Below are 72,089 nucleotides of genomic sequence, written 5' to 3' on the forward strand. Positions count from 1 at the left end.
AAAAACCTGGGGGCGGAGACTGCATCAGAATAAGTCCTCAGCAACATCTCCTCCTATCCCTTTATATCTAAATGGACACAGTAAAGAAAATGGAGCATGCTTAAATGTTTTAGAGGAATGCCATGCTCAGGTGGGAAGATGTAGGACTTTCTGTGGAGGAGGGAAGGCTTAAATGGCTGCCAACCTTGTGAGATTTAAATGTCCTCCTGTGCTCAACCCCTCTTCAGAGAGAGAGACTTACCTGGAGAGACTCATCTCATAGGTTTAAGCGCAGCCTGCTCAACCATCTCTTCACAGTATCTCTACATCTTTTCTATCTTTCTATCTAGTAATTGCATAAGATGTACAAAGTCTATAAAAGACTATCATGGGGCAGAAACCTTTTGGACATAAGCCTAAATGACATAACAAAATAGGAAGGGACACGAAGGGGAGAAGTAAAAGTCAGTGTGGTGTGAAGGGAAGGATTGGTGTGTAAAGGAACATTCCCTGCTTGAGTGGGGAAAAGGGCAAGGGTACATAATGAGGGGGAGGCGGGAGGCATGACCCACCAAACAGAGGGGCTATTTGGCATTGTATAGTCCTCAAGGCAACAGTCTGTAAAGTCTATGAATTACTCAGGATTAGTCTATGAAAAACCAGCAGCGTGAAGGGAAATAAGCTGCTTCAAAATTGTGTAAAATGTATATAGGGTATGTCAGAAAGTCCGATACAAGTCTCAGTCCGAAGTAGATGGCTAGGGGAGGAATTGGCAGGGGATGCAAGGCTGCATGAGGGAGGTCAGCCGCTGGAATGTTGCTCTTTTGTAGATAGCTAGCTGGAACTGCCAACACGTAACAAGCAGGTCAGAAGCAGGAACGGTAACCAGGCATGAAGAAAGTTCTGTCCTTGGAATTCGTGTATCAGGTTCTTCAGATCATGTTGAGTGACATCTAGGGTTTCGGGGGGTGTGCCACGGTAGTCGTGCCATCTAGTGAGTGACGTCAGGGTGTGCAGGGGTTCAGATGGTTTTTCCGGGATTCCTGTGAAAGAAACACAAACAATCTGCTTCTCGTGGTTAATTTGAACTGGTAACAAGTTATAGGTTTGTTATAGTTGATACCTCGATGATTATAATTGGTTTAGAATCTCTTTATGATTTATTAAAAGGCCATCTAATGTTACCTCCTGTAGCAGCCTCTACCGCAGGATCTTGAGACCAATTTTAGCTAAAATATGTATTTTAAACAGACTCAAATTGCTTAGAGAGTTAACGCATATTCGTGACAATGATTTTAACGTTTACAGTGCCAGATTGATGCCAGATCTGTTGTGGATTAATTTCCACAAGATAGTTTACAGGGCACCTTTGGGGGCCCTTCAAAGGTGTCCTATATATAAAATTTATATAGTTTAGTTTTGGGAATGAATAGTCACGTTGAACATTTAGACTTTTACCTAAATAGTAAGTTACCTTAACAATTAATTTTTACCTTGTCTGGTAAAAGTGTAGCTGTAGGGTTACACTTCTGACCGTTAAGTTAGTGTTACCAAACTTGAGACATACCCATAAACATTTAGTTATAACAAACTGGAGGAAAAAGAACTTTTGTTATAAAAACACATTATTTAAAAACAATTTTAAATCTGTCATTAGTCACACAGTTTAAGACTAAACACTTACATATATACCAATACTATATATAAAATTCAAAAGAGGGAGAAAGAAAAAAAAATTTTGGAATGTTTCTGGACGTCTCCAGAAACTTTGGCTGCGTCCAGCATTTTTATATAAGGCCAATAACCTTTTAGAGTACTCCAAGCAGATGGGTCATGCAAAAAAAAAGAAAAAAAATTTTGTCATTTAACACACTCATTCACAAAAACAACTGGCCAGTTATAACATAAGACATACAGGGAAAGGGTAGGAGAGAGGTCTCTGTGAGCCAGATTTGCAGGTTCTGCCATGTCTTATTACGGGTCCTGGGATGTATCCTGCATCTGGTCCTCTTGTAGTATTTCTTGTTCTTCAGGAATAACAGCGCCATCCTGTGGGTATTGTCGGACATGGCGGGCAGGAACCCAGACAGGTTTAGAGAAATTTTGAGGGAAAATGCATGCGAAACCCCTTCCCATGGTCAATAATGGGTCAGGCCCTTTCCAAACTTTATCGAGTGGGTCTCTCCATTTCACCTTAATGGGAGGGTAGATGGTGTTTGCCAGTGAAGAATAATAGGGGGTAAGGCTGAGTTATTGTAAATATTAAAGAGATTTAATGTAGTTAAGGCTTTTGCTAGCTGGATATTGGGGGGATATGTTCCTCCTTTATCTTTATTTAGTTGAGCCTTCAGTGTTTGATGGGCCCTTTCGACAATGCCTTGTCCCTGTGGATTGTAGGGAATGCCCGTGGTATGAGTAATATTCCAGAGGGAACAAAAATCTTTAAATTGTTTGCTTGAAAACATAGGTGCATTGTCTGTTTTCAAAAGTAATGGGACCCCCATAATGGCAAAACAAGAGAGCATATGGCTTACAAGCTTTTTAGCACTTTCTCCTGTCTGAGCTGTAGCCCACATAAATTTAGAAAAGGTATCAATTGAGACAAACACATATTTTTGTTTGCCAAAGTTTGGTATGTGGGTGACATCAATTTGCCAAATAGCATTAGCTTTTAAACCTCGGGGGTTAACCCCAAGAGTCTGGATAGCAGGTGTCTTTCTGAGATTTGCACAAGAAGAGCATGTAGCAAGGATATGTTTTAACTGTGGTACAGGAACATCAGGGAATCGAGCTTGAAGGCCTTTAAGATTAACATGGTTTAGAGAGTGAAAATTAGCAGGATCAGAGACAGAGACTGGGAAAGTTCCTGTGGAGGCAAGGCGGTCAACTGCGGCATTCCCTTTGGACAGGGAACCAGGAAGAGGGCTGTGGGAACGAAGGTGTTGAATATACAGTGGTTGGGTTCGAGAACAGAGCATAGAGGCGATTTGAATCAAGAGAGGGGAAAGTGGGTTGTCATCAATTTTCACATACGAACGAGCAAGCCATGGAAGTAAGTTAACAGTATACACACTGTCAGAAAAAAGGTTGAAGGATTCTGATACAGCTTTTAGTGCAAGAAAAACAGCATAAAGTTCTTTGTACTGAGGGGAATTATCAGGAAGCTCAGTAAAGAGAGGTTTAGGAGATTGTTTGTCTGGGTAATATATAAGGGCAGCAGCTCCCCTTTTTCCGCCATCAGTAAAGATTGTAGGAGCAGAGGGAATGGGATCCCGAGAGAAAAGTTTAGGTGCTAGTAGAGGCAGAAGAGATAAAGAAGCTATCAATTTATTAGAAGGAAAATGGTTATCTATTTGTCCTGGAAAACCCACGAAGCTTATGGCAAAGCGGGAATGATGGCGTATAAGCCACTCTGTATCTGTGAGAGAAAAGGGCAGAATGATTAAATCTGGTTCTTTCCCTAAGACCTGCACAGACCTATTTCTCCCTTGGCGAACCATGAATGCTAATGCATCTATCTCAGTGAGGAGTCTTGGAGCTCCTCCTACTGGCGTGTGAAGCCATTCGAGAACCCCATGGTCTTGCCACAGTGCCCCTACTACTGTGGGGGTGGAGTTGAAGATTAGAAGGTTTACTGGAGAGGAGGGGGAGAATCGAACAAGGTGCATGTCCTGGAGGGCCTGGTTAACCCTTTCCAGTGCCAAGGAGGCCTCGGGAGTTAACTTACGTTTTGAAGAGGGCTGTTTGTTTCCTTTCAACAGGTCAAACAGTGGTTGGAGGCAGCTTGTGGGCAGATAGAGATACTGCCTAAGCCAATTTAAATTTCCTAGAAAACTTTGTAAAGAAGCAAGAGTAAGGTTAGAAGGGAAGGTAACATTAGGTTTTAAGGGACGAATTTGCGTTAGAGAAATCTCTGAACCTAGGAAGGATATTGGAGGGATTAGCTGTATCTTCTCAGGGGCTACATTAAGGCTGCTTTTCTTTAATGCAGGAATGAGAAAATCACGTAAGGCATAGAGATCTGTATCTGATTTTCCCCATATTAAAATATCATCTGTATAATGAAAAATATTAAGGCCCTTATGAATATATGGGACAAGGGCAGATTTAACAGCCTCCTGACAAATTGTAGGACTATTGGCCATACCCTGGGGCAGCACCACCCATTCAAATCTATCAGCGGGGCTGGCATTATTAATAGACGGAACAGAGAAGGCAAAACATTTACAATCTCGCGGATGCAAGGGGATAGAGAAAAAACAATCTTGTATATCAATAGCTATGATTGGAATTCCCGTGGGAATTGCAGAAGCAAGAGGCAAACCCCTTTGGGGGGAGCCCCAGACCTGCATGGTTTTATTTACTGCACGGAGATCTTGAAGGAGGCGCCATTTTCCCGAGCGCTTTTTAATCACAAAGACAGGAGTATTCCATGGGCTTCGAGAATGACGAATGTGTCCCAAGGACAACTGCTCTCGGACGAGCTCTTTTAAAATTTTTAGCTTATCCCTAGGTAAAGGCCACTGTTCCACCCAGACAGGCTCATTAGAAAGCCAGCTTAAGCAGGGTGTTTGGCTATGAACAGTGGCATTTAGTATTGGGGGTGCTGAATAGACGTGGTATCGCGGGAATGAGTTTTACGCTCTGCAGAGGCGTCTGTGGATATCCTAACATTAAGACATTCCAGAAGATCCCTGCCCAGTAAGTTGGTGCTAATATTAGCTACCAAAGGGCGGAAGTGTCCGGTAGAACCTTCTGGGTCTTCCCACATAAGCGAGTCTCGTGTGCAAAATGCTCTTGTCATCCCTCCTATTCCATGTAAACTGGGTCCAGGGATGAGTTCCCAATCTTGGGGAACCTCTTCTTGCCTTAAAATCGTCTTTGCTGCCCCCGTGTCAATCAAAAATTTAAAAGGAATATTGCCAATCTTTACTGTCATAGAAGGGTGACCTTGTTCTAAAACAGGAGTGGTCCACAAAATCTCAGGCCCCGAATTTGTACTATTCAGGGGCGAACCATCTTTATGAAATTGGGACCAACAATCTCTCTTCCAATGAAACCCCTTACGACATTTTGGACAAACAGTACGTGGTCTCTGGCTCCCTGACTGAAAGCGGGGTTGCTCTGGCTGGAGGCGTGGTTTCCCTGACTGGAGGCGTGGTTTCCCTGACTGGAGGCGTGGTCGCAACTTATCAGGACATTGGTTAGGCCAATGTCCTTGGCGACTGCACTGAAAGCAGGCCCCGTTTTGCTTACGTGGGGCAACTGCATAGACCTGCGTCGTAGCGGGTGTCCCATAATTGCCTGATGTAAGTTCCTGTGTCGCTAGAATCCAATTATCTGGGTGTAGGTGTTTAAGATTAAGGCATACCTGACGGAATTGTGGTGTCATGCCTTCCCAGACAATAGAGCGCAGGAGTAGTGTGCAGACGTCAGGATTATAAACCTTTCTCTCTAAGCTTCTCTTCACCCTTGAGATGAAGCTCGCCAATGACTCATCAGAGCCTTGGTGAAAAGAGTTAATGGGAGCTGATGGATCTACATCAGGTGTGGTCACCCTTTCCCATGCTTGTGTTGCACAGATGCGTACCTGTTCAAAATAACCAGTTGGAAACCTGGCTTCTGCCTGCTGAGCTCCAGATTCATAAGCTCCTGCTCCAAACAAAGCATCAGAATTCCATTCTATCTGTTTGTTACTATTTTCCTGCGATTGCCTAGAGCACTCATCGCGGAAACATGCCTGCCACTGAAGATAGAGAGGGTCTGGGAGTGCAGCACGAGCCAGTTCTTTCCAGTCTTGTGGTGTATTTAAATGCTGGTAAAAGCTTCTCAAAACGGACTTGGTCCATGGAGAGTGCATACTGTCCTCCCTGACTGCTTGCCTGAGCGTTCCAAGTTCTTTCGAGGAATATGGCTGCCACGGCTGAGGGTTTTGTTTAGAAGGGGCCAAGTTTACCGGGAATGTGTGGATTTGGTCCGGTGGCGCGGGAGAGGGAGCTACAGAAGTGGAAAGTTCAGTAGAAACTGCTGTAGTGGCTGCAGGGGAGACTAAACGCATATCTACGGGGACGGAGCTCCCGGGGTGGACTGCACATGGTTTAAAATCCTTAAATGCTGAAAAAATATCCTTTAGCTCTCGTATCTCAGCCACTAGGTCCTTTAATGGTGATGTATCAGCAGGGGGCGGGGTCAGGGACGAGGAAGCCTCAGGTGGAGCTGAAACTGCCGCAGCAGGGGCTGGGGGCAGGGTCAGGAACACAGAAGCTGCAGGCAGAGTTGAAACCGCGGAGGCAGGGGCCATGGGCGAAGCTGAAACCCGGACGGAAGGGGCAGGGTTCAGGAACGCAGGCGGAGCTGAAACCGGAACGGAAGGGGCGGGGTTCAGGAACGCAGGCGCCTCAGGCGGAGCTGAAACGGAAACTGAAACCGGGACGGAAGGGGCGGGGTTCAGGAACGCAAGCGGAGCTGAAACCGGAACAGCAGAAGGGGGTGGGGTCAGAGGAGGAGCGTCCGAACACGTGTGCGTGTCTGTGGGAACGGAATTCTTGGGTTTAGCTGCTGATCGCTTAGGATGTCTAAGTCTTAAGCACATGTGATTTAACTCTCGTACCTCAGCCTCAAGGTCACTTATCCTTATGGCATACCACGTTTTACATATCTTGAAAGTGGCGACCACAGTTAAAAAAATCCAAGGGGTAGCGAAAATTAAACCTTTTATGACAGCGGGAATCTGTCCCAGGTCAAGAGATAATGACTGGGACACCTCCTCATAAAACGAGAAATTTCCCATGATGGAGGGAAACGCGGGGCCACAGAAGTGGGCGGATGCCACTTACCTGTGTCTGGGCGGTTTCGGAGACCTCAGGCCGGGCATGGTGTGGGTCCAGAACACGATGGGCGCCAGATGTTGTTGAGGTGGTCTGGTGTCGGGCTGCACCGCGGAGAAGAGAGCGGACGTCCAGAGCAAAGGGGTACACAGATCTTTATTATAGGATAGGGGGGGAGGTTTGGTTCAGACCACGTGGAGCCAGCCAGCAATGGCCGACCACGGGGGGGAGAGCAGGGAGCGAGACCTCAGAGAGGGAGAGCCGAGAGCCCAGAGAGAGCGAGGGGAGGGGTGAGGGGGCTTTTTATTGGGCGACAACCAGGGGTGACATGTAGGGCCAGGATTGGTTGAAAGGGGGCACTCTAGGATTTAGCGAGGCATAGAAAAACCTGGGGGCGGAGCCAGGATTGGTTGAAAGGGGGCACTCTAGGATTTAGCGGAGCATAGAAAAACCTGGGGGCGGAGACTGCATCAGAATAAGTCCTCAGCAACACCTCCCCTGATAGCTTTCCTATTCTCTATCCCTCTGGGAGCATGGACCCAGGGTCATTGAGGGTTGCAGAAGGTAGAAGGTCTGGCTTCTGTAATTGCTTCCCCGCTGAACATGGGCGTTGACTGGTCAGTCCATACTCCCAGTCTGCCTCTCTCTTTCCCTAGCAGGGTGGGTCTCTGGGGAAGCGGAGCTCCAGGACACATTGGTGGGGTCTTCAATCCAGGGAAGCCTGGCCGGCATCCTGATGGCATCTGGAACCTGGTGACTGAAAAGAGAGTTAACATACAAAGCCAAACAAATTGTTGAGCAATCCTGGACCCAAAGCTTGGAAAAGTGGAGAGGAAGTATTAGGGAGGTACTCACTGCAACTCTAGTGTACTTCTGCTTTCTTACTTTGGTGCCATACAGGTCCATGAAAAATGATGAATTAAATAGTGGGGGTTGTATTGTTAAATGGGAATCTGGGGAATGTTATGCATGTAGTAAAATAAATAAATAAATAAAAAAGACGTAGAAACGCAAAGCAGAAATTGACTGAGTTTGGAGTATGGCACCAAAAATGTTTTTATTATCTTTATTTTTTGGAGAGAGATAATCAGATAAGGTAGGGAGAGATAGAGAGGGAGAGAGAGACACTTACTTGCAGCCGTGTTTTACCCCTCAAAAAGCTTTCCCTTGCAGGTGGAGACCTGGGGTTCAAACTTGGGTCCCTGCACATTGTAACGTGTGCTCAATCAAGTGCGCCACCATCCGGCCCCTCACACTGACTTTCTTTTTATGTTAGCTGTTATTTCATTCTGCATCCATTCTACCAATGGAATCTGGTAGCATTTAAATAACCAGGGTAACTGAATATTTATGGGGAGGGTGTTATTTAACTTAAAAAGGGTTTGTGGGGCTGTTGTGGGTGTGTGAAAGGATTCACAGCAGGGAGCTGGGAACTGGTTTAAACAATACAGGGTTTATTAGGTGAAACAGGGAAAAAGGCAAAATAAGCAATTATCATCAAGAGTTAAGAGTACGCTAGGTCCATAAAGTCCGAGTATAGTTATCAAAAGTTTAGTCCCATAAGATAAACAGTTATCAGCTCTGGCGAAGGTTGCTCATGGCTGTAGAGGGGTCTAAAAGTTTACTGGCTAGCAGAGTCACACGTGTTCAGTTCCCAGGAGAAGTAGCCATGGCGGATACCTGGCGCATCTCCGTCAAGATGCTTCTGACCAGGAGAAGAAGCAGCAGCCAAAGAGAACCATGTCCTCAGCGTGATGGTACACATTCCCTTATCTGAAGCACCTCAAGGGTGACGTCATTTGTATGCTAAATAGTCGCAAACTCCTGTTGGGGTCACAAGGGAGTGGGGGTAAAGCAAGGCAAAGCTGGAAAACACAGAGACAACCACATGGCCACTTCATCAGGGCATCTCATGACCTTGGCCTCAGGGGCAGCAAGGACCCTGAAGCCTCAGCCTCATCATGGAATTAATTCTTCATACACAGATATTCACCGCCTACAGCACAGCAACGCCAGCTGGGACCGGGTATCAGAGACCTCTCAAATCCCTGAGACCAGCGGGATCACAGGCCCACCCTCTCCTCCCTGCAGAGACCCAGAAGCAAGCTTGTGGGCTGTAGAAGCTTCCAGGTGTCTGCAAAGCATGTGAGGGTGGGTGGGGTGCAGAAACGTCCTGTTGTGGTCCTCAGGAGGCCTCTTGGACTGCTATCCCCAGCCCTCAGATTCCATGTCCTGTGGAGTTTACGCAGCTGCATGGGTTAGAATAGCAGAATCTCCGGTTCGAGCCCCTGGCTCCCCACCTGCAGGGGAGTCACTTCACAAGCAATGAAGCAGGTCTGCAGGTGTCTATCTTTCTCTCCCCCTCTCTGTCTTCCCCTCCTCTCTCCATCTCTCTCTGTCCTATTCAACAACGATGTCATCAATAGCAACAACAATAATAACTATAACAATAAAAAACAAGGGCAACAAAAGGGAATATTTAAAAAAAGAATATCAGAATCTCATCAGGCAAAAATTATTAAATTAGTGGACCCCTTGGAGTACATCTAAAATAGATTTCCTAGCTTCTTCCAACATGAAGACCCCGATTCTCATCTGATATATTCTTACCTTTAGGTTCCTGATTATTAAACAAATAATAATAATGTGTTGAATTGTAACCCTATTACCTTACGGTCGTGTTGATCATTAAAAGAAAAAGAAAAAGAATAGCAGAATCTTCCTGCTGTGGCAGAAGATCCAAGGCTGCCCAGCCTCCTTGGAGAGACGCTGGTTCCCAGAAGCCCCTTGCAGCCGAGCGGTCTAGTGGCGTCACCTGGTGGCTTCTCAGGGAAGCGCAGGCAGATTTTTCCAACCCTTAGTCACCTGTATGGATTCCTCCATCCACTCCTCCATCCCACTGGCTCAGACTCTCAGTTCCACCCGGCTGGGTAGCTGCTGCTCTTTCCTTTCTTGACATCGTGGACTCTTATATCACCTAGCGACCTCAGGGACTGGGTCTTCCCAGGGGCCCTTTCATCCTCAACACTTTAGTCCAATCTCTTTGACTGTGACCTTTTAAAAAATGCTTTTATTGGGCTGGGGGAAAAGTCTAATAGTTACGCAAAAGACTCTCATACCTGAAGCTCTGAGGTCTCAGGTTCAATCCCCAGCTCTGCCATCAGCCACAGCTGAGCAGTGTTCTGGTCTCTATCTTAATGTCTGTCTCTCAACCGATCAATAAGATATATTTCAAAAATGATTTTTATTTATTACATAAGCAAGTGAAGGAAAGAAAGAGGAACCAGAGACCCCTTTCCTCATGGTGCATACCATACAGGAGAGCAGTTCAGCAACCTCAGGCATGCAAGTCCGGTACTCTGCCAGTGTGCTGTTTCCCTAGATACAGCCTCTGTCATCTCAGACCACTTCAAGTCCCCTGAACTTTAGTTGCTGCTGCTCTGGAAAAACTGGGAGATGCTAATGATTCCACATGCTGGGTTGGCTGAAGAGTGGGGAGACACCCCACCAGCCTGAAATAAGTATCCCCACCAAAGGTGTCAGTGCAGGAACAGGGAGACCAGAGATGAGCCTGGGGACAGGTAGGGCTTGTCTGCCCTCTAAGCAGATGCTATAGCAGGTAACCATCAAAACAGTTCTCCGTATCCAGACTGGGGAACAAGTACCAGGTCCTCTCTCCCTCCCTCTCCCTCCTCCTGGGCAGACTTGCCAGCTCCCTCTTCTAGTGCTCAGTGCTGGGAGACTCTGATCATGAGCCCCCCCCACCACCACCACCATGAGGTCCCCAGGCCAGAAGCAGGCTCCTCTGATCACCAGGTGAAACACTGACTCTGGAAAAGACAGAATGTCACTGGGACAGGGTCCTGTCCTGTCTGCAGGCCTCCCCAGCCCTCTTGTCTAAGAACCTCATGCCATCTCCAGGTGACTGGCCCCATAATCTGGTGACCCTGGAGACTGTGAACATAGCAAGTGGTTTTCTAGTCTGAGAACCATTCTGCAGGGAACATGGGAACCATATGGCAAGCCTGGCACAATTGCTGAGCTCTCCCTCCATGTTCTGATGCAGCAGCCTCAGGTGGAACCTGGCCATCTGCATTCCCAACACAGTCCCAGGGAAGTCAATGCTTGTGGTCCACTGAGAACCACTGACTTTGACTCAGGCCTGGGGCTGAGTCCTAACTCCATCACTCACTAAGGGCAGGTTCTTGAGCTAGTTATCTGGCCTCAGTTTCCTCACCAGTGAAGTGTGTGTGTGGTGGTGGTGGGTCCCTGTATCATTGTGTGAAGCATTAGATAAGATGGTGCCAATAAAGCATGAATGGGGGGGGGAGAGGAACCTGGACTTGGTGGCCAAGTCACCAAGTATAACAGGAAGGGGTCAGGGGACTGCAGTGGAGCCTGGGGGAGTGCCAGGTAACTCCCAGGAACCGACAGACACACTCAGAAGAGGTGACACGGGGTCTGCCCCTCAGATGCCAGTCTTCCCCCATCATTGAGGATGAAGGGGAGTTCAGAAAAGCGAATTCCACATCTCTTAGCTCTGACCACACATTGAGGTCCTTAGGGGACACTGTGCCCAGGCCACACCCCAGGCAATGATTTCTGAATCTCAGAGAGGAGGGTGAGAGTAAGACACACCAGTTCTTTCAGGCCCAGGGTGAATATGTACACAGATTTGAGGTCATTAAGCAAAGAGCAGGAGGAATGTGTCCTGCTTCCACACAGGGAGGAGAAGAAAGGTGCCCACAGTGGTTGGAATTTGGTGCCTAGAAGACAGAAGGGCAAGAAATGATCACGGGGGCCTGGTGGTGGTGCAGCCAGTTAAGTGCACATATGCTCAAGGGACCAGGTACAGCCCTCCCCACTGGGCCCCACCTACAGGAGGGTGGGACATGCTTCACAGGCAGTGAAGTAGGTCTGCAAGTTTCCCTCTCCCTATCTTCACGTCTCTTCAATTTCCCTTTGTCTTATCCAATAAAAAAAAAAATAGGAAAGAAGGAATAAAGACAGAAAGAAAAAAAATGGCCACCAGGAGCAGTGGATTTGTAGTGCAGGCATCGAGCCTCAGTGATAACCCAGGAGGCAGAGAAAGAAAAAGAAATGGAAGCAGAAGCAGCTGTGTTTCTCTTCTCTCCTCTCCCGGGTCAACTAGGAATAACAAAGGAGATCATCTGAGACTGCAACAAGACAGGACTAGAATGACTTCAAGAACCCACCAAATCATTGGTGAGTACAAATACGTGTGGCTCACAGACAGAGAGGAGCCTAGGGAAACTGCTGGTAACAGTTCGGCAGTTTACCAGTTGAGACACCACCTCCAGTCTGTTTCACCTACAAAAAGACAGCTGAATGGAGGAGAGGACTCCCCCTAAGATTCACCAAATGCAACTGTGAGTCTCCATTGCTACTGCCATTAGAAGCTGGAGCAGCAGCGGGGAGATCATGTGCTGACACCAGGGAACAGTGAAATAATCAGGAAACTCAGGAGAAGATCTATACATGGGGCTGTGAGAGTCTCTTTGCATAAACACTGGATTATCTCTGCCCCACCCTGCTTTTCCTCTTGATCAGGAGTCAGTGATTAAGCTAAGAAGCCTACTTCTAGTTTAAAAGCCCTCAGGCTCCCATAGCCTACAGGGAAGAAAAAGAACAAGAGAGGCTTTTAAGCCACTGAGCTCCAACTCAGGGATTAAAATAATATTGAAACAACTGTCAATTTCCACAACTGTGAGCTATTTATGTTACTTAGACACAAGTCAATCCAGGCAAGAATGATCAGTAACTTGAAAAGTATTGAGAGAGGGACCTCATAATATACTATATAAAAATGGTTAAACCAATAAGAAGAAGTACTAGAAGTGAACCAGGACAAGAGTCCAGCTAAAAACCCCTCAAAGGTTGAAGCACAAAATAATGAGGTCAACATCCAAATACTAGTTAAGGAAATAATCACAGAAGTGAGTAAAGAGTTTGAAAGAATTGTCATCAGAAATGCAGAAAAAACAAATGAGACCCTGGAAGAAAACATTATCTCAAGGTTATTAGAGAACTCAAAACTGAAATAGCTGAGCTAAGAACATAACTAGCTGAACAAGCTAAAACAGTATCAGAACAGGGTAACAAAATAGATGAACTCCAGAAAACAGCAGAGGGGAGAGAGAATAGAATAAATGAGGCTGAAGAGAGAATTAGCAAAATCGAGGATGAATGAGAGACAACTAAAAAAGAAGTAAGAGATCTCAAAAAGAGATTAAGAGATACTGAAAACAACAACAGAGACTTATGGGATGACTTCAAAAGAAATAATATACGCATTATTGGCTTACCAGAGAAAGAAAGAGAGGGAGAAAAAGAAAGCATTCTTCAGGCCATAATAGCTAAGAACTTCTTTAGTATACACAACATCAAAGACATAAAGGTTCAAGAATCCCAGAGGGTCCCAAACAGAATTAACTTAGACTTAAAGACACCAAGACACATCATATTTAGAATGGAAAGGAATAAGGATAAAGGATCCTGAAAGCTGCAAAAGAAAAACAGTCACCTACAGAGGAAAACAGTCACCATAAAAGTAGCAGCAGACTTCTCCACAGAAACACGACAGGCCAGAAGAGAATGGCAAGATATCTATCGAGTGCCCAATGAGAAAGGCTTTCAGCCAAGACTACTGTATCATGCTAGACTGTCATTCAGACTAGATGGAGGCATCAAAACCTTCTTAGACAAGCAACAGTTGGAAGGACCAACTATCATCAAGCCTTTCCTGAAAGAAGTTCTGAAAGGTCTCGTATAAACAGTCAGACTGGGAGCCAAGCGGTAGCGCAGTGGGTTAAGTGCACATGGCGCAAAGCATAAGGACAGGCTAAGGATCCTGGTTTGAGCCCCCAGCTCCCCACCTGCAGGGGAGTTGCTTCACAGGCGATGAAGCAGGTCTGCAGGTGTCTGTCTTTCTCTCCCCCCCTCTGTCTTCCCCATCTCTCTCCATTTCTCTCTGTCCTATCCAACAATGACATCAATAACAACAAAAATAATAACTACGACAATAACAACAAAAAAACAAGGGCATCAAAAGGGAATAAATAAATATTTTTTAAAAAAGTCATACCACCATAAATATGCCATATATCAGAACACTCTAAAAGTCTACAAGAATGGCATTAAAATATCTTCAATCTTTGATATCAATAAATGTCAATGGCCTGAATTCACCTATTAAAAGGCACAGAGTAGGAAGACGGATCAGAAAACACAACCCAACAATATGCTGTTTGCAGGAAACACACATAACTCAACAGGACAAACACAGACTCAAAGTGAAAGAATGAAAAATTATCATACAAGCCAATAGCCCGCAAAAAGGGGCAGGAACAGCTATTCTCAAATCTAACATGATAGATTTTAAAATAAAATTTAAAAAGATAGGGATGGACATTACTTAATGCTCAGAGGATCAGTCAATCAAGAGGACTTAACAATTATTAACATCTATGCACCCAATGAGAAGCCATCTAAATACATCAAACATCTACTGAAAGGGCTACAGCAATATGTTAACAGCAACATAGTAATAATAGGGGACTTCAACACCCCACTCTCTCAACTTGACAGATCATCCAGGCAGAAAATCAATAAAAACATAAGGGAGCTAAATGAGGAGATAGATAAACTAGAACTATTGGACATTTTCAGAGTCATTCACCCTAAGAAACTGTAATACACATTCTACTCAAGTCCACATGGATCATTCTCAATGATAGACCATATATTAGGCCACAAAGACAGCATCAGCAAATTCAAGAGCATTGAAATCATCCCAGGCATCTTCTCAGACCACAGTGGAATTAAACTAACAGCTAACTATCAACAAAAGATTAGTAACAGTCCCAAAACATGGAAGCTCAAAAGTACACTACTTACCAACTACTGGGTCAAAGAGGAGATAAAAGAAGAAATCAAAATGTTTCAAAAGTTCAATGAAAATGAAGACACAAGCTATAAAAATATTTGGGACATAGCTAAAGCAGTATTGAGAGGGAAGTTCATAGCCATACAAGCACACATTAGGCAACTAGAGAAAGCACTAATAAACAACCTGATTGCACATCATAAAGACCTAGAAGAAGAAGAACAAAGGAACCCTAAAACAACCAGAAGGACAGAAATCACTAAAGTTAGGGCAGAAATCAATAACATTGAAAATAAGAAAACCATACAAAAGATCAATGAAAGTAAATGTCGGTTCTTCGAAATAGTGAGCAAAATTGACAAACCTTTAGCCAGACTTACAAAACAAAATGGGAGAAGATCCAAATAAATTGGATCATAAATGAAAGAGGAGATATCACAACAGACACCGCAGAAATTCAACATATCATGCGAGGCTCCTATGAACAACTATATGTCACCAAGCTAGAGAACCTGGAAGAAATGGATGAGTTCTTAGATACCTATGAACTTCCAAAATTAAACAAAGAGGAACTAGATGATATGAACAAGCCCATCACAGCTAGTGAAATTAAAACAGTTATCAAAAACCTTCCCAAGAATAAAACTCCTGGACCAGATGGTTTTACAAATGAGTTCTACAAAACCTTCAAAGAACAACTAATACCTCTACTTTTAAAAATCTTCCAGAAGATTGAAGACACTGGACTATTCCCTTCCAGCTTCTATGAAGCCAACATCACTCTGATAACAAACAAAAGTAGACAGGGACACAACCAAAAAAGAAAACTACAGGTCAATATCTCTGATGAATATAGATACTAAAATATTGAACAAAACAAAATTCTAGCCAACTGGATACAGCAGTATATTAAAAAGATTGTTCATCATGACCAAGTGGGGTTTATCCCAGGGATGCAATGTTGGTTTAACATATGTAAATCAATCAGCATGATCTCCACATCAATAAATGCAAGACCAAAAACCACATGGTCATAGCCATAGATGCAGAGAAAGCCTTTGACAAAAGACAACATCCCTTTATGATCAAAACACTACAAAAAAATGGGAATAGATAGAAAATTCCTCAAGATAGTGGAGTCTATATATAGCAAACCTACACCCAACATCATACTCAATGATGAAAAACTGGAAGCATTTCCCCTCAGATCAGGCACTAGATGGGGCTGCCCACTATCACCACTACTATTCAAAATAGTGTTGGAAGTTCTTACCATAGCAATCAGGCAGGAACAAGGAATTAAAGGGATATAGATTGGAAGAGAAGAAGTCAAACTCTCCCTATTTGCAGATGACATGATAGTATACATAGAAAAACCTAAGGAATCCAGCAAGAAGTTTTTGGAAATTATCAGGCAATACAGTAAAGGTGTCAGGCTACAAAATTAACATACAAAAGTCTGTAGCATTCCTCTATGCAAACACTAAGTTAGAAGAAGTTGAAATCCAGAAATCAATTCCTTTTACTATAGCAACAAAACCAATAAAATATCTAGGAATAAACCTAACCAAAGAAGTGAAAGATTTGTATACTGAAAATTATGAGTCACTACTCAAGGAAATTGAAAAAGACACAAAGAAGTGGAAAGATATTCCATGTTCATGGGTTGGAAGAATTAACATCATCAAAATGAATATACTACCCAGAGCCATATACAAATTTAATGCTATCCACATCATGGTCCCAACCACATATTTTATGAGAATAGAACAAATGTTTATCTGGAACCAGAAAAGACCTAGAATTGCCAAAACAATCTTAAGAAGAAAGAACAGATCTCCCTTACAGCTGGAGATTCCTGGCATTTTCCATGGATTCCCACAACTTTCTGTGCTCTATACCCTGGAACAAAAGTTACTACCTATTCAGGGACTGACTTATTTGGCTAATCACAGGATGGGAATTGACTCTTTTTGTTGTTGTTGTTGTTGTTGTTGCTAACATGCTCTCAAAGAGACATCCAAGGCATCTTGATTCTCTCAAAAAGGTCATCTGTCATAACCAATGGGGGACATCAGGAGAGTCCTGTCACACCTCTAAGCTGGCTCCAGACAGTTCCCAAGCCTCCTCACACCCTCTTCCCAGCTCAGGTCCCCAGGATGGCCTCCGGGTCCAGGAACTGGGTGTGCAAGCAGGCTATCTGGGGGCACAGGGGTGGTCTTGAGAAGAGAGAAGTGATAAAGGGTGATAAGGGAGCCTGGTAACAGTGGTTGCTAACGAGGAATGAAGACACCCCTCCACAGAGGAACTCCAAGACAGGGCTGGCCTGGCCTGGAATTAGCCCTGGGGAGAGGCCAGGGGCTGGGTGCCCCTCAAGCACCCACCACCCCATGAGCCAGGGGTGGGTAGCTCCCCTGGGGGGATTAAGTCCTTATTGCTTCCCACATACCCTGTGCATGCCCCCCTCTTCCCTGATCAGAGGAAGCTCTTGAGCAAAGGGAGCTGAGATGTCAGGTCAGTGGGTGGAGGGCACCTGGAAAATGCCAGTCTGTTGGCATGTCATCTCAACCATGAGTGTCTTAGAAGGGGGTCCCTCCATCCCCTCCAGAAGGGGTCAGCACTTTCACATGACAACTCATTCAGGAGGTACCAGTCTTGTGCCACTTAGTGAGAATTGGATAATCAGCAAATATCCCCATGTGCAAGGTGACAGCTTCCACCTGTGGCATCGGTGGACCTCACCCTGGCTAGGTGGGGGCTCTCCTCAGACAAAGCCACCCAAGGAAGGAAGCCACTTGCTCTGTACCACCACAGGCCACCTGGTGAGAGCTCATTTCCACGGCAAGCACATGGTTTTCCCTTCTGTTATAAAAACATCCAGTGGCTCCCATGAGGTGGGTTTACCCCAGAAGGGTAGGTTGTTGACAGCCAAAAAGGGAGCAGAAGTCTTGGTGGGGAGGGTTGGGGCGTTGGTTCACCTAATTCCCCCAACTGGTGGGCATCAATCACTATCTGCACGGCATGAATTTAAGTTCTTGCCCAGGATGCATTCCCCAAGCTTCCGGGTCTCCGATGCCACCGGTCCTAACCACAGCGTCCTCTAAAATCCAGGACACCCGCTTGGGAGCCTAGGGGTCCCTCCCACTCTCCAGCCGACAGAGGCCTCCTCTCTTTTTAGCAGGGTGGCAGGATCTTGGCGAAAAACAGCACGAGGCTCTTGTAGGCATGAATCAGCCGGTTCTGCAGCAGCTTGAAGGTGATGTACACGATCTCCATGCCCACGATGATGTAGACGGAGAAGAAGAGGAAGAAGTGGGGGTGCTCCAGGTGGGTGTCCCCGAAGCCGATGGTGGTGAGCGTGACGAAGCAGAAGTAGAAGGCGTCCTCGAAGCCCAGCTGGGTCTCCCACACGGGCAGCAGGGCGGCGGCGCAGGAGATGTAGGCCAGGACCACCAGGGCGATGACGGCCAGCGGCACGTCCAGCCGCTCCACCTGCCGGCCCACCTCGTCCAAGCCGCTGAGCACCGAGCTCGACAGCCCGCCGTGCGCCAGCTCCGGGCACGAGCTGCTGCGCTCCACCGCCCGGGCCGCGGGCACCTGCAGCGAACAGCCCCGCTGCTCCTGGGCCAGGAGCCGCTCGAACAGCTCGGTGTTGCTGCCCCTGCCGGGGGGTCTGGGGGCCCCTGGCTCCGGGGTGGGAAGCAGGATTCTGGGCAGCGGGTCCTCCGCGGGCGCGGGCTTGGCCCGGGGTCGCCCCCTGCCCAGCAGGTGTGTGCACCAGCCCGGGAGCCCCCGGGGCTGCAGCCGGAGGAGTCTGCGGAAGCGGTGGTAGGACTTGGATAAGACGGTGGCCAGGATGTCGCCCGTGTCGCTGAGCACCAGGAACATGAGCGGGATGCCGAAGAGGGCGTAGAGCATGCACGCGTACTTGCCCAGCCTGGTGACCGGGAAGAGGTGGCCGTAGCCTGCAAGACACGGGGGCTGGGGTCACGGGCTCCCCTGTTCCCTGGAACCTTTAAAGGAACTGGGCGATAGCTCAGCAGGTAGAGCACATTCCTGCCATGCGTGAGGCCCTGGGTTCGAGACCTGGCACCACATGGAAGCTTCATGGAGGCTGGAAGGGTGGCTTGGATTCCCTCCCCTCCCCTCCCCTCCCTTCCCCTCTCCTCTCTTCTTTTCTCCTCTCCTCTCCCCTCCCCTCCCCTCCCCTCCCCTCTCTTCTCTTCTTTTCTCCTCTCCTCTCCCCTCCCCTCCCCTCCCCTCTCCTCTTTTCCCTTTCCCCCTCCCCCCTCAGCATAAATGTATCAGTATAAAATTTATCCCCCCTCAGGATAAAAGATAGGGCCAGGGTTAGGAGATAACTATGCCATTCAGTAGATCAAGTGCTTGGTCGTGTCAGAGGCCCTGGGTTCAAGCCCTGACACCACATGGGACACTGTGGGTAGCATCGGGGAGGCCATGGATGGTGGGAGGGTGCTATGCTGTATCTCCCTCTCTTTCTTTCTTAAAGTGGTTTTTTGAAGGTCGCTCATTTGTTTTCATTAATTTTTTACTTCATTTTTAAAATATGTTATTTTAGTGAAAGAGATGCAGAGAGAATAAAAGATAGATAGACAGACAGACTAGAGCACTAAGCTGAGCAGCTCTGGCTGATGGTGGTGCTGGGGAGAGTGAGCCTGAAATATCAGAGCTTCAGGCAGGAAAGTCTTTTGCAGAACCATGACACTATCTTCCCAGCCCCTCTTTCTCTCTGTGCACATAAAAAGAATTTAAAATCTGATCCCAAAGGTTGCTCAGCAGTGTCATTGTGCATGAAGAGTTCAGTTCTCTCGCTGGCACTGCATTTGAGAAAGAGAGAGACAGAGACAGAGAGAGAGGGGGGGGGGAGAGTGAGCACTGCTATTTGTTTTGTGTTTGAAATTAGTCATATTTTGGAAGTCTTTTCTATATATTGAGATATTTTATTTTAATTTTTTCATTTATTGGCTAGAGACAGAGAAACTGAGACGGAAGGGGGAGATAACAAGAAGGAAAGAAACCTAGCAGCACTGCTTTACCACTTGTGAAATGTCCCTGCCTTGCAGGTGGGGCCTGGGGGCTTGAACCTAGGCCCTTGCACATGGCAACACGAGCTTTCAACAGAATGCATCACCTCTCAGTTCCCTGAAGCTATCCATCCAAAGACACACATCCACTGGTCTAGTGTGGGGTCTGCTAGAATGGGGGCAGCGGCTGAAGGGGAAGCAGGCTGAGACCCTGGTTCTCATCTACATAGACCTGTCGGGACTGAAAGGGGAGTTCCCATAAGTTGCCCCTGGGTGAATCTTTGCTCTTATTTTGTTGTCACCTGGGCTTCACTGGATGACTCCTCCTGATGATTTTTTTTTTTTTTTTTTTTTGGCCTTCAGAGTTATTGTTGGGGCTTGGTGCCTGCACTATAAATCCACTGCTCCTGGAGGCCATCTTTTCTCCTTCTCCTTCTCCTTCTCCTTCTCCATCCACCACTTCTTCTTCTTCTTCTTCTTCTTCTTCTTCTTCTTCTTCTTCTTCTTCTTCTTCTTCTCCTTCTCCTTCTCCTTCTCCTTCTCCTCCTTCTCCTTCTCCTTCTCCTTCTTCTTCTTCTTCTTTTTCTCCTTCATCTTCTTCTCCTTCTCCTTCTCCTCCTTCTCCTCCTCCTCCTCCTTCTTCATATTATTGGATAGGAAAGAGAGAAATTGAGAGAGGACAGGGAGATAGAGAGGGAGAGAGAAAGACAGACATGCAGACTTGCTTCATAACTTGTGAAGCATCCTCCTTGCAGGTGGGGAGCTGGGGGCTCGACCTGGGATCCTTGCTCAGGTCCCTGCACTTAGTACTATGTGAGCTTAACCAAGTGCACCACCACACGGCCCCCTGGACTAATTTTTAAAAAATATTTATTTATTTATTTTTAAAAAATATTTATTTATTTATTCCCTTTTTTGCCCTTGTTTTTTATTGTTGTAGTTATTACTGTTGTTGTGGATGTCGTCCTTGTTGGATAGAACAGAGAGAAATGGAGAGAGGAGGGGAAGACAGAGAGGGGGGAGAGAAAGATAGACATCTGCAGACCTGCCTTACCACTTGTGAAGTGACTCCCCTGCAGGTGGGGAGCCGGGGGCTTGAACCAGGATCCTTATGCTGGTCCTTGTGCTTTGCCCCACCTGCACTTAACCCACTGTGCTACTGCCCGACTCCCAGACTATTTTCTTTTTAAGATAGATAGATAGATAGATAGACAGACAGACACACACACAGAGAGAGAGAGAGAGATGGAGAGATGCCAAGCATTGTCCATCACTTGTGAGGTTCTTCTTCTGCATGGAGCCCCATGTGGTGGCCAGGAACTCGAACCCAGGTCCTCACTCTACTGGGTGAGCCATCTCCCAGTCTTCTTTATTCTATATTTTAATGATTTCACTTTTTTATTTATTTCATGATAGAGATGGGAAAGGAGAGAGAGAGAGCTAGAGATGCCAAAGCAGCAGTCCGGTTTACACATTGTCAGGGATTTTGAGCTTGGAGCCTCATACTTACAAGTCCAACATTCTACCACTGTGCAATCTCCAGGACCATGATCCTCTCTCTGTCTCTCTCTGTCTCTGTCTATTTGATCTCTCTCTGTCTCTCTCTATTTGAATTTATTTTCATCATTTTTTACCTTTTATTTATATATTATTGACTGTAGACAGACAGAAATTGAAAGAAGGGGGAAGATAGAGGGTCAGAAAGACACCTGCAGCCCTGCTTAACCATTCATGAAACTTTCCCTCTGCAGGGGTGACCAGGGCTTGAACCCAGCTACTTGTACACTGTAATGTGCTCACAGTGTGTCACCACTATCCTATATTTTTAAAGACAGAGACCAAAGTACTGTTCCACCATCTATGGTGCTCCCTTGGTGCTGTCCAGGTAGGGAACTCAGGGCCTTGAACATGACAAGGCATAAACCCTGTCTGATGTACCCTCCCCAAGCCCCATGTAAGAGTGATTGCCTTTTGAGTACCAACTGTGTGCTGGGTATCACTTAACCTTCACAGGCAGATATTATTATCACCATTTGCAGCCAGGGAAACTGAGGCTGAGAAAAGAAGCAGTTCTGTGGTTAAGGGACAAAGATCAGGGAAATCGGTTGACCTGCCCCAGGTCACACATCCCATGAGGGGGTATCTTCCCAAAGACCCTCTCCAAGCTCATGACCGTGGCTCACCAGTGTTTTCCTTGGCAAAAGTGGCTTCAGTGAATTACACACCACCTTTGTGATGTCTCTGTTTACAACCCTAAAAACACACTGTATTCCAGAAAAGCACATCAGGGAAAGTGAGCCTTGGAGGGTGCACAGCACCTCTAAAGGGAATGCCTTCACTCTCAATTACAGCATGCTGAAGTGCATAATGGGAAGTCAGACCGATTCCAATAATGCACTCGGATATTCCAATACACTCAGTCCACTCCGCTCAGCCTGGGAGGGTTTAAAAGCCCATGCACTTTGCATTCCAATCCATGGGGTGGGGGGCTGGGGTGAGGGTGCGACCCAAATGAAAGTGGCTGCTGGTTAACCATCCTCCCAGCTGCCAGGTGTCCCTTGCTCAGTCTCAAGATCAGCTGCATTTCAGGTGGTCCAGAGATGCAGGACAGAGAACAGCATCACCAATGGCAGGACACCTTGTCTTTGATTACAGGCAGGGCAGGAGGACCTTCCCCAGTCTCCTCGCCCAGCTGTAATTACTGGGCAGAATGGTGTCCTAATTGACTTGGACCGTGGGCTGTGGTATTGCTTTCCTGGGACTGAAACCAAGCTAATGCACTTCCATTAGAGATCAGTGGTTCGCAGCCTGGACACCCATTAGAATCACCTGGAGGATTCTGAAAAGACCAAGGTCTGGGCTGTGTCCATCCCTGCATATGCTGATTTGATAGTGTCCAGGCAGGGGGTCCCTATAAGATACTGGTGATTCTTGTGTGCAGCCAGGCCTGAGAATAATTCTCAAAGGTACATCAGAATCTCTTGGAGAACACAGGAAAACTCACCTTGGAGGACCAGCTTTCCTTCCTTCCTTCCTTCCTTCCTTCCTTCCTTCCTTCCTTCCTTTCCTCCTCCTCCTCCTCCTCCTCCTCCTCCTCCTCCTCCTCCTCCTCCTCCTCCTCCTTCTTCTAATTTTTTACCAGAGCACTGCTTAGTTCTGGTTTATGGTGGTACGGGGAATTGAACCTGGGACTAGGGAGCCTCTGGCACGAGAGTCTCTTTGCATAACCATTATGCTACCTACCTGGCTCCTGATGTTTCTGACAAATAGGGCAAGGTGCAGCCTGAGGGTGAATTAGTGTTTCTGACAAGTTCTCATGTTGCTGGTTCAGGGACTGCACTTTGATAACCATTGCCTTAGATCTGTGCTTCTCATCCTGGAATAATTCTTTTTTCCTTTTCCTTTTTTTTTTTTAAGAGTGTACGTCAACATCAACACCATTCCCACCATCAAAGGACTGTGTCTGATCTCCTCTCCAACCCCCAGTGAAGCTGAACATCCACCCTCACTGTCCACCCAGATAGTTTTACTTTGGTGCCCTATTCCAAATTCAGTCAGATCTTGCTTTGAGTTTCCCCTTTCTGTTCTTCTTTCTCAACTTCTGTTTATGAGTGGGATCATCCCATTACTCATCTTTGTCTTTCTGACTTAGCTCACTTAACAGAATTCCTTCTAATTACCCTGGAAGAATTCTGACTCCCAAGGGACATTAGCCAATGTCTGAACCTCCATTTAAAAACTGTCCTGAGAGCTAGGTAAAAAAATGCATATATAAGGGGGTCAGGTGGTAGTGCAACAGGTTAAGTGCACATGGCACGAAGCACAAGGACCAGCATAAGGATCCCAGGTTGAGCCCCTGGCTCCCCACCTGCAGGGGGGTCGCTTCACAAGCGGTGAAGCAGGTCTGCAGGTGTCTCCCCCCCCCCGTCTCCCCTCCTTTCTCGGTTTCTCTCTGTCCTATGCAACAACAACAGTAATGACAACAACAACAATAATAATAATAACAACAACGAGGGTAACAACAAGGGCAACAAAATGGGAAAAAATGGCTTCCAGGAGCAGTGGATTCATAGTGCAGGCACCGCACCCCAGCAATAACCCTGGAGGCAAAAAAAAATTAATTAAAAAAAGAAAATGTTGGGGATTAGGCAGTGGCGCAGTGGGTTAAGTGCACGTGGCACAAAGCAGAGGGACCGGTGGAAGGATCCCAGTTCGAGCTCCCAGCTCCCCACCTGCAGGGGAGTCGCTTCACAGGTGGTGAAGCAGGTCTGCAGGTGTCTTTCTCTCCCCACTCTGTCTTCCCCTCCCCTCTCCATTTCTCTCTGTCTTATCCAACAACAATGACATCAATAACAACGATAATAATGACCACAACAATGGTAAAACAACCAGGGTAACAAAAGGGGGAAAATGGCCTCTAGGAGCAGTGGATTTGTGGTACAGGCACCAAGCCCCGGCAAAAACCCTGGAGGCAAAAAAGAAAGAAATAAAGAAAGAAAGAGAGAGAGAGAGAGAGAGAGAGAGAGAGAGAAGGATAAAGAAAGAAAGAAAGAAAGAAAGAAAGAAATGTATATAAGCCTAGAATATTCCCAGCTATCCCCATGGACTGTGAACACAGACTGACAAGGACTCAGAAGATATACCAGTGCTAAAGATGCACAGGTATGGGCTCCAGTTCAAATCAACATGGTAATTAGTTCATTGTATTTATGTATTTTCTTCAAGATTGGGTGCTACTCTCTGCCCTAATCCAGTTTTCTAGCCCTATTCTAAACTCTGACACTATCTTCCCAGACAATAGTTTTAGTCCACCTGCAGTTTAGCTATCAAGCTCAAGAAAAAATTACCACAGTCATGGGTCCCCAGGAATATACCTAACATAGACTTCCTAGTTTCTATCCACCCTAAAATCTCTGTTCCCATCTGCTCTACTCCTACTTTATGGTTCCTGTTCATTAAACATTTTGTCCTGCTTTATATATTACTGCATTTCAGCCATCGAGTTTCAAATGCTACTACAATTTCATCCTGAACTCCCTGGGCAGATGATTTCACCAGTGTGTCCTGAAACTCCACCTCTCCAGAGCCCTGCTCCACTAGGGAAAGAGAGAAACAGCTTAGGGGTATAGGTCAATTTGCCAAAGCCCATGTCCAGCAGAGAAGCAATTACAGAAGCCAGACCTTCCACCTTCTGCACCCCTTAAATAATTTTGGTTCATACTCCCAGAGAAGTAAATGTTAGGGGGAAATGACTAAAAGGCTCTGAACTCTAATTCCATCAGGACCCAGAGAGAGACGAGGGGGGCAAAGGGGGAGGGAGAGGGGAGGACACTAAGATGTAATAGATGTGACCTGGAAAGGAAGAGAAAACAGAACCATAGGAAAAATGGCAAATATACATAAATATAGATAGATGGCTATAGTAATAAGAGTCAACCCATATCTGTGACCTTGGGAGAACAAATGTAGCATCCAGTAGAGGGAATGAGGACACAGAATTCTGGTGGTGGGAAAGGTGTGCAGTTCTTAGAATCGCCACTGGATGGCGCCACTGAACCATCAAACTAGACCTTCCCTTCCCACAGGGATCTCCTCAATCTCCCAAGGCTGCCCATGCCACACACCCAAACTCCGTGTCTCCTTCCTCCTCTCCCCTGTGCCCACCTCTGCAGACAAGCTCTTGGAGTCTTCCTCCAGATCCCATTTCCAAGGCCAATGTCCTCTCTCACCTGGGCTCTTGAAGAAATCTTCCCCATGGATTGGACAAAACTTCCAGTCTTGTCCTCTCTGCACCATCACTGTGCCACTGGAGTGACCTTTCTGCCATGCTCCATCAGCTTCCCGGGCCTCCTTGTACCCATTCCCTCTGTCTTTCACCCCAAACCTCACATCCACCTCCACTATGTAGGCTTGTAGGCTGGGCACCCGCTCACCCTCTTTATCATGCCCCACCCCAGACTTCTCCCCCTACAGCTTGGTCTAGCTGCATCCTGCTCACAGGGAGTCTTAAACACATGCTCACAACTGAGAGTCCTGCTCTCCCTCTCTCCTAAAAGTCCCCCCTTCTCCCCCTGTTTTCTTTCTTTCTTCTTTTCTATGTAGGACTAGAGAATGAACCCAGAGCCTCACATATGCCCAATACCACTAAGTGGGCTCCCAGTCTCAATAATTCTTTATTCTTTTCTTTTTTTAAAGAATTTATTTATTCATGAGAAAGATAGGAGAGAGAGAAAGAACCAGACATCACTCTGATACATGTGCTCCCAGGGATAGAACTCGGGACCTCATGGTTGAGAATCCAATGCTTTATCCACTGTGCCACCTCCTGGACCACTATTTTTTATTCTTTATTTGACTGAGAGATAATGAAAGACAGAGAGGAGAGACACAATCACACTCTTCCCCATCTATGGAGATAGCCTGGTGTCATCCATGGAACTTCTTCCCATGTGGTGCTCAGGCTAGAACCTCAGTAAAGAATGTGCTCTTCAGCTGCAAAATCTCCCAACCCCTTTTAAAATATTTAAAAAGTTTTTTATTTAGGGAGATGGAGACAGAGAAAGCCACTTGCCTGATGGCACTTTCTAAAAAACAAAACAAAACAAATTCCCCCATCTTTCTTTCTACCTCTCTCCTCTCTCTCTCTCTCTCTCTCTCCTCCTTTTTTTCTTTTTTATAATAGAGGAGGGACCAGCACAATGTCCAACTCTGCTTTAGTAGTGTTGAGGACTGAACCTGGGATTTCATGCATGCAAGTCCTGTGCTCTACTGCTGAGTATTTTAGCAGCAGGACTAACCACCTCAAGGCTGGGCACCTTACACACAGCTGACGTAAAGGTGGCTCTGCGTGTTTTGTCTTTTCAGGAATCTGGGCAGGCTAGTACCCAGCAGGTTGCCTTTGCACAGGAGCTGGCATTCAGCCAGTGGGCTGGAAGGGGCTACAACCCAACCTACTCTGTGGTCCCTGGAACCACCACCCTGTCTGGGGCTGTACACACCCTCTGGAGGGGCCTCCATGGATACCAAGATGGCTTCAGCATCTACACATTAAAGTGTCCCCACCAGGGCACTGTGGGGCTAGAGCAGGGCAGGGTACCACAAGCACTACTTGCATTGAAGGGACCCATCTATTATCCCCAAGTCCACATCCAGTGCCTCCAGCTGACTGCCAGCCTCACCTCTCCCACCAGCCCTGCCTCTCCCATCCTTGGACTTACCCACAGTGCTGAACACGGTGCAGCAGAAGAACAGCGAGCTCAGGAAAGACCAGTCAGTGGGTCTGATCAACCACTGCGGCTTCATCGTCTTCAGCAGCTCCCCCAGCTCCTGCTTTCTGTCTTCCTCCACTCAAAACAGAAATGATCAGAGTGAGAGAGAGGGCTTGTCCTCCCAGAAGAGCCTGCCTGGGTGAAGGTGGGCATCTCCTCCAGCCCACCCCAACCACTAAGCCTCATGGCCCCAGCTATACCAAACCCCATGTCAGAGCACTGCTGTTAAATGTCTCTGCAGCATTAAGTCCTGCTCTCAGGACTCCTTTCACCGGAAGCCAGTTGGCTCTGTGAGACAAGCCCTCAAGGGTGCAAGCTTGGAGACCTGACCCCAAAGGCCACCACCTTGGGTGGGGCCTAAGCTCAGTCTGTGCAGCCTCAGGAGAACTTCAGGCTGTTCTGAACCAGTGTTGCTGTTCCTCTCTCTCTCTCTCTCTCTCTCTCTCTCTCTCTCCCTCTCCCCTCTAATTCTGAAGAACTGAAAACCGAAAATTTTTTATGAAATGCAAAGTGTGCCCAGCCCTGGAGGCCACTGGGTCCCCTTGACATCTGTGGGCACCAGCTGCCAAGGATGTCTGGAAGCCTTGGTTTCTTGCATCTGCCACATAGTACAGAGCCCTTGTTTCTTAGAGAGGTTCCCAAAGGGGCCTCAGGAAGCTGATGGACTTGGAGACCCCAAAGGCCACCCAGAAGATTCTGGCAAAATTGGTCATAAGAGGACACCACAGAGTCTGTTCAACAGGAAGACACATTTCATCTGAGTGAACAACCAATAGCCACCAACCTAGAAGCTCATATCCTTCTGCTCTGGACCCAGTTCTGGACCCCAAATAGTTCTTGTAGACATGGACAAGAAGCTTCTTTTTCAGCCTCAGTTTCCCCATTTGGGAAAGCAGCATGATACAGTGGCAAAAAACAGTGACTCTGGAGTCCCCAGTGCCTTGCAATGAATTCCTGGCTCCTTTTTTTCTCTTTATGATACTGAACAAGTTACTCAGTGCCTACGGTTTCACTTCCATCATCAGTGAGAGTGGAACAAGTTACACCGTTTGTTCTCCACCCCCCTGGCTCTCAGTCTGTTTGTTCTTTGTTTTTGATTAATTATTTGCTGTTCTTTTTTAATATTTACTTATTTAGTACCGTTTGTTGCCCTTCTTCTTGTTGTAGTTATTACTGCTGTTGTTATTGGTGTCGTCATTGTTGGATAGGACAGAGAGAAATGGAGAGAGATGGGGGAGACAGAGTGGGGGAGAGAAAGACAAACACCTGCAGACCTGCTTCATTGCTTGTGAAGCGACTCCCCTGCAAGTGGGGAGCCGGGGGCTCGAACCAGCATCTTTATGCAGGTCCTTGCACTTTGTGCCACCTGCACTTAGCCTGCTGCACTACCACCCGACTCCCTATTTGCTATTCTTTGAGGCTGACCCTTCTTTTCAAACTCTGGGGAACAGGACAGAGTAGAGAGAAGTGGAAACTTCAGCTCTGCCTGCTTTTCTTTCTTTTTTCTTTCTTTTCCTTGTTGATCAATTTATTCAAACAAATTGGTTTCTTACAGTTGTCCATCTTGGTAAATATAAAGTTTTGAAGCAGAACCTCAATCAAAAACTATTCTTAGTTTTGTTCATATTTTTATTAGTGATTTAATACTGACTTACAAAAATGTGAGATAACAGGGGTATGTATACTTCCACACCTTTCTCACCACCAGAGTTCTGTGTCCCCATTCCCTCCGTTGGAAACTGCAGTAGTTCTTCCAAGGTCACAGATATGGGTTGACTATTATTTCTATAACTCTCTGTCTATATTGATATATATATATTTGCTCTTTTTTTCCTTATTGTCCTGCCTTCTCTTCCTTTCTAAGCCATGCATACCCCTATTACTACTTCTGAGTGTCCCTCCTTTTTTCCTCTTCTCTCTCTGGGCCCTAATGGAGTTGAAGTTCCGAGCCCTCTGGTCATCTTCCCCTAACATTTCTCCCCCTCTGAGAGTATGGACCAAAATTCTTTATGGGGAGCAGTTGGCCTGCTTTTCAAGCTGCTTCATGTCTATGACCTCATCTTTATCCTTAGTCCCTCTGTGTAACCAGCAGGTCTGAAATTGTGGGCCCCCTTCTTTCCTGAAAATTAGGACCAGGAGAGGGTCAGGGGATCTGTTTTTGGTTTCACAGATAGTTTGAGAGTGCCATGGCCCACCCACCCCCAATAGAAAAGGCACTTTGGAGCTGGAAATGGGGGTGTGGTGGGGGCAGGCTGTGGTCTTGGGGTTCCCATCTCCATTTGAATTATTCCTGGAATGTATCCCTATAGATTGAATCATGGGGTGGGGCAGGCATTACTCTGAGCACCCTTGTAGGCACCCCCAAATGTGGTCACCCATCCACCCCACCCACCAAATCCCCAGGAACCCATGCTCCCCTGAGCCTGCTGGTCAGGGTGGGGCTGGGCGCTGGTCCTCACAGGGTGCGAGGACTTTTTGAAAGTCATCAAGGAGCAACCCTTGCCCTCAAGAAGGGCTCCGTTGCTCCCGGTTTGTACAGAAAAGAAAGCTGAGGTTCAGCAAGAGCCACTTGCTTGGAGCTTCCCAGAAACGGAGAGGAAGCACGGAGAGAGTCCCCCAGACACCTGCGACGCCGCCTGTCGGGGCGGGGGTTGCTCCCCATCTCCCCTCCACACTCACATAGGTGAGCACCTACCTGTCCGATTGCACCCCAAGACGCCGCGGAGCTTCTCCAGGAAAGTTTCGAACTCGGGGTCGGTGCTCAGGACCCGGCTGCCCTCGATGGCCGAGAAAAGCGCAGCGCCCAGCAGCGCGTAGGCGACCAGGACGCAGAAGAGGCAGAGGCGCGGGAAGAGCTTCCCCAGGGCCCTGAGGCAGCACCCCCAAACCCGGGGGCGCCCCACAGCCTCCATGCTCCTCCCGGGGCACACAGGACAAGGGGAGCCTGTGCCCGGAGGCTGGGGCGGGAGGGGCGAGGAGTGCCCGCAGGGGGGGCGGGCGCGGATGCTGACGGACCGCGCCCCCCACCAGTCCTCGCAGCTATAGATCCCCCAGCCCTGCGCGCTCCCAGCTGCTCCCAACCCCGCCCAGGTGTGGACCCTCAGCTAGGCGATGCTTTGTTGGTTTGTACTTTGCCCTCCCCGCACTTCCAGGCTCCAAACCCGATTTGTACTCGGTCTCTGGGGCCGGGAGAGTCATCACTGGCTTGGCCAGCGCTCGAGTTTCCAGGGCGCCTTTCTCTTGACAACCACTCAGCCCTGGCAGGTGGCACCCCCGCCCCGCCCCAAGATGGGTGGGGCATCTTCCTCGACCCAGAGACTTGGGAGTGGGGGGTGAGGGGAGGGGGTCGGGCCTCGCGAGTCACTCCATCGCTTCGGGTAGCAGCAGATTTGCTGTGAACAGGGGTTGGAAATGTGCGTGCCTGGCCAGGTGGCTCAGTGGCAGGGTACCCGCCTTGCATGCCTGAGGCCTTGGGCTGGAGCGGCAGATTCACTTCCTCTGGGCTCAAGGACTTGGAATTATTCCCTGGACGCGGCCGCTATCAGGAGAAAAGCAAGCTGCAGCGGGGAGTCCTGTCCCATGCAGACACCCAGCAGGACAGGACGCTCTGTGACAACTTCAAGGGTCCTGATTCCTGACAGAATCCCTCCATCTGCTCTTTCTTTCCAGGTTTCCTCAACGTTTCAGACCCTGTGTCATCACGAGCAAAGTGAGATGCAAGACCCACACATTCCTGCCACTGTGGGGAGGGCTCCAGCCTGCTCTCTTTGTGCTTGAGCTCCCTGAGGGTCTGCCTGGGACGTCATGAGTTCAAGACTTGCCTTTTGCTATCCTGCTTCCTCCCTTGACCTTTACTTCCCTGTGTAGAGTTGGCTCTCCATTCCAGCCACCTATGGATGGATCTGCCAACATGCATGTCCAGCAGAAAAGCAATTACAGAAGCCAGAACTCCCACCTTCTGCACCCCATAAAGAATTTGGGTCCATAGTCCTGGAGGGAGAGAAATGTTAGGGAAAGATGACTAGAGAGAGGGCTCTGAACTCCAATTCCATCAGGACCCTGAGAGAGAAGAAAAATAAAGGAGGGACATTTGGAAGTAGTAATAGGTGTAGGTGTGACTTAGAAAGGAAGAGAAGTGAAAAATAAAATTAAAAATAATAAAATTTTAAAAAAGAAAGGAAGAGAAGGCAGGTCAGGGGTGTAAATATATATAAGTACAGACAGTTATAAAAATAATAGTCAGCCTCTATGTGACCTTGGGAGAACTGCTGCAGTTTCCAGAGCAAAGAATGCGGACACAGGACTCTGGTAGTGGAAAACTTTATAAGATTTATAATCTTATAAATCAATATTAAATCACTAATTAGAACAAGAAGTTAAAAAGAAGAGTTTACTATTTTCAATATCAAGGCCTAATGGGAAGATAGATATTCCAGTAAAGAATATAAGAATATATAGGCTGGGAGTATGGGTTGACCTGCCAATGCCCATGTTCAGTGGGGAAGCAGTTACAGAAGCCAGACCTTCCACCTTCTGCACCTCATAATGACCTTGGGTCCATGTTCCCAGAGGGATAAAGGGCAAGAAAGCTATCAAGGGAGAGGATGGGATGGGATATGGAGTTCTGGTCGTTGGAAGTGTGTGGAGTTGTACCCTTCTTATCCTATGGTCATGTCAATATTTCCACTTTATAAGTAAAATTTTTTAAAAATATATATATAGTTTGTAAGCTATGAATACACTGTCAGTGGAATTATATACAAGTTTTAGTAAATTATGAGACATAGATACCTATTTAAAAAGAGAGAGAGAGAGACCTCCCCCACCCCCACTGTGGCTGATGCCAGGAGTAGTCTTGAGCAAACAGGATCCAAGATGGGAGATCAGGGCTAAGTGACTCCATTCACCACTACTAGGATGTGCAGACACCCCTGAGCTGAGGGTGGTCGCCCCCTGTGACATTTGTGGTGAGTTAAGATGGTGTGCAGGAGTAAGGGAATGTGTGGATCAGTGTAACAAATCCAGCATCTGAAACCCATTAAAGAAATGGTCTACATAAGGGTAAGCTGTGCGGGAGGTTATTGGAGGAACCCCTGGAGGCAAATTTAGGAGAGGGTCGTGAGGAAGTGAACTAAGCACAACCTTTCCTGCAGTGGGTCTCGGTGCTACAGCAGATCCCCTTCACTATCCATGCTGAGTCCCCTCAGTGCTACAGCAGATCCCCTTCACTATCCATGCTGAGTCCCCTCAGTGCTACAGCAGATCCCCTTCACTATCCATGCTGAGTCCCCTCAGTGCTACAGCAGATCCCCTTCACTATCCATGCTGAGTCCCCTCTGCTACCTCTTCCCCTGGTCTCATTGTCTTTCCCAATGGCATGAACCAAACTGGGGGTGTCTGAGTCCAGGAGAACCATACCCTCCCCCAGGGTGGGCTTGCCTGTGCCGGTCCTTTCACACAACTGAATACAAAGTACCAAGTAGCAGCACATGTGTTATTTAAAAAATATCTATACTGGGGGCCAGGTGGTAGTGCAGCAGGTTAAGTGCACATGGCGCAAAGGATCAGCGTAAGGATCCTGGTTTGAGCCCTCGGCCCCCTACACCAGCAGGAGTGTCGCTTGACAAGCAGTGAAGCAGATCTGCAGGTGTTTATCTTTCTCCCTGTCTCCCCTCCTCTCTCAGTTTCTCTCTGTCCTAGCCAACAATAATATCAATGGAACAAATGGCAATAACAACAACGAGGGCAACAACAAAATGGGGAGAAAAAATCGGCCTCCAGGAGCAGTAGATTCGTGGTGCAGGCACCAAGCCCCAGCAATAACCCTGGAGACAAAAATATATCTATATCTATATATATATATAAGATATCTATATATACAGATATATTTCTTTATTTGATTTGACGGGGCCCCGAGAAATCCAGAAGGCCTGGGGAGTTAGACAGGGAGAGAGACACTTGCAGCACTGCTTCACCGCTCACAGAGCTTCCCCCCTGCAGCGGGGGCTGAGAGCTTGATCCCTGGTCTTTGTGCATGGTGATGTGTGTATTCAACTAGGTGTGCCACTGCCAACCCCACGTGTGTTATTTTTGTGCAGTGCATTTCAGGTGGTATTACATATGGCTGGGTACATTCTTGACTAATGGAACTGCCTCATGGTGGATATCAGAAACTGTATTTGTTATATTTGTGCTTTCTCAGTCTTTTGCTTATTGCTGTTTTTTTTTTTTGGGGGGGGGGATTAATGGTTTACAGTAAACACAATTGTTGGCACATGCGCAATACTACTCAGCTTTCTGCACAAGTCTCACCCCCAGCCTAGGTCCTACTCCACCAACATGCACCAGGATCTGAAAGCCCCTGCCCCCAGAGTCCTTTACTTTGCTGCGATGCACTAAACCCAGTCCAAGACTGCTTTGTGTTTCCCTTTCTATTCTTATTTCACAACTTCTGTCTGCGAATGAGATTATCTCATATTCCTCCGTTTTATTCTGGCTTGTAAAGATCTCCTCCCATTCTGTGAGGAGACTCTTTGTTTGGGTGATGGTTTCTTTTGCTGTGCAGAAACTTTTCAACTTCATGTAATCCCACTGGTTTATTTTTGTTTTGGTCTTTCTTTCAGTTGGGTAAGTATCATTATGGATTACCTCATTTAATATGACTCCTTCAAGCTTCTTCCAAGATGAGAGAAAGGTGACTTCTTCATTCTTAATAGCTGAGTAGTATTCCATTGTATATACAGACTACAACTTACTCAGCCCTTCACCTGTTGTTGAACACCCAGGTTACTTCCAGGTGGTGTGGTGTTGTTGAGGTGGTCTGGTGTCAGGCTGCACCGTGGAGAAGAGAGCAGACGTCCAGAGCAAAGGGGTACACAGATCTTTATTATAGGATGGGGGGGAGGTTTGGTTCAGACCACGTGGAGCCAGCCAGCAATGGCCGACCACGGGGGGGAGAGCAGCGTGGGAGACCTCCGAGAGGGAGAGCTGAGAGCCCAGAGAGAGAGAGAGGGGAGGGGTGAGGGGGCTTTTTATTGGGCGACAACCAGGGGTGACATGTAGGGCCAGGATTGGTTGAAAGGGGGCACTCTAGGATTTAGCGAGGCATAGAAAACCTGGGGGCGGAGCCAGGATTGGTTGAAAGGGGGCACTCTAGGATTTAGCGGGGCATAGAAAAACCTGGGGGCGGAGACTGCATCAGAATAAGTCCTCAGCAACAGTGTGGGGGATTGAACTTGGACTCTAGAGCCTCAGGCTCAAAAGTCTTTTTGCATAACCATTATGCTATCTCCCCCATCCCTTAAGTCTTTATATTAAGACTCATTTAAACGTTCAATCCCCTGGCTCCCCATCTGCAGAGTTTGCTTCACAAGTGGTGAAGCAGGTCTGCAGGTGTCTATCTTTCTATCCTCTCTGTCTTCCCCTCCTCTCTTAACAACAGTGACAACAATATCAACAACAATAATAACAATGACAGTAAACAACAAGGATAACAAAAGGGAAAATATTTTTAAAAGACTCATTTAAAGCATCTAGAATAGTGCAGAGAATAGCACTGGCAGATGCCTATGCACATCTCAGCCCTAATGATGGGCATCACTTCTGTTCCATCTGGAGAGAGTCTGGGAGCTGGGAAGACAGGGCTCCCATTCCTACAAGGATGCTCCTACAAGAATGACAAATGAGTTCCAACTCATTCAGCATGTGTTTTGTTAGGTTTTGTTTTGTTTTTTAATTTTATTTATAAAAAGGAAACATTGACAGAAACCATAGGATAAGAGGGGTACAACGCCACACAATTTCCACCACCAGACTCCGCATCCCATACCCTCCCCCTATAGCTTTTCTATTCTTTATCCCTCTGGGAGTATGGACCCAGGATCATTATGGAGTGCAGGAGGTTGAAGATCTGGCTTCTATAATTGCTTCTCCGATGAACATGAGCATTGACAGGTCAATCCATACTCCCAGCCTGCCTCTCTCTTTCCCTAGTGAGGCAGGGCTCTAGGGAAGTGGGGTTCTAGGACACATTGGTGGGGTTGTCTGCCCAGGGAAGTCCCATTGGCATCATCTTAGCATCTGGAATCTGGTGGCTGAAAAAGGAGTTAGCATATAAAACCAAACAAATTGTTGACTCATCATGAACCTAAAGGCTGGAATAGTGCAGATGAAGATTTAGGGGTCTCCGTTTTGTAGATAGTTAGTAGGCCTATTTTGGTTATATTCCAAAGGGCCCATGACTATACTAGTTTTTTTTCTGAGCCTGACATCTGATATGCAGGTGGATCCAAGTTATTGTCTGGGGAGATGATGTCATGGCTAGAAAAAGGACCATAAAGCTGGATCAGGGAAAAGAGTAGCTCCCAAATATGGGAAAGGTGTATAACTATTGATGACTGTAAATCCCATTGATTTGATCTGATCTGGGGCCTATATTCAGCTTACAGACTCAGCAAATCCATATTTTCAATTTAGTTTTTTTACCAGAGTTATCTAATCAAATTTGGGTCAATAAGATGGTGGTGGCATGGTGCACCTGGTTGAGCGATTGTCTTAAAATGTGCAAGGGCCCGGGTTTGAGTCCTTGGTCCCCACCTGCAGGGGAAAGTTTTATGAATTGTGAAGCAGGGCTGCCAGGTGTCTCTCTGTCTCTCTCCCTATCACACTGCTCCCTCTTGATTTCTGACTGTCTCTATCCAATAAATAAAGATAACAATAAATAAAAAATTTTAAACAATAGTGGCAAAAAGGGGTGAGTATTTACTAAAGAATGCACCTGGTTGAGTGTACATGTTACAGTGTTCAAGGACTTGGATGCAAGCCCATCTCTCTCCCTCTCCTCTCTCAATTTCTCTCTGTACTGTCCAATTAAAAAAAAAGTAAAGAAGGAATGAAGAAAAGAAGGAAGGAAGGAAGGAAGGAAAAAATGGTACCAGGAGTTGTGGATTTGTAGTGCTAGCACCCAAGCCCCAACAATAACTCTGGAGACAAAAATGAATATAGTTCTTGTTGATAAAGCCTGAGATCCAGTCATGTGCACCATGATCTACATGATCCTCTTCTGTTTCTTTTGATTTTAGGAGAGAGAAGTTTTCCTTTAGCCCCACAGAATATCAACTCCTTTCCTTAAGGAAGAAGGAAGAAAATTCATGAAAACGTCCCCAAGATGCTTTGAGCCATCACTTTGGCATGTAGGTTATCTCTAGCTAAAGTCTACTGTGGCCCCACAGACTGAAAAGAACCCTTTCCATGACCTTAACCACCCAGAAGAATTATTACTACCTAGATAGTAATAATTACCTAGGCAACCCCTGAAATAAGCTTTCTGTGAGAGAATCCTAGCCTTTTTGGCAGAGAAAGATGTGATTACAGAACATGTGGACCTTTCATGTGAGTTTTCTTCCTTTCAAGTCCCTATCCTATCCCTGAGGATAAAAATATTAGTTCTGTCTACAGTTTACTTTCAGATTTATGTCCATGTAGATTCTCCACATACATGTAATTTAATCTGAGCTTTTTCTCCTATAGATATTCCTGTTTTCTTTTTTAAATATTTATTTTCAAGAGACAATGAGTGAATGCCCAAAACACTGTTTAGCAAATGCAACTCCAGGAATAAACCCTACACAGCTCATGTCTACAAATCTTATGCCTGACTCACTAAGCCACCTCCTAGCTAATGTTCATTTGATTGCTCCTTTAGCCAGAGAAGAACCAGAAAGGAAAAGAGAAAGGTTCTCTCCACCTCTGCAATAGCTAGAGGCCTGTCTCTTCTGCATCTGAAATCCAGCTTCCAAGGAAGTATCAGCCAATCAACAGAAGCCATTACTCAGGGACCTGCCAGAAGTCAGGTGCTGTGTGGGCAGCAAAGGCCCACTGGCTATGGAGGGAGAGGAAAGGACTCACTGAGTATTAGAGTGAGGAGGCAGTGGGCAGCAGACACTGTGTGCCTTGGGGGTGGAGGAACAGTGGATGGGTGGGGGCCCAGGCTGTTCTGAAACAGAGAAGTGATTCAAGAACTCAAAGGAGAAGCAGCACAGTAGACAGCTGACAGCACGTCAGGGGTCGTAGGGCAAATGAAGTCAATTTTCCTACTTCTGAATTGGGTGGAAATAACAACAACAACAAAAAAAAAAACCTTTTTTCCCTAGAGACCATAGGTACCTACCGGACAGATAAAATTACAATACATCAAACCCCCTTTAGCACCCTTCTGCTTTATTCTTCTTCCCTTTTTTCTTCTTCTCCTTTTTCTTCTTCTCCTTCTTCTCCTCCTCCTTCTCCTTCTTCTTCTCCCAAATATATATTAGATTTTTTTTATTAGTGAATTTATAGTGATTTAGAAGAACATAAGCTTACAGGGCTATAGTTTCACATCACACCCATCACCGCAATTCTGTGCTCTGCCCCTCCTCCCCTGCTCCCAAGGATAATGACCATAATGCTCACAAGGTCTTAGAGATATTTTGGCTACATTTTTTTTTACCAGTCATGCATTATAATTTTTTATATTGTACATATGAGCAAAACTATCGAGTAGTTGTTTTTCAGAGAAATGCAGGTCAAGAAGAGTCCCGGAACTTAAAAAACGGAAGGATTAAACTCCCTGACTTGAACTCTGTCTCCTTCCTCATCATTTTGAAAATAAAGAACCAGAGGATGGGAGAGAGCATAATGGCTAGGTGAAAGGTTGCCAAGCCTGTGTCTACAGGGTCTCAGTGTCAATCTGAGACATCACCATAAGCTGAATAGTACTCTGGTGAAAAGGAAAAAGAGAGTGGGAAGAACTCACAGTCTCTTACATACAGGATATCTCTGAGGGTATCTCATGGACATAATCTTTATTTCATATTTGAAATTTAGTCAGACAGGGAGAAAGAGAAAGGGATGCAGTAGCATTGCTCCACCACCCATGGAGCTCCCCTAGTCCCTTCCATGGTGTTCCCTTGGAGTGCCAGGGCTAACCCAGGCCTTCACACTCGGTAAAGCAAGGGCTCTGCTGGGTGAGTTGTTTCACATCTACCCCTTCAGGTCATTCTGACAATAGTTTGTTCCAAAAGAACCATCTCACTCAAATACAAATCATATAAAAGTTGAATACATAACATGCAGGCAAGACATTATGTATTATAAGAAAAAATAGCAACAATATCCAAAAATGTAATGAAAATGCACTAGAAAAAAGATGCTTCAAAATGGGTGAAATATAACACACAATACTGTAGAATGAACTTGAACACACATAAGAAGAAACATGGTGGATACAAATATGCACACTATAAAAATATGCACACTAGTGGTCTGGGAGGTGGCACAGTGGATAAAGCATTGGACTCTCAAACATGAGGTCCTGAGTTCAATCCCCAGCAGCATATGTACCAGAGTGATGTCTGGTTCTTTCTCTCTCTCCTCCTTCATTAATAAATAAAAAATATTTTTAAAATTTATTTAAAAAATAAAAATATGCACATAATAAAATATGTACAGTAAATGAAGAGATAGATAATTGGAAGTGGTGAAACAGATATAGAAAAAGGACAGAATAATTTCAGAAATAAACACCATAGTAAAGAAACTCAAGGGGAGGGGGGAGTCAGGCCATAGTGCAGCGGGTTAAGCGCACACGGTGTGAAGCACAAGGACCGGCATGAGGATCCCGGTTCAAGCCCCCGGCAGGGGGGTCACTTCACAAGCGGTGAAGAAGGTCTGCAGGTGTCTATTTTTCCTCTGTGTGTATGTGTGTGTTTTTAATTCTGGAGAGAGGACAAACACACAGGGAATGGACTGTTCGGTCACAGAAGACCCCTACCTACACAGCTCTGGACATCTCTTAGATGGTAGAGCACAGACCCTAAATGCCTGAGGCTCCTAGTTTGGTACCAGTCCTGCACATACTGGGACAGTGCTATGACATCTTTCTCTCACATGTATATCTCTTTATTTCCTAGGAGAAATAAGGATAAATCTTTATATTTTCTTTACTGCAAGAACACTGCTCAGCTCTGATTTAAGGTGGTTCCAGAGTTTGAACCTGGGATTTGGGAGCTTCAAGTATGATTTTTTTTTTTTAGCCAGACACTGCTCAGCCTTGGCTTATGGTGGTGTAGGAGTTCGAACCTGGGACTTTGGAGCCTCAGGTCTGAGAGTCTCTTTGCATAACCATTATGCTATCTACCCCCCTCCCCACAGAAGTTTTAAAAAAATTTCCACCAGGATTATTATTGGGGCTTGGTGCCTACACAACAAACCCACTTATTCCCGCAGTCATTTTTTCCCTTTCTTCTCTCTCTTTCTTTCTCTTTTTCTTCTCTTTCTCTTTCTTTCTTTCTTTCTTTCTTTCTTTCTTTCTTTCTTTATCTCTTTCTTTCTTTCTTCCCTTTCTCTCTTTGTTTCTTTTAACAGGACAGAAAGAAACTGAGAGGTATGTGGGGATATCAAGAAGGAGAGAGAAAGAGAAAAACCTGCAGCACTGCTTCATCACTCAAGAAGCTTCCTCTCTGCAGGTGGGGACCCTGACCTTTATGCATGGTAATATGTGTGCTCAGATTGGTACACCAACACTCAGTCCCCATGAAAGTCTTTCTGAATGACCATTATGCTATCTCCTAGCCCTAAAAATAAATATTTTTAAAACATAAAAATTAGAAACCAGTTGCACTTGTACATTAAACATGGCACTGATTTTGAATATCAAATTGCTGTGTTACCATTGAGCTATGTGGCCCTCTTGACATTTTCAGTCCAAAGTTTTATGGAACTTTGTGGGATCTGAGGGAAGAGGTTTAATATTATAGAAAGATTGGTACATATTAAATAAAGGTGGGGGGAGGAGAGGGAGAAAATACCAAGCCTTCATAGTGGCTTTGTTGATCTAGTTCACAAGTGTAGTTCCTGAACTGGGTGCCTCTTGGCTTACAGTTCAACCTCTGGTTCCCTTGGTTTTGTCCTGGGCATAGGGTCATGTGACCTGTGGTTCACACAGTAGTAACTCTGAGAAGTATCACATGCAAGTTGTAGGCACTGCCTGGAAAAGGGAAGTGGCATCCTCTTACCTTCCTCTTTCTCCCTCCTTGCTGGCTAGATGCACAGGTGGCAGTGAGAGCCACCTCTGGAAGATGACAGAGCAAAACAACAGGGCAAACCTGCATTTTATAAAGCAGCACCACTCACCAGACCATTATGTGAGCAAGGAATACTGTGCAGTCTTATTTATGGCACTGTGATCCCTCTTATGCCCCCAGACGTTACTCAGCCCAATGAATCAGCTTATTTATTTATTTATTTGCTGTTATAGCAAGTCAACTGCCTCATCACTAGTTCAGCAACAAGATGTTGAGTGTTTCCTACATGTCATGATATTTTGCCCTTTTCTTGTCCTGTAACTGACTTTTTATACATATTCAATGAATGCTTAGCTTCCCCTGTCAAATGACAAAATCCCCCGGCCAGGAGAGAATTTACCCATGCATGATACCCTAGACCCAGTACCCCAAAGGAGTGGCATGGATAGCACCATCTGAGCCTATAGAAGTTAGAATAGTGTTTTGGTGTCTCTCCTCTCTCTTTTCTCTCTCAAAAAATATAAGGAATAGACAAATTGGGCTCTACAGTACCACACATGTGCGGGACCATGAATACATTCTCCAGCACCACACTTTAAAGGAATAAATTTCCAAGGCAGAGACTAAATCAGCTCTGTTCATCTCTCTCTTTAACATCTGCCAGTTCTCTGAAATCAGAATATACCACAAAGTCTTCACCTATCAGAGAGCAGCAAGGATGTTTGTCACTGCCTCTAGTGCAAACTTGGTCCCAACTCACATGTTATCGCTTCTGCTGAGTCAGGGGCCCTGTATTAATATCAGAGAAAGCCGATGTCAGAGCAAAGCACATTATCAGATACAATGATCGCACCATAATGATGAATGAGTTAGCTACTCAAGAAGATGTAGAAAAGTCAAACGTTTTTGCTCCTAACAACAAAGCTTCAAGTTCATGAACAACAAAAGAAAATGGCAAAGTTCAAGAAGAAATAAACAAATCCACGGTTGTCATTCTTTCAGTACATTTCTCTAAATAATTGATGCAAACAAGAAAAAAAATAATCAATACGGATACAGTACATACAAGATGACTAAATTATACTGGGGGGGGGGGCAGTCATTCCCATAAGGGCAGAATAGGCATTCTTCTCAAGAACAAAGGATGTGGTGATGAAGATTGTGCCTTACAGCAAGATCTTATTGTAAAACAAAATTCAATAAATATAGACAATACATTACCTAAAAAATCATACTAAGTGTGTTCTTTGGTCGTCATGTAATTAAATTAGAAACAATTAGCATGAAGCTACTTGAAATGTTTCTATGTTTCTAAATATTTAGAAACTAGATAATACACTTGCAAATAACACATAAATCAAGGAAAAAAACACACAGGGAATTAGAAAGCATTTGGAAATTTGCCTCTATCTCCTCTTCCTCTCTCTCAGTTTCTTTCTGTTCTATCTAAAACAAACAAACAAACAAAAACAGGAAAAAATGAGCCATCATGAGCAGTGGCACTGAGCCCCAGGGACAACCTGGGAGGCAATAAAAATAAAGTGTCTTTATCTTATAGATGAGATTGTCTTGCATGGCTCTGGAGGAACTTGAGTTTCTTAAAGAAATTCTTTTGCAAAGGAAGAGTTAATAAGCTAAGAGCAAATCTGGGAATGAAAGGATGGTATCATGCTCTCAAAGCCCCACCCCTGTTTCCCCTGACTTTGCCCTCTTGAAATAATGAAGAGTGGTTGGTATTGATTACAGCTTTCCTTTAGGGAGAAGTTAGAGGTCCCGGCGGCAGGAAGATCTGGACGCCTTTGATTTTTCCCAGATTGTCTCCCAATCTAGCTCCTGGCTTTCCAACCCTCCCCAGTTTCTACCTGTGAAAACAAAGTCTACATCTAAATTTCTTAAGGAAGGGCCTTTTGGCAGGAAGACAGAGTCCAGGGAGAAGGTATCCTTCATACTCATTTAACAGCAAAGAACAGAAAACATCATGAAAGACTAGAGATCTTGCTCTCAGGGTGCCGGCCCCTGTGCCATCGACAGGATCATAAAAGGATTCATGAGGGAGAGGATAGGCAGAACTTTTTGTGGAGTGAAAATCTACAAATTAATAAAGTTCATTCTCATGGGGCCAGGTGATGGTACACCTAGTAAGTGCACAAGTTACAACATGCAAGGACCCAGGTTCAAGTCTTTGGTTCCCATCTGCTGTTGTGATGCAGTAATCGGCTGACGACATGAAGTGGGACACAGCACACGGCTGACGTCAGCCTGGAGACAGAACATACAATGATCTGTGCAAATGCACAGGGATTGTGGGTGGACTGAATGGACTTAAGCACTGACAGCCAGAAGTCTGGGCCTTTCGGCCTCTGCCTCTTCTCCTGCTCAGAGGAATCTCAGCTGAGGATGTATGAGTTGCCCACAATGGTTGCCCCTCCTGGGAACTGAACACATGTGACTCAGCTAGCCAGTAAACTTTTAAAACTTTCTGGGGGGGGGGTACTGGGCAGTAGCACAGCAGGTTAAGTGCACATGGCGCAAAGCTCAAGGACCGGTTTAAGAATCCCAGTTCGAGCCCCCGACTCCCCACCTGCAGGGGAGGGGGGTGTCGCTTCACAAGCGGTGAAAGCAGGTCTGCAGGTGTCTACCTTTCTCTCCCTCTCTCTGTCTTCCCCCCTCTCTCAATTTCTCTCTGTCCTATCCAACAATGACGACATCAATAACAACAACAAGGGCAACAAAATGCCAAAAAAAGGCCTCCAGGAGCAGCGGATTCATAGTGCAGCCACTGAACCCTAGCAATAACCCTGGAGGTAAAATAAATAGATAGATAGATAGATAAATAAATAAAGCTTTCCTCAACAGCCATAATGGGTAGCTTATTTTGTTATACCTAAAATATAATATCCTGTAGTATTGTATTACCATAACAAGGCTTTGATTGTGGAAGCTGCTCTCAACCATGCCACAGCCAAATCCATTATGTGCCTCAGCAAAATCCCTTTTAATTTAATTACAATACCTGCAGGGGGGAAAGCTTCACAAGTGGTGAAGCAGTGATGCAGGTCTCTCTCTCTCTCTCTCTGTCTCTCTGTCTTTGTATCCCCTTCCCTCTCAATTTCTCTGTCTCTATCATATATATGTATATATTTGTATATATGCATATATATTTGTATATATACATATATATTTATATATACATATATATAAATGAAAGTCATCTCAAAGGGTGCAATATTACAAAACTAAAACTTTTGTCTCTTCACACAAAGGACTGAAATTCTGTCTCCTCTATGATAGTAGTGAACAGTCGTATTTTAATTATTTCATCTATATAAAAAGAAATTGCCTAGGCCTGGAGGTTTTGCAGTGGGTAGAGCACTGGACTTGCATGTATAAGGTCCCCAGTTCAGTTCCCAGCATTGCATATGCTAGAATGGAGCTCTGTTCTTTACCCCATTAATAAATAAATATTTTGAATCTTTGAAAGCAGACTCCCACTGCTGAGAAGGGAGGCTGATTTGAGTTAATGCACTCTGATCTCCAGCTTGTGGGTTCGAACAGCAGTAACACTCTTCATGCCAAAGCTGGTGCAACAATGTTCGGCTTTCTGTGGTCCCAGGGTAGTGAGGGGGGCACATGAAGCTTCAATGGGTACTTAATCAAAGTTGTTTTGGGGGTAGGTAGTGGTAACACCTGGTTGAGCGCACATGCTACAATGCACAAGGACTTAGATTCAAGCCTTCAGTTCCCACCTGCAGGAGGGAAGCTTCACTATTTGGTAAAGCAGTGATGCAGGTATCTCTCTTTCTCCTTCTCTATTTATTTATTTTTTTTTACCAGAGCACTTATCAGCTCTGGCTTATGGTGGGGAGAGAGAGGGTTGAACCTGGGAATTCAGAGCCTGAGGCAGGAGAATCTCTTTGCATAACCATTATGGTATCTACCACCCTCCCCCAATCTCTCCGTCCCCTCTCAATTTCTCTCTGTCCTATCACTTTTTTTTAAAGTTATTTTATCTCCCTGCCCCCTTCCCTAGCCAAGACTTTGCATTCCGGAAGAAGCAATGTCTTCAGAATGGCTTTTAAATTGAGATGAATCTGATATCTCAGCTGGCAGAGAGAAGTTTTGTGTGCTTGTAAAGAATTTTTTTTTTTGGCTATTGCTGCTATGAGAGAGAGAGATTGGGAAGTTGAAAGAGGGAAGCAGGCTCGGGTGGGCAATGGCGCAGCCAGTTAGGCGCACAGATCACCAGGCACAAGAACCCAGGTCTGAGCCCCCACTCCCCACCTGTGGGAGGAATACATCACAAATGGTGAGGTAGGTTTACAGATCTCTCTCTCTTTCTCTCTTCCTGTGCTGGTATCTTGACACACACACCACTCCACAGAATCCTGGTCAGCTTCTTTTTTGTTTTGTTTTTGTTTCTGCTTCCACTACTCCTGGGGGCCATTTATTATTATTATTATTATTATTATTATTATTATTATATAGGATATATAGGACAGAGAGAAATTGAGAGGGAGGGGAAGATAGAGAGGGAGAGAAGGATAGACACACAGACGTGCTTCACCACTTGTGAGTTGACATCCCCTGCAGGTGTGTGTGTGTGGGGGTCAAACCTGGATTCTTGTGTGGGTTCTTGTGCTTAGTACTATGAGCGCTTAAATCGGTGCGCTACCGCCTGGCCTCCTATATCTACCTCTCTATCCCTCTTCCCCTCTCAATTTGTCTCTGTCCTATCAAGTATAATAGGAGAAAGAGAGAGAGAGGGAGAGAGAGAAGGAAGGAAGGAAAGAAGGAAGGAAGGAAGGAAGGAAGGAAGGAAGGAAGGAAGGATGGATGGATGGAAAGGAAAGGGATGAAGGGAAGAGAGGAGAAAGAGGAAGAGAGAACGAAAAAAGAAAAAAAGAAAGAAAGAAAGGAAGGAAGGAAGGAAGGAAGGAAGGAAGGAAGAAAGATGACTGCTGGAACAGAGGATTCATAGTGCCAGCACCCAGCCCCAGTGATAACCCTGATAGTAACAGAGAAAGAGAGAGAGAGACCACCACTCGATCCTCTGTGATGCCAGGTGTGAAACCTGGGTCCTCATTCACGGAAAAAGTGCTCTATCTGCTGGGGGAGAAGATCTTTACATGCCATACATCAGACAAGAGTTTAATAACCAACATATATAAAGAGCTCGCCAAACTCAACAACAAGACAACAAGTAACCCCATCCAAAAATGGGGGGAGAACTTGGACAGAATATTCACCACAGAAGAGATCCAAAAGGCCGAGAAACACATGAAAAAATTCTCCAAGTCTCTGATTGTCAGAGAAATGCAAATAAAGACAACAACGAGATACCACTTCACTCCTATGAGAATGTCATACATCAGAAAAGGTAACAGCAGCAATAGCTGGAGAGGGTGTGGGGTCAAAGGAACCCTCCTACACTGCTGGTGGGAATGTCAATTGGTCCAGCCTCTGTGGAGAACAGTCTGGAGAACTCTCCGAAGGCTAGATATAGACCTACCCTATGACCCTGCAATTCCTCTCCTGGGGATATATACTAAAGAATCCAACATATCCATCCAAAAAGATCTGTGTACACATATGTTCTTGGCAGCACAATTTGTAATAGCCTAAACCTGGAAGCAACCCAGGTGTCCAACAACAGATGAGTGGCTGAGCAAGTTGTGGTGTATATACACAATGGAATACTACTCAGCTATAAAAAATGGTGACTTCACCGTTTTCAGCCGATCTTGATGGACCTTGAAAAAATCATGTTGAGTGAAATAAGTCAGAAACAGAAGGATGAATATGGGATGATCTCACTCTCAGACCAAAGTTGAAAAACAAGATCAGAAAGAAAACACAAGTAGAACCTGAACTGGAATTGGCGTATCGCACCAAAGTAAAAGACTCTGGGGTGGGTGGGTGGGGAGAATACAGGTCCAAGAAGGATTCAGAGGACCTAGTGGGGGTTGTATTGTTATATGGGAAACTGGGGAATATTATACATGTACAAACTATTGTACTTACTGTTGAATGTAAAACATTAATTCCCCAATTAAAAAAAAAATCGGGTTAAGCGCAGGTGGCGCAAAGCACAAGGACCGGCATAAGGATGCCGGTTCGAACCCCGGCTCCCCACCTGCAGGGGAGTCGCTTCACAGGCGGTGAAGCAGGTCTGCAGGTGTCTATCTTTCTCTCCTCCTCTCTGTCTTCCCCTCCTCTCTCCATTTCTCTCTGTCCTATCCAACAATGACAACAACAATAATAACTACAACAATAAAACAACAAAGGCAACAAAAGGGAATAAATAAATAAAATAAATATTTTTTAAAAATTTTTTAAAAATTAAAAAAAAATCAACTGTACAGCTAGCTATTGCCTGACTAGTGACTTTGGACTTGTGAATTGCAATCAGAGAAACTACATTTCCCAAGAAGCTCTGTGACACAAACACCCATGACCTGTGACCCGACACAGTGAAAGCCATATTCACCTGCACAAATCACAAAGCATCAGCCCATATATGCACAAGCCAGTCACAGACAAATTTTTCTGCTTCTTCACAAGGCCCCATTGAGAATCTAAGAGTAGCTGCTTCACAACTCTGGTGACTGTTCCTGAATACAGTGCCAACCCCAACCCCGTGTAAGTGGTGGTTGGATCTCTCCCTGACTGGTCCACTCCATGCCTCACTTGGCAAAACCCTAATAAATGTATTTAACCTGGTCTGAATTCTTCTCACCACCCAGCACAATTGCTGTCCACTGAGCCATCTCCTCTACCCCAGGAGACACCTTTCAGAACAGTGAACTGCAGTGCCCCTTACACCCAGCACAACTGTGCCCACCCACTCCTTGCCCTGACCCTGTGACCTCGCAGGAGAGACTGTAAAGGAGTCCAGTGGAACTTCTTTTCTGCAGGACTTAGTCATTCTCCACCCTCCATCTGAGTTTTTCATCATCAGAAGTCCTCAGACATTGGAAGGTAAGCAGAGGTTCATACCCTGGGAGGAGAAAAAAGAGGTAGGGGTGGGGAAGTGGTGCTCCTGGTTAAGTGCACCACTTATAGTACTAAGCACTAGGGTTCAAGCCTCTCTGGCTCCCCACCTGTGGGGGGGGAATGCTTCACAATCGGTGAAACATGTCTACAGGTGTCTATCTGCCCCCTCTTTTCTCAATTTCTCTCTGTCCTATTCAATAAAATGGGGGGAAATAGTGGTCTGGGAGATGGCACAGTGGGTAAAGTGCTGGACTCTCAAGCATAAGGTCTTAAGTTCAATCCCTGGCAGCACATGTACCAGAGTGATGTCTGGTTCTTTCCCTCTCTCCTATCTTTCTAATAAATAACTAAATACATACATACATACATACATACATACATACATACACAAAATATTTAAATAAATAAAAATGTTGGGTTGCATCTCGGGGGAGAAAGAAGAGACCAGGAACTCATGGCGGAGCGGAAACGCAAATCTTTATTCACACGGACACCCCAGAATTGGGTGAGAACACAGCGGTTTAGGACACGTGGAGCTAGCAAAATGGCCGCCTCCCACTATGCCCATCAGCCCTTCTCCAGGTCGGTCGTGGAAGAGAAAAAAGAGAGAAGAGAGCTAAAGTGGAAACAAGAGAGGCTTTTATGGGAGAATTCTGGAAGTGGCAAGTCGGACGGGATTGGCTAGGAAAGCGGGTGGAGAGAGGCAAAAGGCATGTTGGGAAGGTAGAAGCGTCCTTAGCAACTATTGCAATGGTTTTAACTGAATTAGCAATAAATACCCTGAGGGGATAACGTGGTGGGGGATCTGTAAATAATACTTGCATGGAAATATAGTGGTTTGTGGGCCCTGCCAATGTTTGACCACATCTGCACAATTTCCCAACAAAAATGTGGAATACAGCTGCTCGGCAAGGAGCAATGATTTCATAGTGCCTGCACTGAGCCTCAGAGATAACTCTAGAAGGAAAAAAACCCAAAAATCTCCAGGTGATTTCTCCATCCTGCATTTTTCCTCTGAGATTGCTCCCAGAGGTGAATAATTGATGTCCTTGATGGACTCGCACTCCTTAAGAGGCCAGGATGAAAGGTGAGGCTTCCAGGGAGGCACCCCAGCCCCCCCCAGGCCCATTGCTGAGTGCCCCTGTTCTTTAACAGGGTGAAAACATTTCCACCAAAACTCTGAGTATCTTTGGTACCAAGTAAATATGGCTTTTAAAAAGTCAATTAAGTATTTAAAGTCACTTCCACCTGGAACAGAGTACCTTTCACCATCTTTGAGGACCCAGGTTCAAGTCATTGTCACCACACAGAAGCCAGTGGAAGTCTCATGAACCTCAGAGAAGTGTTGTGTCTCTCCTTTCTCTGTCTATCTGAATTAAAAAAGATGCTTTAAAAACCGTTTATGTTACTTAAGTTATTTATTTGGTAACTATCTTTATTGCAAAGGGACAGCCAGAAATCAAGAGGGAGGGAGTCAGGCGGTAGGGCAGCAGGTTAAGCGCAGGTGACACAAAGCTCAAGGACCAGCGTAAGGATCCTGGTTCGAGCCCCTGCTCCCCACCTGCAGGGGAGTTGCTTCACAGGTAGTGAAGCAGGTGTGCAGGTGTCTGTCTTTCTCTCCCCCTTCTGTCTTCCCCTCCTCTCTCCATTTCTGTCTGTCCTATCTAACAACGACGACAATAATAACTACAACGACAATAAAAAACAATAAGGGCAACAAAAGGGAAAACAAATATTTAAAAAAGTAAAAAAATTATATTAAAAAAAAGAAAAGAAAGGAAAAGAAATCAAGAGGCAAAAGGGAGATAGAGAGAAGAGATAAAGAGACACCTGCAGCCCTGTTTCACCACTTGCAAAGCTTTCCCCCTGCAGGTGGGGGCCAGGGGCTTGAACATGGGTCCTTGCACATTGTAACATGTGTGATCAACCAGGTGCACCACTGCCCAGTCCCCTTATAATAATAATAATTAATAATAATGATATTTATTATTATTATTATTATTATTATTATTACTAGAGTACTGCTCAGTTCTGGCTTATGGTGGTGTTGGGCATAGAACCCACACCCTTTTCCATGGGGATTCCCGGCACCTCCTGACAGAGCCCTTTCATTAGCTTTTTTCCCGTTGTTATCTACAGCTGCAATGCGTTTGCTACTTAAAAAAAAACAAACATTAAAACTGACCTGGCCACGTGACTTTGACTACAGAAATGGTAGCAAGTATGCTGTCAAAAAGGGGCTTTTCAAGCGTTTGGCCTCCTGGGCTCCTGCGACTTATACAATGAAGAGCTAGAAGAAGAGCGGATGCCTTTTCGTGGGCAAAGTCCCTGGCTCCACATGAGAGCATCTTGGCAGCAGGGGTGGGGTTGGGGGCTCACGCATAGTGGGGTGGCACTTTGGTGTTTCTCCCTGTCAATCTTTTCTCTCTCTTCTTCTCTTTCTTTTTATTAAATATTTATTTATTTATTCCCTTTTGTTGCCCTTGTTTTATTGTAGTTATTCTTGTTATCGTCGTTGCTGGATAGGACAGAGAGAAATGGGGAGGATACAGAGAAGGGGAGAGAAAGACAGATACCTGCAGACCCGCTTCACCCCTTGTGAAGCCACTCCCCTGCGGGTGGGGAGCCAGGGCTCAGGATCCTTACGCCAGTCCTTGCGCTTTGTGCCATGTGTGCTTAACGCGCTGCACTACTGCCGACTCCCCTTCTCTTTCTTACAAATGTGGTGTAAGAACTACATTCTTTATCTGGCACTGCACCAAAATAAAATAAGTCAAAGGAAGGGTACTCTCGAGACCAAGGAGATGACTCAGCAGGTAGAACACAGGACTGAATGTATGAGACCACAGGTTTTAAAAAAATATTTGTTTATTCCTTTTTTTTTGCCCTTGTTGTTTTATTATAGTTATTGTTTTTGTTGTTGTTATTGATGTCGTCGTTGTTGGATAGCACAGAGAGAACTGGAGAGAGGAGGGGAAGACAGAGAGGGGGAGAGAAAGACATCTGCAGATCTGCTTCACCACTTGTGAAGCGACTTCTCCTGCATGTGGGAAGCCGGGGCCTCAAACCAGGATCCTTATGCCAGTCCATTAATGCTTTGCGCCATGTGTGCTTAACCCGCTGCGCTACCGCCTGACTCCCCCGAGACCACAAGACCACAGATTTTAATCACAGCACCACATATGAGGGAATAGTGCTCTGCTCTCTCATTTCACAAAGAAATATATACATATAATATTCAGGACGGGGTGGTGGTGCAGTGGTATACTGCTGAATTTGCATGCATGAGCTTGGATTTGCTTGTACGAGGTCCCAACTTCAATTCCTGGCATTGAATATGTCAGAGTAATAATGCTCTGCTTCTCTTTCTCCTCTTCCTCCTTCTCCCTTTCCTTCCCCCTCCTCCTCTCTTCTTCTCTCTCAGATATACACACATTCTTTCATAAATAAATAAGTAAATATATTTGAAAATAAATCAGTAACAAGATAGGGAAAGAGGAAACCCAGAACACTACTCTGGTACATGGGATGCCAGGATCCTGGGTCTCAGTTTATCAGAAAGTTAAGTCGGGTCCAGAAATTGCGATCTTGAAAATGAACTCAAAAGAATTGAAATTGGGCTCAGATACTTGAATGTAGATGCTCAGAGTAGCACTACTCACAATAGCCAAGAAGTGCAAGCTGCCCAAACGACTAAGGTGCCTGAGATAGTTACAGTTATGTAACTAGGGAGGAGGGAATCTTGGCGGGGGTGGGGGACATTATCTAATCTGTACTGTAAATCCAACCTTAGAAAGCCCCCCCCCCTTTGTTGAATTTATCCTTTCTGCAAAATTAGATTCTTGGCCACAAGGGGGCAGTGGTGGCCAGGCAATAACCTCACCAATTGTGGAGCAGACACAGAAGAAATCTTTTGAGTTGGAGATTCAGGGGTTTTTTATTTTATTTATTTTATTTTATTTATTTATTCCCTTTTTGTTGCCCTTGTTGTCTTATTGTTGTAGTTATTATTGTTGTTGTCGTTGTTGGATAGGACAGAGAGAAATGGAGAGAAGAGGGGAAGACAGAGAGGAGGAGAGAAAGATAGACACCTGCAGACCTGCTTCACCGCCTGTGAAGCGACTCCCCTGCAGGTGGGGAGCCGGGGTTCGAACCGGGATCCTTATGCCGTTCCTTGTGCTTTGCGCCACCTGCGCTTAACCCGCTGTGCTACAGCCCGACTCCCGAATCAGGGGTTTTTATCTTTGAAAATGGGAGCAAATATTCTTGGGCCACCAAATACATCAGTTGCCATTTGAGAATATTTATGGGGCCTGGGAGGTGGTTCAGAGAATTGAGTGCTGAATTTGGAATCATAAGGTCCCAAGTTCAGTCCATGGCATCCCATGATGCCAGAGTGATGTTCTGGTTCAATACATACATGCATGCATGCATACATACATACATGAATAAATCAATATCTTTAAAAATATTTGTGTGGGAGCCAGGCTCGCTGGGTAGAACATGTGCCTTTCACACATGTGGCCCTGGGTTCAAGCCCAGGCCACAGATGGTGGAGTGGAGATATGTTCTCTCACTTCTTAAACAATTTTACTTAATGTCAGTTGTCCCAGGAGATCACTTAGTGGCACCACACATGTGCACAGCCCTAAGTTTATTCCCTAAGCCACCTTAACCAAGTAATTGATTTAGGTAGATGTGTATGGTGAAGAGAATACTGGATCTGAGAAAGGAGTTTTGGAAAAACACGCCCCGCACGATCACTGCACAGACATGGAAACTGGGACCAGAGAGTCCTATGACTGGCCTAGAAATGCCATAGTCTCTGCCTTCTTGAGCTTCCCTTGAATGCTCAGTCCTGTCACATCTGCATGTCACCATCACTCCTGGGGACAGCCTCCTTTCCCAGCCTGTTGCAGTCTTCAGCCTCCCAGACCAGCTGTGAAGGATCTAGTTTCCCAAGCCAAAAACATCAGCATAAACGTCTAGTGTCAAGAATCAGAGCTGGTGGGTGGAGAGCAGTGAATGGGGACAAGTGTCTTTGCAAGAGCATCAAACCTTCCACCATGTGCCAAGGCCTATGGGAACAGACAGACAATCACAGGGCATCCGACTTAGAGGTGTATCACTTTGTGGCTAGCTCAGTCTAAATCCCACCCCACCCCCACTGACCCCAGGAAGGGCTCTGCTAGAAGCTGGGGTCTTCCAGTGCTGACTAAGGCACCGTCTCAGTTCTGAGGAAGCTGTCAGCCTGATAGGGGGAGCAGAGGCCAATCTAGAAATGGACAAATAAGGTTATGATAAGCACAGAGAGAGACCTCCAAGTCCTTTGCAGGTGGGGAGCCGGGGCTCGAACCGGAATCCTTATGCCAGTTCTTGCACTTTGTGCCACATGTGCTTAACCCGCTGTGCTACCTCCTGACTCCACCTGCAGGGGAGTTGCTTCACAGGTGGTCTTTCTCTCCCCATCTCTGTCTTCCCCTCCTCTCTCTTTTTCTCTCTGTCCTATCCAATAACGACATCAATAACAACAACAATAAAAAACAAGGGCAACAAAAGGGAAAATAAATAAATATTTAAAAAACTTTTTTTTTTTAATTCATCCTGAGAATCACGTGCACAAAAGCTGGGCTGAGGACCGGTTAGGATCTGGGTTCAAGCCCCTGGCTCCCCACCTGCAGGGGAGTCACTTCACAGGTGGTGAAGCAGGCCTGCAGGTGTCTCTCTGTCTATCTCCCTCTTCTCTCTCAATTTCTGTCTCTATCCAATAATAAAATTAATTAATTAATTAAAAAATTTTTTTAAAAAGCTGGGCTGGAGGAATCCCAGCTCTTTAGGTGTTAAATGATGCCACCTTGTAGAAGGGAACAGAAGACTCCTGGCCCCTCTGTTGTAATGATAGAGGGTCCTTCTTTGCTTCTTCTTCTTTTAATTAAATACCCAAGAAGCCTCTGCAAACACCCAGCTGCAGCTTTTTTTTTTTTTTTTTGTAATTGCCACCAGGTGGGGCTTGAAGCACAAATCTGGAATTTGCTCTCTGGGAGTGTTGGGAAGGAAGAGGAGAGAGTAACACTGCTGTTGGTTGCTTTTGGCCAATCCACAGATGAGTTTTATTTTAATTTTATTTTTCTAACCCTAACATTTTAACTCCCCTCCTCATTTGTGCAAAGTTCACTCGGCAGGACGATGCTGCATCCAGGCTTCCACAGAGCTTCCTTGCATGTGGCTTCCCACACATCTTTCGGACTCCGATGGTCCCCAGAGCAGAAGTCTTCTCTTCACAGGTGGCTTTTAGTGCTCTCCCCAGAGGTTCGAATCTCAACATTGTCTCTGCCCAAGTTCACTGCTCCTGCAACAGATCTTTCAACCAGAAACTAAAGGCAGACTCTGCCTCTAGCACCAGCCCACCCTTTGTGCTCCTTTCTCTCTCTCAGCTGCCCCATAAATGAAGCATGTGAGAGCACAGAGCTGACAGCCTGCTATGTGGGCACTGGAATTAAGGTGGAGGTCACCTCTGGCCTCTAGATTCCACATGGTCCTGTGGGTGGCTGGTCCTGTGTGGAGGGTGGGGCAATGGCTAGTGTCCTGCCCGTGGGATGAAGCAATGCCATCTTCCCACGAGAAGAGGTGTGATGAAAGACTTCTACCACCTGGGTCCTGCAGATCAGAATGGTTGGGATTGACAAGAGTTTCATTCTTACCACCAAGGAGAGGATGTGACACGCCCCTTCCCTCTCTTCTCCAGATAAGTTGTGCCTGCAGGATTGTCCATTATTCATTTGAAGACAGAGCTTTCAAAATGGATGCTCCCGGGGCCAGGTGGTGGCGCACCTGGTTGAGCGCACGTATTGCAGTGTGCAAGGACCTAGATTCAAGTCCCTGGTCCCCACCTGCAGGAGGAAAGCTTTGCAAGTGGTGAAGTAGTTGTCTCTCTGCCTCTCTCTTTCTCTATCACCTCGTTCTCTCTTGATGTCAGGCTGTTTCTATCAAACAAAATAAAGATAATAAAAATTATAAAAAAATTAAAAAATAAATGGATGCTCCCTTGGATCCACAGACCTTGGGAAGTGCAGGTAACTATTAAGGGTTCCAGATTCCAAGGACAACGGGGAGCTGGGTTTGTTGTCAAGGCTGGATACACCATCCCTGCACTTGGGGATATCGGAGAAGGATGAGATGACTCAGTGAGGGCAGCTGCTCCTGGAGAAGCTTGGGAAGGCAGCTAAGACAGGCAGCCCTGGGCAGTCACAGCTCCACATTCCCCCCTCAGCTGCTCCTGGGTGAACAGTGGTAGATGTGCCCCTAATGGCATCTTCTGAGTACTCATCCAGCTGGGTGAAAGGACCAGCAAGGAGACAGAGGGGGTGCTGTGTGCTGTGACCTATTTCCTTCCTCAGGCCTCGCGTGACAGTACAACACGCACTCAAGGAGGTACCCTCTGAGTTGTGTGAGGTCACAGCTCCCTGGAGGAGCACGACCTTTGTGTTACCTTTCTTCTCATACAAGGTCAGAGACTCAGACTCTCTTTGAGGTGGGGCTTCTGTTCAGAGACGAGTAGGCCACCTACCCACATATCAGCAGGCATCTAATCTGAAATGACTTAGAGCCTCCACATCCTTGATCTGTGGCCATGGACTGTGTCTCCTCAGCATCTCCAGCCATCCTGTCTTCTCTGCTCTTCCTTATCCTTAGGGACTACAAGACACCCCCCCACACACACACACACACCCCATGGGTGTCTTCTCTGCTCTTATCCTTAGGGACTATATTCCAAGACACCCCCACACACACCCCATGGGTAGAACCAAACTCTTTATGTACCGTGTTTCTCTTATATATACCTACAATAAAGTTTATTTTATAAATTAGGTTAACAATAACTAAACAATTGGGGCTTGGCGATAGCGCAGCAGGTTAAGCGCACATGGCATGAATCTCAAAGACCAACATAGGGATCCTGATTTGAGCCCCGGATCCCCACCTGCAGGAGGGTCGCTTCACAAGTCGTGAAGCAGGTCTGCAGGTGTCTTATCTTTCTCTCCCCCTCTCTGTCTTCCTCTTTTCTCTCAATTTCTCTCTACCCTATCTGACAACAATAACATCAATGGCAACAATAACAGTAACAACAACAATAAGGGCAACAAAATGGAAAAAATGGCCTCCAGGAGCAGTAGATTCATAGTGCAGGCACCAAGCTCCAGCGATAACCCTGGAGGCAAAAGAATAAAAGATAGATATTCAATAACTGAACAGTAAGTAGGATAATTGTGACTGGGAGATAGCTGACCTAGTAGAGCACACAATTTACCATGCACAAGGTCTGGGGTTCAAGCCTAGCACAACATGGGAAAACTGTGCCAGCACTGGGGAAAGCTCCACAGCCAGCCAGCCAAACTGTGCTGTGGTGTTTCTCCTCTCTGTTTTTATCTAGCTGAAATGAAAGTGAAAGTAATGAGAAAATGTTTTTAAGTTAACCCAAGAGCAGTGAAATCACACATGCACAAGGCCCCAGTACTGCCAAAAGTTAAATAATGATAATAAGATAATAATAGAGTGTAATTTAAGCTCTGTGAATATGCTTCTGAGCTCTCTTGTTTTCAAAGCATTGCATTGCAGGTAATATTTTCAGGCCTCTGTGACTGTGGGTAGCTGTGCAAAGCAAAGTTATGGATCAGAGGTGATTATATTTATGTCTTGCAATACAGCTTTCACTTTTAAGAAAATATTTATGTATCTATTAAAAATAGGGAAACGACTATCACTCCAACATATATGATTTATTCATTGTTTTCTTTTTATTTTATTCTATTTTGGTAGACAATGAGACAAGGGCTGGGGAGACAGCATAATGGTTATGCACAAAAAAAAAATTCATGCCTGAGGCACCAAAGGTGCCAAGTTCAATCCCCCCAGTGTCACCATAAGCCAGAGCTGAGCAGTGCCGAGAGAGAGAGAGAGAGAGAGAGAGAGAGGGAGAGGGAGAGAGAGAGAGAGAGAGAAGAGACATACTTGTAGCACTGCTCCATTACTTGTGAAACTTCCCCTGCAGGTAGGGACCAGGGGCTTGAACACAGGTCCTTGCACATGATAACTCAGTGTTCTAACAGGTGCACCATCACCTGGCCCCCAAAGGACATCATTCCAGCAAGTCTGCAGGATTGTCCTTTCTTTATTCATTTGAAGACAGAGCTTTAAAACTGGATGCTCCCTTTCACTTCTGTTGTATTGTCCCCTTTGGATAGGTGAGGAAACAGTGGCTTTTCAGCCTCTACAGAGAAACAAGAACCAGCTTACAGATGTATAGAATAGATGGTTTCAAAATCAAATCCCTGAACTCATAGATCTGGGTCACTGGTGAGATAGAGTCACCCCTAACCCAAGGCACTTCGTACCGACTGAGTAACTGGGCCTGAACTTGAAGGACTCTGGGACAAGTCATCAATTTCAGAAACACTTGACTTGGCGCTGCCACTGGAAGGCAGATGCTCTAAGCACATCTGGTATCCAGTTTCCCAGCTGCAGTGTTCCACTTTCAGACTACTTTCTTCTGTTACCTCAGTTCTGCTCTGAAGAACCACTCCCATTCACAATTCAGTCTTCAGGGAGGACTGTGTGACCTAAACTTGCTCACTCAGAGCTTTGCTTTCTCTTGGCCACCAGCATTGGTTGACCGAAGAGCACAGGATCCAATCAGAAGCGTTGAGCTTCCTTCTATGATTATTAGCTGATGAGCAAACCCAGCAGGATCTAGACCTCGGATGTCTGGCAACAATCTCATCGCTATGAGGAGCCTGCCAGAGTGTAGTTAGATGAAGACCTGCTTGGCCTGTGTACAGCCATTCCTGAAATCAACATCTCTTGGACTTTTTTTTGTTACGTGATCTAATAAACACCTTTTATTTCTTGAGCCACTGTAAGCTGGATCAAAATTTCCATCAAAGGGGCCTGGGAAAAAACTCATCTGGTAGACTATACAACTTACCATTTATGGAGGCCTCAGTTTGAGCCCTAGTGCCTCATGGGAACACTATGGAGGATACCAGGGGAGCTCCATGGGTGGTAGAGAAGTGTTGTGTGTCTCTCCTCTCTGTGTGTCTCCTCTTTCTCCTAAGTAAAAGGAATGAAAAAAGTGGATCCAGGAAACCTCTTAGTATGATACACAAACACAAGGGCCTTGGTTCACCCCCCAAAAGTCACATAAAAATGAACTTACCATCCAAACTAGCATGGGGGCGAGAGACTCAACAGATAGAATCAGAATCTGGTATGCACGAGACCCCAGCAACACAAATAACAAGGCAGGGCTTGGTCTAATCTCTCTCTCCCCCACCCCCACCCCACCCATAGACACCAGTCTTTCTATTATGAAAATGTTCATTCCTTTTCTAGAGTTGGTGGTTTGGGTCCTTATTTCTGTCCCATCAATTCACGTGGACATGAACTAGGGACTCCATCTATTTATCACTTGAGCTGATGAATCACTTTATGCCATAGGGGCAAATTGCAAAGCCCAGAAGAAAGCAACCAAGCTTCTTGCTTAATTCCCCAAATCTGTATCCTTAGTTTATACTAGTAGTAGGGAAGGTTGTACTTCATTGAAGCAAGGTCACCCATACCTTCTGGTCTGCAACTGATGCCTGTGCCCTCATCTGCAAAATGAAGGAAGAAACTGGACCAAGTAGTCCTCTCACCCCAACTCACCACAATGCCAACATTCCGTTATCTCTGCTCACATTCTTTAAGGAAGTAAAGGACCCTCTAGGGAGAACGATGGTAGTTATCATTAGGGGTGTGGGGGGCACAGAACTTTGGTGGTGGGTGTGGTATGGAGCTATACCCCTATTGTCTTATTGTAAATCACTAATAAAAAAAATGGAAAGAATCAGCAAGCTGTCACTCATCTGAATAGTGCCCCTGCTTTATTGTTCCTGCTACTCAGGTTCAAGTCCAGCCCCCATCACCCTGGAGGAAGCTTTAGTGCTGTGGTAGCTTTTTCTCTTCTTCTCTGTGTCTCTGTCTCTTTCTGTCTGAAAAAAAATAGCCTGGAATGGTGAAGCCACAGTGACAACAACAAAAAAGAAAGAAAGAAAGAAAGAAAGGAAGGAAGAAAGAAAGGAAGGAAGGAAGAGGGGAAAGAACGATGGAAGAAAGAAAGAAAGAAAGGAGAGGAAAAGAAAAAAAGGGGGGGAAAGCAGCTTTGTCAAGGAAATAGGGATTCAATTAGAGAACTTTGGCATTTGGGGGAAGCCTGGGGCTCAGGAAACGTCATTGATGGAGACATGTGTGCAGACTCTCTACCAGCATTCACCTGTGACCCTAGAAATATCTCCAATGGGGAAAAAAAAAAAGAGAGAGGAAGGAGAGAATAAGAAGACTCTCTGAGGTGGGGCTATGGGGTTGTGTCAGGGGCATTTGGTTCCTGGTCCAAGGACTCAGCTCTGTAAGCACAAACCATCCAAAAATTAGCAGAGGCGGCCTCCTTTCAGAAAGAACTTCTCCTTGTACCCAGGTTCTTGGAAAATTGTGTGTGTAGAGTTAAGCAGCTTGGCCGAGTGTAATTTTAATTTAAGCTCTCTTTTTTTTTTAAATAGCTCTGTTAGTTGGTCCACATTGTGTTTTCCATTGCACCAGAGCTGAAGGTGGCGTTTCCTTTGTTTATGGTATTAGTGTTATATTATTGGTGATCTCACTGTTCTTGTTTGTGACATGTTTACCTCAGTAGGACAGATATTGTAGAAGGCAAGTTGGGGGCCAATCTACCCACCGAACCTGCAGAACTGAAGAAAAAGACGCCAATCTGGCCCACGGGGTGCATATTACCCCTCTCTTGGACTGTTAAATTCTAATTATAGGCTGTTGGTCCCAGTTAGAACCATTTATAAGCCTAAACATTATGCTGCAGTGTCTTTTGCCAATAGGTGTGTTTTGTTCATATTGGTGTGTAAAACATAACATTTACGCATTTGGGGGAACTAGACTAGGTTAGTATTTCCTGGGAAAGTCAAGTGAAAAATAGATTAAACATGACTCAGAACCAGATAGGTAAGGATTCACTCTGATGATTACTTACTAGGAATTTCTAAACCCTGAGGACTAGAGAAATACTCTGTGAGGGGCCAGGTGATGGTGCACCTGGTTAAGCAAACACAGAACAGGGCACAAGGACCTGGGTTCAAGCCCCTAGTCCCTATCTTCAGGGAGAAAGCTTCACAAGTGGTGAAGCAGTGCTGCAGGTATTTCTCTGTCTCTTTCCCTCTCTACCTCCTCCTCCTCTCTCAGTTTCTCTCTGTCTCTATCCAACAATAAACAAATACATTTTTAATGTTTTTTATTTTCCCTTTTGTTGTCCTTGTTTTTACTGTTGTTGTGGTTATTATTGTTGTTGTTATTGATGTCACTTTTGTTAGATAGGACAGAGAGAAATAGAGAGGAGGGGAAGACAGAGAGGGGGAGATAAAGACATCTGCAGACTTGTTTCACTGCCTATGAAATGACTCCCCTGAGGGGGTGGGTGGGTGGGGGACTCGAACTGGGATCCTTAGGCCGGTCTTTGTGCTTCGCAACATGTGCGCTTAACCCGCTGTGCTACCGCCCAACTCCCACAAATACATTATTTAAAAAGAGAGAGAGAGTAGGGCACCAAAGTAAAAACCCAGTGGTGAGGGGTAGACATGCAGCTTCCTGGGCCAGTGAGGGGGCGGGAGTGGGTGGGAGGGATGGGTCACAGTCCTTTGGTGGTGGGAATGGTGTTTATGTACACTCCTAGCAAAATGTAGACATACAAATCAGTAGTTAATTAATATAAGAGGGGGGAAATCAATTGCATGTCTCAAAGTTTCTCAAAACACAAACTGAATCTTTTTAATATATAGGCTGTGTATTTGATATGCGGACTCTCTCAAAAGCCTAGACCAAGTAGATTAGAAGCAGCCAATAGCACAGCTATATACAAGATACTGGATACTGTACAGCAAACCATAACAAAAGGACTTTTCAAAGTTAACCCAATTAACAAATAATGTGATGATAACATTAACTATCGATTGTCTTTTTGAACCCTAAGACAGCAGGAACCTCACATCTCCACTATAGAGCCCTTACTTCCCCCAGTCCTGGAACCCTTGGATAGGGCCCACTTTCCCGTATGCATCTCCCAATACAAACCAAATAATATTGCATCCGCCGATCACAACCTAACCAACGCAACGATTGCCACCTCAACATGCTTCCCTTCAGACTGTGTCCAGAGACTTCACGTGTGGAATGACAACCCTTCAGCTTCATTACTCGGGTGAGACCTTTCCTTTTATAGTACACTCTAATTTCATCTCAGGTAGTTCACTTTCTAACAAAGTCCCATAACCTAGATATACACCAGTTTCTGTGAGAGAGCTTATGTGCACATGTATCCATAAACTACTGCAAAATATATACCTGAAAGCAGAAGTACACTAGAGTTTGCAGTGAGTACCTCCCTAACACTTCCTCTCCACTATTCCAAGCTTGGGATCCATGATTGCTCAACAAATTGTTTGGCTTCGTATGTTAACTCTCTTTTCAATCACCAGGTTCCAGATGCCACCAGGATGCTGGCCAGGCTTCCCTGAATTGAAGACCCCACCAATGTGTCCTGGAGCTCAGCTTCCCCAGAGACACACCTTACTAGGGAAAGAGAGAGGCAGACTGGGAGTATGGACCAACCAGTCAACGCCCATGTTCAGTGGGGAAGCAATTACAGAAGCCAGACCTTCTACCTTCTGCAACCCTCAACGACCCTGGGTCCATGCTCCCAGAGGGCTAGAGAATGGGAAAGCTATCATGGGAGGGGGTGGGTTATGGAGATTGGGTGGTGGGAATTGAGTGGAGTTGTCCCCCTCCTACCTTATGTTTTTGTTAATTAATCCTTTCTTAAATAAAAAATTTAAAAAAAAAGAGAGAGAGAGATGCCCTTTGAGGGGCCAGGCAGTGGTGCATTGGGTTAAGCGCAGGTGACACAAAGCTCAAGGACCGGCATAAGGATCCTGGTTCGAGCCCCCAGCTCCCCACCTGCAGGGGAGTCGCTTCACAAGCAGTGAAGCAGGTCTGCAGGTGTCTGTCTTTCTCTCCCCTTCTCTGTCTTCCCTTCCTCTCTCCATTTCTCTCTGTCCTATCCAACAACGACATCAATAACAACAATAATAACTACAACAATAAAACAACAAGGGCAACCAAAGGGAATAAATAAATATAAAAAAATTAAAAAGAAAGAAAGAAAGAAAAAGGCCAGAAAAGAAATAGGATAGTTAAACTCCTCAGAAACACAAGGAGGGAGGGGCTGAGGAGGTGCGCCAGTGGGCAGATCATTGGACTTCCAAGTGTAAGACTTCAAGTAGATAGTGGGACAAAGACAAATTTCACATGGATTCTAAGTCAGCAACTTAAGTGACATGTTAAAAAAAAAAAGCAGAGACTATTGTCCACTGAAAGAGGAATCAAGATATATTCTTGTTACTTCACTGTCTTGCAAGCCAGTGTCAAATGAATTTTTAAACAATTCAAAGATACACAGGATAAATGGAGTCGTTGATAGGGCAAGCCAACCTGCTAATTATAGCTAGAAAGAAAAAAAAAGACCCAGTGGTCAGGTACAGACATTCTATCTCAAGACTGGCTGGTACGTGATCCCTTAAGTCAGACACCTATTGATGATATCCATCTTGGCACCCATTGTTTCCACCCAAGAAGCACAGCTAACCTCACAGTGATTCAACACCCTGATGGAGAAGTTCCTGCCAGAGCCAGGAGACCTTCCCTGCAGCTCCCCATCAAGGAGACACTTTGATCTGACACCTTCTTTTTTTTTTATTTTTCAAATTACTTTAATGAGATAATAGTTTATAGTACAGTTGTTGACACATAGATGCAATCTCCCTCAAATTATGTGAATTTGTGACATTTTTGTTTAAGAGGAAATTAAGTAAAGATAAATACTTTTTTAAAGTAAAACATGAACTCTGGTTCAAGCCCCCAGCTCCCCACCTGCAGGGGAGTCGCTTCACAGGCGGTGAAGCAGGTCTGCAGGTGTCTATCTTTCTCTCCCCCTCTCTGTCTTCCCCTCCTCTCTCCATTTCTCTCTGTCCTACCCAACAATGACCACATCAGTAACTACAACAATAAAACAACAAGGGCAACAAAAAGGAATAAATAAATATTTAAAAATATTTTAAAAATAAATAAAATAGGGAGTCGGGCTGTAGCGCAGCGGGTTAAGCGCAGGTGGCGCAAAGCACAAGGACGGGCATAAGGATCCCGGTTCGAACCCCGGCTCCCCACCTGCAGGGGAGTCGCTTCACAGGCGGTGAAGCAGGTCTGCAGGTGTCTGTCTTTCTCTCCCCCTCTCTGTCTTCCCCTCCTCTCTCCATTTCTCTCTGTCCTATCCAACAACGACAACAACAATAATAACTACAACAATAAAACAACAAGGGCAACAAAAGGGAATAAATAAATAAAATAAATATTTAAAAAAATTTAAAAAAATAAATGAAATAAAACATGAACTATTTCTTCCATTTTTAAATGAACATAAGTTTCTGTTTTAAGCTATAATTTTTAGAAAAAATTATAATTATTATAAATGTAAATAAAATATAAGCTAGACTATAGAAAACTCTGGACACGGTGGCTTCGTATCAAAGGTCAACAGAACTATATTTCAGAAATAACTAACAGATGATTCTACATATAACTTTGGCAGTTTACTATATGTAAATAATACTTCAACAGGACAAACTTAGTGAGAAAAAATTTAGAAAGAATTGTGTAGTATAAGTAGCAGAACTATAAAATTAGAGATCTTTGTGTTCAATAGAAACTATTTTATGTAAGTGTTCAAAAATTATATTTTTAGGGACCTTGTCATAAAAGTTGTGTCATCACATAAGTCATGTATTCCACTGCTAAGTCACCTCTCTAGGATCTGACACCTTCTATTTGTTGGGCCCCATTATTCACCCTCAGTTTTGGTCCCTGTAACCACATTATGAGGGAGCGGGAGGAGACTTAACATGTTTATATCAAGAAGAGGCAAGTTAAGTCTGCATCTCAGTTACCTTGAGATTCCAGATGGTCCTCTCACCTGCTTCCACCTTGTCATGTAGACGCTAAGCTACCCCCATCTCTCTCCTTTCCCTCTCCTGTGCATTTTAAATATATGCAATAATTTGCAAGCAACCCGCAATTTAGCTTGGTCTGTGAGCCTTTCTAGTCTGTCAGCTCATAGAGCAGCTTGCCTGGTTATACTCTGGGAGGTTGTTTTTTTTAAAAAATTTTTTAGATGTATTTATTTATTCCCTTTTGTTGTCCTTGTTGTTTTATTGTTGTAGTTATTATTGCAGTTGTTCTTGATGTTGTTGTTGTTGGATAGGACAGAGAAATGGAGAGAGGAGGGGAAGACAGATGGGGGAGAGAAAGATAGACACCTGCAGACCTGCTTCACTGCTTGTGAAGCGACTCCCCAGCAGGTGGGGAGCCGGGGCTCTAACCGGGATCCTTATGCCGGTCCTTGCACTTTGTGCCACATGAGCTTGACCCACTGTGCTACCGACAGACTCCCAGGCAATTTCTTTTGCGGCACTCTGAACTGGTGCACTCTGAACTGCCTTCTGGGACTGCTAATGAGGATGAGAGATGAGGTTAAATTCATTTCTAAATCTAGCTGTTAAAATATATTTTTTTAAAAAAGAGCCATCTCATCACTACTCAACCATTCTCCACTGTGTTAAGTGCTGAAGGTCCAAAGATGATAAACTCACTTTGAGTCCTGCCCTCCTGAAGCTTACAGCCAAAAAAAAAAAAAAAAAAAGTCAGTTTTAGCAGCACTAATCCCTGTGAAAAGAAAGTGAGTAGTTCCCTGAACACATGACCCATTTCTAAAAGGGCAAGAGCTAATAAAGCAAAAGGAAAAGGTGGGCATGTGGTAGGAGGGGAATAATGACTTGTGACAAGGCCACAAGGCAGGAGGAGCTGAAGCAGTCATTCATTCTGCAAACAGCACTGTCCCCTTGACCTCGAGAGTACAGAGGACACAGAGGACAAAGACCCACAATGAACCGAGAAAAGAACAGGAAAGGCTAGGCCTGGGATGGTGCTTGGGGTCCCCAGTGTCCTCACTCCAGTCCCTTATTCCAGTCCCCTATTTCTCACTGCTACAGGTTTTTGAGTCTCATATGAAGAGCCAGGTGTCATGCTGAATGCTTCTGACTGCAGTCTAGTCCCTGATCTGAAAAATCGTGAATGTCCCCGCTCAAGCCTGACTCACAAACCACCCTCGGCTGTAGTCTCACTCAACTCCAGCTTCAGGAAACACAGTAAAGATCCCTTCCCCTTGTTGGTGCTAAAAACTCTTCTCTATTATTATGCTTTTAATTTTTATTGTTAGCTTGTGAGCTAACACTGCTGTAATATAGGGGGAGGGGATGTAAAAAAAATAAATAACTTGTCCAAGATTCAAATCTAGGTCATTCTGATTTAGAACTCAGTCAACCTAAAAACTAGAACACTCCAAGTAAGGATTCTTGTTAAGGTGACGTTCTAAGAATAACTAGAGGGAGTTATTCCACACAAGTTCCATGAGCAAGGATCTGGGTTCAAGTCCTGGTCCCTACCTGCAGGGGAAACCCTTCCTGGGGGGGATAAAGCAGTGCTGGGTGTGTCTTTCTCTCTCCTTTACTATCTTCCCCCTTCATCTTAATTTCTCTATAAAAATAGAAATAAATAAGACGAAGTTTGATTGATGTTCAGGGACATGAAATTTCTGGGTGTATCCTGGCATGTGTGGTTGTGTCACTGGTATTGTGGGTTAAACAATGTGGTTGTCTTTTGGCAGTACAGGTTGAAAAATTTGCATATTGAATGTTTTGTGTGTAAATAATCTCAAATTGGGGGTAGGGGAGAGATTCTGGGACAGTGACCAAGAGTCCATGACTAGGAAAATGGGGAGTGAGCTCAAGGGGGGGGGTATCATAATCATATCATCTATTCTTTAGTATACTTTTGAAATTTCCCTTATTATTATTTGCCTCCAAGGTTATTGCTGGAGCTTAGCACCTGCACTACAAACCCACTGCTCCTGGCGGCCATTTTTCCCCATTGTTGCTGTTATTGTTGTTGTTGGACAGGACAGAGAGAAATTGAGAGAGGAGAGGAAGACAGAGAGGGAAAGAGAAAGACACCTGCAGACCTCTTCACCACTTGTGAAGCGATACCCCTACAGGTGGGGAGTCAGGGGCTCGAACCAGGATCTTTGCGCCAGTCCTTGCACTTTGCACTATGTGCCCTTAACCCGGTATGCTACCTCCCTCCCCCATTTTTTCTTTTTTTTTAATTGGGACAAATAGCTCTCCAGCACATACTTGGCTCCATTCCTTACTCTGAAGACCTCAGAATTTTCTTTCTTCCTCTTCCTTCCTTCCTTCCTTTCTTTCTTTCTTCCTTTCTTTCTTTCTCTTTAATTATCTTTATTTACTTTATAGAGACAGCCAGGAATTGAGAGGAAGAGGGAGATAAAGAGTCATCTCAGTGATGATGATGGTTTGGGGGTTATGTATGGAGGGGGTCATCTTAAAAGTCCAGTTCTGGTTGGAGTAAATAGCATAATGGTTATGCAGAAAACTTACATGCCTGGGCCTCTAAGGTCCCAGGTCCCAGGTTCAAACCCCCACACCACCATAAGCCAGAACTGAGTAGTGTGCTGGTAAAATAAAATAAAATAAAATAAATAAAATAAAACAAGGCATGCACAGTCCTCCCTCACCCAATGAATTTGGTGGGTGAATGTGGGCTGCTTCATCCTCTCTCTGTTTTCTCTGGCACACTGCTGGCCTCCTGGGTGACTAAAGGGGAACCAAGAGGGGTGGCACTTGGCTTAGGTAGTCTCTGATTTGAGAAGCCTGTGGGGAAGTGGGGAAGGCGTGTGCTGTAGGATAGTGTCTGAAGACAGTGTCTTGCACTTGAAAGGGATCTGTGAGAAGCAGGGGGAGAGGAAGAAGCCCTGAGCCTGGAGTCTAAGCCCCCTCCCACGAGATGAATGCTTGGCTTCCTGTAGCCAGGGGTCACCTCACCCAATCCCAGTAGGTCCAATGAGGTGCCACCCAAGTGGGCCTGGTGAGGGAGGACTTGATAGGGCCAAGCTAGGTCAGGGATTGGGAACCTTAGGCTTCACCTGCAAACTGACTACTGTAAGAGTTAGGGGGCTAGTGTAGGGCCAATCAGCCTGTGAACACTCATTAAATATTTGCAGACCTGGGGACCTGGGAGGGAGAGCTTAAAGGACAGCCCTAAAGAGTTGTCAATTCCATAATCTCAAGTCAAGTCCTCTCACAGAGGAGGGCCTCCTAATGAGGGTGTCTGGTGTCTGACACCCAGAGTGCTGGGTGGTAACCTCTGTTCAAGTCTTCTAGAGCTGGGGGTGGAGACATGGGATCCTCCTTGGCCACTGGCAGGATCCTAAAGAACTCGGGGTGAACCCTGCCCTCTCTCTGGACTCAGGACTCTGTGGAGGTGGCTTCAACTGTGACCTTAAATGGTTCCTCTTGACTAGCTGAGTACTGGGTGGAGACTCCAGGGAGAAGAGTGTGCTGCAGTGTCAGGACACCAAGGGGAATTGACCAAAGGCTCTCAGGACCTCCAAGAGGGAGGAGGGAGGGGGCACTGTTGTTTAAAGCATGAAGAGTAACTGGGAATCCAAGAGTAAGAGCCCAGGCTTCCAAAGCCATGTGACATTGGTGGGCTAGGGCTTGAACTCTAAAGTAAGGGGAGGTTTCACTAACCCCTGAGCCACTAATCCTCAGCCACTAACCCTTGAGCCTCAGTTCCCTGCTCTGTAATTTTTTTTTTATTGCTAACAGTGTTAGCACTGGAGCTCAGTTGCCTGCGCAAAGAAGTCAAGCCTCCTGGCAGCCCTTTCTTTCTTCCTTCCTCTATTTCTTTCCCTTTTCTTTTCTTCTTTCCTTCTTTCCTTTCTCACTTTTTTTTTCTTTCTCTCTCTCTCTCTCTTCAATCTAATTTGATAGGAAATAGGGGAGCGAGAAAGAGAGACACAGGCAGGCCTGCTTCATGGCTTGTGAAGCATCACTTCCTGCAGATGGAGAGCGAGGGCTTGAACCTGGGTCCTTGTGCATGGTAATGTACACAGTCTGTTGCGTGCCTCACTGCCCAGACCTCATAAAATGGTTTTATAAGCATTGACTCACTGTGGAATATGGCAAGAGAGTGAAGACACAGCTCAGGTGCTATCTGGCACATGGCTGCATGGAGGGTGTGGGCATTATAGTGGTTAGGGCCCAGTTTGCACCTCTTTTCTGGGGCAGGAGGTTGACTGGCTTCTTGAAGCTGAGATAAGTGGGTAGAATCCTGGACTCTGGTTGAACAGATGCCAGAAGTGGAGGCCTGGTGCCCCTGGGGCACAGGCTTCTGGGTAGACCAGGCTCTGCATGGCTTCATTCTAATGCTGGGGGTCTTTCCTGCAGCAAACACCAGCACTCATCAACACTGACCTTGACTCAGCACTTACCCCTCCGTAAAGAGATTCTCTCATGCAACCTGAAGTCTCTGAGAAGCAGACACAGAAAAGTAGACACAGAAAAGCAGAGTTACCCACTGGAAGTCACACAGCCATCAAATGAATTGGAACCCCGACCCTGTGGGTTCCAGAATCAGTTCCTTGTTCATGTCCAGTGGCCCTAATACCTAGCTCCCCATCAAGCCCAGCCCAAAAGTAGCATCAGTCATTCCATTCAGAGTGGAAAAGGCCCAGAGTTTTCCTGGACTGGAGCCTCTAATGCACTGGTGTGCTGGGCTGGGGTTCAAGAATTGGGCCAGAAGGGTCTGGGGGGAAAGAGCAGATTGGGCTAGGGTCCCTGGGCCCCTCCATGGTAACACACACACACACACACACACACACACACACACACACACACACACACACACACACACACACACACACACCATCCCTCCACCCTCGCACCAAGTCCATCTGACCCACTTCAGACTGCAGAGCGGGCGGGTCCCACAAAAAAACACCCCACACCCACCCACAAATGGTGTTCACTAAGGAGAGAGCATCTGGGACCCTTTTGTGTACACCAGACCCCCCCCCCCATCACCACTACCACAGCCTTATCCCAGGCTTGCTTTCTTGCAACCATAGACAAGGGTGCTGGAGTCAGGAAGGGACACAGCCTCGCCATGGGCCCTCTTTGGGGAGGTCAGGGCTGGAGGATGGTGAGGAGTACTCTGAGCCTGGCAGGAGGGCTTTCCAGAAGCCCAGGGCAGGCAGCCTAGGGTAGTTGGGCCTGAGGCAAGGAGGGAGCCCGCGGGCCCTCTCCGAGGGGCAGTGTCGGCGCCGGTTCCCAGGGGGCAGTGCTGCGCAGCGAATGCACCGGGGCCCCAGGCCCGCCGGCTCCTGGTCCGTCTACACCGCACTGCCCAGTCGCCGCCAGAGCGAACACTGCGGAACCCGGGACCCCCTCGCCGGCTCCTCCGACCCCGCAGAGACAGCGGCCCACCTGGTCGGGTCCCCCTACTGACTTGGCCTTGGAGACGCATTGCTGGGGGTGGCAGGGGGGCCCCCGTCGGGTTTCAGCTGCAGGTGCGCACGGAAGCGGGTTTACCTGGTGGGCGAAGGGGGTGGGGGTTGCGGGACTTTCTTGGCCCCCGGGACAATCCAGGCGGTCTTGGGAAGCCAAGGTTAGGCAGACAGACGCGCCGAATGGAAGGTTCTTGGGTGGAGATCCGTCCCGGTGTGAGGTTGAGGCCCGACCTTGGCCAGTTGGATTCACCCCATAGTTGGGGGTCAGAGGTGGGGGGAACCCCGGAGAGTGGGCTAGGGAGGGTGCGACCTTTGACGTCAGTTTCCAGGCCCACGCCAGGAATCGCTTCTGTGTTTGGGGAACACCTTTGCTTCCGAGACTGTGTCCGGTTTCAGAGGGCCAAGAGCCATAGGTAGAGGGGGCCTGTGACATCCGCGGGGCCTTCCCCAGTCGTGAGGCTCCCGGCTCCACTGCCCCGACCCTCCCTGGTGGAAGAGCCCTGGTGACCTAGCTGAAACACACCGGACACGGTTCTCTCTGGGCTCGGCCTGCTTTTGCTGGTATTTCTGCTCTCTCTCTCTCTCTCTCTCTGTCTCTCTCTCTCCCTCCCTCTCCCCCCCCCTTAATAGCTACTTTGCGATAAATAAAATAAAAAGACAGCTGCATGTTGGTGTTTGAATGCTAGTAGCTGTTTGTTCTTTGAAGAATTCACACTTTAAAATTGCTTTCTGGAAGCCCAGAGGAAGAACTTATAAACCACCGTTATGTAATTTGAAACCATCAATAGCCCCTCTTTAAGGGCTGTCTTTATTGTGGGAAGTCAAGGTAATGATTTTGTCTAATTTCATCCCGATGTACAGCGTCGCTTTTATAGCCTTTCAGAGGTAAGTGAAAGGCATCAATCTGGGACCCTTTTGTGGGCGATTAACAGTTTAAACTGGTTTTCTAACCCTGTCACAACTATTGGGGCCTATGAACAGGGTTTCTGGGGGGATGTATTAGCAAGTCTGTAAATAGATCATTTAAAAAAAACTTGGGCAATTCTGGGCTCCTCTAGCAATAATAATAATAATAATAATAATAATAATAATAATAAAACACAGGTTGCTGGGTGGTGTCTGAGTGTGTGTGTGTGTGTGTGTGTGTGTGTGTGTGTCCTCCAGGAAGATGTAGCATCAAATGACTTTTCCAGCGCTGTTTGTGTCCTGGTTATTACTATTATGATTATTATTGTCATAATCTTAGGAGAAAGTGAACAACACGCCGAGGCCACAGGGATGGAAATCAATGGTGTGTGGGCACTGCATTGACTGTTTCCTTGTAGGAAATATCCTCCCATTTATATTGGCAAAGCTTGCAGCCGCCTCAGACCTTCTACCCTCTGGGTAGAAATGGGGGGAGGGAAATCCGATTTTGTTGCAAGGGTTCTGACAGGAAGAAATGTTGTCTGTGGACCCCACTGGGACAATTGCGGAGAGAAGGCAATGACATTGATGTAGGACAGCCCCTGCCCCAGGCACCTCTGGGACCTACTGTGAAACGACTACTCAGTGTTTAAATTGAAGCCCAGAAGGCAAACTGGACACTTCATCTTTCAGATATCTTTTTTTTTTCCAGTTAAGTTTAGGCCCAGCCCTGTTGGGGATTCATTCTCCTCACTGAGAATTCTCTGCTGCAACAGAAACTTTTAGCTCCTGGTCTGGCGAGCAAAACAAGGTGGGACAGCCGGTACTCAGGGTCACCCAAGGGATGAGGGGTATAGGGAGGCTTGCAAAATGAAGGAGGAAGTGCCAAATATCAGTGAAGCTCTCAGGGGACTCAGCCTAGCACCTGCTCCCGAGAGCCACGGATCAACACACAGAAGGTCCTCCTCGGTCCTTCTCCTTAGGCTCTGTGGGCCCTGAAGCTCCGATCATTTTGTGTCTGCAGGAAGTTGGGAAGCACAGCCAGGCTCTCTCACTTGGGGCTGCCCCAAGTGCCTCTAGGTACTGGGACCCTGAGAAACAACCGCAGAAATGGGGTTGAGGGCGTCCCTCCCTGGAGCATTGAAGGTTTGGGAGGCCCATGTCATCCATTCTCGGTACCCCCCCCCACCCTCGAGAAGCCAGGGTGGCATCCCCACTCACTCCCGGTGCTCTCCAGCCCGGCCTGGCCCCAAACGTTGTGACATGTGCACCTCCAAAGGCCACCTCTGGGGAAGTGCGCCAAGCCCGGAAGCCTGCAGAGACACCCAGCCTGGGACAGTCCCCGCATCCTTCCTCCCTGAGGTGGGACCCTGACCCTTGGCTAAGCAGAGAGACGCCGGTTTAGCTGCGGGGTGTGCGGCTCAGAATGGTCAGGGACACCTTCAAATAGAGTCCACCTGCACCACTCCACTGGGGACCCTGGCACCTCCCTACCTCTCCATCCCCAGTCTCCTTGCCTTCGTTGTCTCCTTTCCTTCTGAAGGCATCCACCCACCTGCCTCCTCTCCTCTCCTCTCCTCTCCTCTCCTCTCCTCTCCTCTCCTCTCCTCTCCTCTCCTCTCCTCTCCTCTCCTCTCCTCTCCTCTCCTCTCCCCTCCCCTCCCCTCCCCTCCCCTCCCCTCCCCTCCTTTTCTCTCGCTGATTTCTTTTCTCCCACCCCACCCCCACTCTCCTACAGTCCATCACAGACAGCCCCCCAACAACTTCCACGAAGCAGATACACCCCAAAAATGTCAGCCCTGCCTAAAGAGCTACGCGCCTCAGGACGCTTCCAGAAGGCACATACCCGGGGGAATTCGGATCCATTTCCTGAGGGAGGCCTAGGGGCTTCCCCTGCCCGCAGTCTGGAGCTGGCCCTGCTGACCGCTTAGGGTCTCAGTGGCACCCAGGACTTGCTCAGCATTCGCTGACACCCCCAGTGGGGGGGGGGGACCTGTCACAGGGCGAGGAACCCAGGCTCCCAGCAACTTGTCTCCTGTGGTGGGTTTCAGTCCTCTGAAAAGGCAGCCTAACGTGATCCCTGTCCCTTGCTAAGTTTATGGAGGCCGTATTTATTTATTTATTTTGAACAATTTGAAGGGTAAAGGAGGAAGAGAGAGCGAGAGCAAAGATAAGCCCGCCGCTTCTCAAAGTGTGAAGTGGCCATCTGGACGAAATTACAGCCATCACAAATGAAACTGTGAAAATCTGTAACCCTAACTATGTCATTTGGAGCCGGTGATGAAAAGGGATATTGCACCGGTGAAAGTGATTTTACAATTGCTTCCACATTTTTAATATTTTTTTCAAAATTGTTGAGAGCTTTTACTTCTTCTGAATATAAGGATGCTGTATTTCTACTTGAAAAGTTCAGTGTAACCTTAAGCATCAGATGGCCACAGTTATCATCGATTGCCTTTAAAGTGTATATTAAAGTGATTGAAATGTGTTTCCTTAAAAAAAAAAATCTCTGGAGTTGAAAACTTTCCTCCTTTATCAA

General features: G+C 46.1%; 1 protein-coding gene across 1 annotated transcript; it reads right to left on the bottom strand.

Annotated features, from left to right (window-relative positions):
• Window positions 1-17,886: 17,886 nt before the first annotated feature.
• On the bottom strand, window positions 17,887-29,937 carry KCNK18 (potassium two pore domain channel subfamily K member 18). The gene is made up of 3 exons (XM_007518479.1): window positions 29,721-29,937; window positions 26,975-27,103; window positions 17,887-18,677 (listed from the first exon to the last, which is right to left on the bottom strand). Exons 1-3 carry the CDS (start codon window positions 29,935-29,937, stop codon window positions 17,887-17,889), a joined length of 1,137 nt encoding a protein of 378 aa, XP_007518541.1.
• Between the last annotated feature and the right edge of the window lie 42,152 nt (window positions 29,938-72,089).

This window comes from Erinaceus europaeus, chromosome 14 (genome assembly GCF_950295315.1).
Source record: "Erinaceus europaeus chromosome 14, mEriEur2.1, whole genome shotgun sequence".
Lineage (NCBI taxonomy): Eukaryota > Metazoa > Chordata > Mammalia > Eulipotyphla > Erinaceidae > Erinaceus > Erinaceus europaeus.

Bases quoted from the DNA above. Each gene is read 5' to 3' on its own strand.
- KCNK18 (XM_007518479.1), bottom strand. From the start codon at position 29,937: ATGGAGGCTGTGGGGCGCCCCCGGGTTTGGGGGTGCTGCCTCAGGGCC. The intron at 27,104-29,720 runs GTAGGTGCTCAC...TTCTGTTTTGAG, and splicing joins CTTGGGGTGCAATCGGACAG to TGGAGGAAGACAGAAAGCAG. The intron at 18,678-26,974 runs GTAAGTCCAAGG...CGTGTCTTGCAG, and splicing joins CACCGTGTTCAGCACTGTGG to GCTACGGCCACCTCTTCCCG.